This window comes from Eulemur rufifrons, chromosome 8 (assembly GCF_041146395.1).
Source record: "Eulemur rufifrons isolate Redbay chromosome 8, OSU_ERuf_1, whole genome shotgun sequence".
In the NCBI taxonomy this organism is placed as follows: Eukaryota; Metazoa; Chordata; class Mammalia; order Primates; family Lemuridae; genus Eulemur; species Eulemur rufifrons.
Window position 1 is genome coordinate 80,133,841 of NC_090990.1, and position 72,089 is coordinate 80,205,929.

General features: G+C 36.4%; 1 protein-coding gene across 3 annotated transcripts; it reads left to right on the forward strand.

Annotated features, from left to right (window-relative positions):
* Positions 1-30,398: 30,398 nt before the first annotated feature.
* Positions 30,399-48,992, forward strand: VCAM1 (vascular cell adhesion molecule 1). Of its 3 annotated transcripts, none has more exons than XM_069478295.1 (9): positions 30,399-30,572; positions 31,126-31,401; positions 33,666-33,986; positions 35,284-35,550; positions 39,407-39,682; positions 41,589-41,909; positions 42,794-43,060; positions 44,412-44,678; positions 48,054-48,992. In XM_069478295.1, the coding sequence occupies exons 1-9, from the start codon at positions 30,509-30,511 to the stop codon at positions 48,212-48,214; spliced, it is 2,220 nt and encodes a 739-aa protein (XP_069334396.1). In that variant the 5' UTR covers positions 30,399-30,508; the 3' UTR covers positions 48,215-48,992. The 3 variants fall into 3 exon arrangements, with proteins under 3 accessions (XP_069334396.1, XP_069334397.1, XP_069334398.1); XM_069478296.1 differs by having other exon boundaries at positions 31,126-31,215; XM_069478297.1 differs by lacking the exon at positions 39,407-39,682.
* The last annotated feature ends 23,097 nt before the right edge of the window (positions 48,993-72,089 follow it).

The window sequence follows — 72,089 nt, forward strand, 5'->3', positions numbered from 1 at the left end:
AACAATATCCTAAATATTATATATATAATTCATTTTGTTTATCCATTCATTTATTGAATGAAAAATTTTACATCTATCAGTCACTCATGTCTTCAAACTTTCCCTTCCCTTGACTCTGTGGCAGAGTTGGCTGAGTGACAACCATGATGTAGAGTTGCTGGACAGCAGTGCCCAGACAGGGACTCACTTTTCCAGTCCCTCTTATGTCTGGATGGGTCCCATGACTAGTTATTGTTCACAGAACATGAAAGAAAGTGTGCATGATACTCTGAACACCTGCTGGTAGGTTGACACCAAGACAACTTTGAAACCATGAGATGGCAGAGCCAGGAGATGGCAGAGCCATGAGGTGGAAGTAAGTCTGGGTCTCTGAGTCATCATTCTGAGAAGAGTGTCTCAAGAGGTCCTCTGTACTAGGCATCACAGTGGATTTTGCAAGAGTGAGAATTTTATATGTTAAGCCACTGAGATTTGGGAGCTATTAGTCAACTCTGTTTCATACTACTTCCAAGATCATTTATTCCTACCTTTCCAAATCTTCTTTCTCAGTGTTCATTGCTGACTTTGTTTTTCTCTGCCTTAGCTCCTGCTTTTTAGTCACCAGGTCATATTGTTCTTCTTTAACAGTGCAAGTATCCATTCTCTCCTACCTGAATTTTCTGCTATGATTTAGTCCAAGCAGAGGCAGACCAAGGAGTAAGGCCATGCCAGCTGAGAGCCTGAGATGCTCATCTCTAAAGGATGGTTACAGACCATTGTAAATCTTGTGCAGATCAATAGTCCTCTCCAGAGGATACTGTGTTGGTTGAAAGACGTACAGTAAAAAGACTTTGGGTGAGAGCTGAAACCTTGATGGGCCCTCTTCAGTAACAGCAGATAGTCACTAAACTCTTCAGGAAGCAGCTAAGGTCTGGGTAATGCAGGGCTCTGATTTTGCTGAGTGGGGAGTAGCACCCAGATACTTTGCTAAACAAATGTTAAACAAACATGTAGAAAATATAAGTTTGTAGTGGAGGCAAATAATCAGCCTACTCAAGTTCCCCACATATCTTAGTCTGGCCCTGAGTTCAGTCCACCAACTTTTCTTGCTATTTCTGGGCTGCTTAATTTCATTCCAAATGGTCGTTTTACCATTCATCCTCCTCACTTCTGCCTGAGTGATCTTTCTAGAGCACAACTGTGATCATGTTATCCCTGCCTTTAAAACGAATTGCCTAGGGTAGAATGAATGAATTTGTCTTAGAATGAATTTGTCTCTCCAGCTACTAGGAGGCAAGTAGGAGAGAAAAACCATTTAAATAGAACAGGCTATGCTGCCGCCATCCCAAATTATAAGCTTATGTCAGAGAAGAAGGATGATGTGGAAGATGTGAATCTTGCATGCCTGTTTCTCACCTCTGAATCCTTGCTCAGACTGTCCCTTCTTCCAAAATTCCAGAAGAATATCTACTCATCTTTCAAGTCTCAGCTCAGGGGTTATCCCTTCTATGAAATCTTTCCTGATAAGCTTCCTGCTCCTCATTATGTATTCTTTTTTGTCCTTTTTTCTCTCCAAATCTAGACAGTGGTTGAGAGGTAGAAAAATTTAGGTTTTTCCAGCATTAAATCAGGGCCCTGTGACAGTATGAGAATAGTTACCATACTCTCATTTTAAAGGAAGATACATATATTCCTGTTGCACTGAGAGCATTTGAAAGCTGCACAGTGCTTCATGCCTAATGCACACGGAGACTGTTGGTCATTGCTCCCCACTGGACTCCAAGACTTCAGCGTGTAGGAGTTAAGGCACAGGCCCATCCTGTGTGCTAAACTCAAGAGTTTGAATGTCTCCTTTGGGCAGAGGAATGCCCATTTATCTTTTCCTCTTCCTGAATCCCCTTCCTCATTTGGGTGCAATCAATCATCCTTCGGTTAGGAAAAATAAATCAAATATCTTTTGGTGAGTTTACTTTGCAATTGGAGTGATGTTAGAGGAAGAAAAAAGCAAATTATTCTTGTCTAGGAAACCTCTTTGCCATTCAAAATGTGGCCCAGGGATCAAGCTAACCTGAAATTTATTGGTCTGAAGTTTGTAGCCAAAATAGTTTTTTTTAAAACATTTTTGGCCAGCACACTTGTAGTGCCTTAACACCTGCTGCCATTGCTGATGTGTAATTAACAGCTTTCAGGTGTCAGACCAGTGGGCGCAATCAGCCCAAGTGACTGAAGGTGAATGCAATTAATGACATGATTTTGAGAAGCCTGAGTTTAATTCTGCTAAACTTTCATGATGAAACTATGGCCTTATTGAGGATTTATAACCAAAAGAAGATAGCTATGAATAAAGCCTCCATGTGGTCTTTACTCACTTTGGGTCCCATCACTAGCTTTGGACTTCCAGCCATTCTCCTTGGTTCTCAAACACCTGTCAGCCCACACATCCATTTGGTCCTATGGCGGCTACTGAAAAGAAATGGACTCTCCTGCCTGAGGAGTCCCAGTTTGTTTTGTTTTTGTTTTTTTCTTTGTGGAAGTGGTGAGACACTGAGATAGCATGGCCAAATGGTTCTTTATTTCTGCATGGAAATCCCTTGAACATCAATTCTTACATTGCTAAAATTTCCTTTGCCTTCTTCCCTAGCAAAGGCAAATTCATTTTGTCATTACTCACTGAAAAGGGATCTGGATACCTGGGCCCTCACTCCCCTTGCCCCCATCCATGGGAGGCAGCACTAATAGAGCACAGTACTCTGCCCCCCACCCTTGGAATCCTCAATACAGAGCTCCCTGTAGACACTATATTAGTAAACAGTAGCTGACAAGTTAAAACCTTTGACCTATTTGTGGGCCCTTGTGTGCCAAACACGGATTATACAAAGGCAAACAATACACAGTCTTTGCATTCAAAGCCACTAGAGGTTAGTGGGTGGAAGAAAGTTAATACTCCCTTTCCTCCATCCCACCCCTACTGCACTTTCTGTTCTTGAGAAATCCATGAAGTAGGTAATTTCTACTTTTATGATTAAAAGTAAAAAAGGCTAAGACCATTTTTATTCTCAAGTCTTACGTTCTGCAGAACAGCCTAAGTTTGAAATGTGTTATTTACAGGTACAATGAACACTATTTAGGTGATGGGCACACTAATTGGCCCTGACTCAAGCATTATAAAAGATATCCATGTAACAAAAACATTTGAATCCCTTTAATCTTTTGAAATAAAAAAGGGAAAAGAAAAAATAACAAATGTATTATTTAATTATAAAATCTTACAATTTGTATTTGTTTTTATTCTAATCCTGGTTTAATTACTTCTGGCCTAAAAATAGCATAGCTGCACGTTTCAGTGGGAAAAGATTTTAATTTCCTCTTATGGCCAGTAAAACAGCCCACCTACCCCAATGGAATTTTTTTTACCACTGACAAGGTAACCACAAAATTTCCTTCCTCAAAATTCTCAGCTGGTAAATGGTGTGATTTGGAGCTCACAGCTGGCAAGCAAAAGGGGACTTGCCCACTCCTTTGTCCTGCAGCCCTGGGAGCAAGTGACCTCAGCCTTGAGAATTCCTGGGCTTAGGAGGGACCCTCAGCTTCTTCCACCTAAATTTCCTCCTCTGTCTCCCCATAATTGCCTCGATGAGGTGGCTGCATCTCAGTCAACAATTAGAGATGAAACTTCAGATGCAAATATGCTTTTGTTTTCACCCTGAGGTATAAATGATTAAAACCACATTTGTAGCCAGAGCAATGAGGAACCTGGAGAAAGCTGGCCAGCAAAGGGAAGGGGAAATGGGACTTTCCCAGCAAGAAGATTCTGAAATATGGGCTGGGGGGAGGGAGGAGGGTCTACAGTGGCTTCCTCACAATTTTAAGTAAGTCTTGCTTTTCACTAACACTGATGCCTTGGGTGTCTTTAAAGCAATGGCGCCACTGAGATTCTTCTGATCATGTTGTCTCCAGTGTATATGGATTGATTGCTCTTCCCTGCAAAGAAGGGCAACAGGTTCCTGGATGCTCTTGATAAACCCAGAGAAGAACAGAGCCCATGGGCTTCAGCTGGTTTCACCCCTGCTAAGAAAGGCTGTTCTTTTGTTTCAGCATCTGGTTTCATTTTGTCCTTTCTTAGAAAACTCCATGCGAAGGAGAAAAAAATATCTGTATGCATTTCTTCTGAAATAGAGCATTGTGTGGAATGGCTGACAGGACAAGGGCTTTCTGTGCCATTCTTGGCTACAATTGGCTGAGGACTTGGAACCAGACGTCTCATTGAGTTTATGACTCTGCAGTTTGGCTCATCCTCTGAGGTGCAATGAAAGCGGACTGTTTCTCTAATTACTTCCTTACACCCTTCATGGCTCCTTAAGGACTAAGGGGCCATTTCCTTTCTTAGTTTTAACTCTTTTCAGTGTCTCTATTCACTATTTGGTTAAAATGTTTATTACATATATTTTACTTGGTAAATACAGTGTTGATGTATTTTAATATCAGTGTCAGGCAGATATGAGTTCACTAGCTCAGTAATTTTCTAACTGAGTGATCCTGGTAAATTTTTGTGGCCTCTACAAACTACACCATCATCATCTTTAAAGTGGAAATATCAGTATTTAACTTTTCAGGTGGTGAAAAATAATGGGAAATATATGTATTCATTATACATACATGACAGTATTATTAAATTGAAATGTTCTTTCTTTTGAAAGACTATTTTTAGAGCATTTTAGGTTCACAGCAAAATTAAGAGGAAGACACAGAGATATCCCATAAACCCCACATATGCATAGCCTCTCCCATTATCAACATCCCCCCATCAAAGTGGTACATTTGTTACAGCTGATGGACCTACATTGACACATCATTATCATCCAAAGTCCATAGTTAACATTAGGGTTCACTCTTGGTGTTGTATATTCTATGGGTTTAGAGAAATGTATAATGACATGTACCTACCATCATAACATACAACGTATTTTCACTGTCCTAAAAATCCTCTCTGTTCTGCCTATCCATCCCTCCCCTGCCCAGCCCCTGACAACCATTGCTCTTTTTACAGTCTGCATAATTTAGCCTTTTTCAGGATGTCATATAATTGAAATCAGTACATTGCCTTTCAGATTGGCTTCTTTCACATAGCAATATGAGTTTAACACCAGTTTAACACTGTTTAAGTTTCCTTCATGTCTTTTCATAGCTTGATAGCTCATTTCTTTCTAGTGTTGAATAATATCCATTGTCTGGATGTACCATGCTTTATTTATCCATTCACCTGCCAAAGGATATCTTTGTGTTGTAACTTTTAAAACACTGCAGCTAAACAATGAGCAAATTGCTGCTAGATTCATAAGAACAACAATAACAAACATTCATAGAACATAACATTTTGCCAAACTCTTTAACATACATTTTCTTATTTGAGGCTTACCAACCTGGAGAATTTGACAGAAAAGGGCATTTTAACATATCTATTTTAGAAATTTGGAGATTGAGAATCAGAAGAGCAAATTTAAAGTCACACAGTTGGTCAGGTAGGTACTGTATTAATAAATCTCATAGTAGAGAGGAGGATATTGACATTCAAAGACCAGTGACTTGTTACAAGCAGCAAAGCTAGTAAGCAGAGATGAAAACTGAAAACCACATCTGCTGATATCAAATCCCAGCTCTTTTCATCACAGCAAGTTAATTTTAAATCTCAAGACATTGTGGAATTACACAAAAAAGTATTAAAAAGTTTTTATTTTTAATGCATTGAAATAACATTCTATAGCTTTGCTAAATTTTAAAAATTTGCTTCATATATTACTTTCTGAGAGAGATATGTTAATATTTGTAACTACCAGTTGTGACTCTTGAACTATTGTTCATTTTCTCAGCATTATAGGATATCCCTCTTTGACTTTTATGATGTTTTTATTTTGAGTTGTATTTTGATATTAAAATGTATATCTTTTTTGTTCATATTCACCTTTTAATGCTTTATTTTTAACTCTCTTTGTCGTTTCTTATAGCTGTGTAATTTTCTAGACTACTTACTCCTATCTTGGTTTTGCAAACACAAACTAAGACTACTTTTTTGGTCACTACATCTATCCATATACTCTTATTATAATTACCATTATATTAAAACTTATTTGTGCTAATTCATTTCATATCTTTTCCTTAAAAAATTTTTTCCTTCCTTTGGACAGATTAGATTATATTCTAGCCATTTAAAAGTTGTATATATCTATTTTTTTCTTTATGCAGCTTACTTATTTTTTGTGTCAGTATGTTAATTGATAGAATATTAATATTTTCCCCCTGTGCAAGCAGATAAGCAACTTAACACATTTTAATCTTTTAAAAAAATCTCTTTTCTGTCTTCCATCTCCACTCTTTTCCTTGTTATTTTCTAGAATTTTAGTTCTGGATTAATATAAATATTCTTAAGAAAAGTAGAAATTTTTTGTTTTTCTTTTTTGTTGTTTTCTCAGTTTTTGTTTGTTTTGGATTTTTTAAAGAAAGCAACATGTTCTATTAAGTTTTCTAGACCATGCTTTTTTCCATATATGGTGTCTTAAAACATGTCTACAAATTCTTTGCACTCATCCAACAAGAGGTAGATCTAATTCTTTTCTCCTGGGATGTGGACCCAGTTAGTGACTTACTTATTTTTTTATGGTAGCTTTATTGTGATAAAATTAATATACAATAAACTGAATGCATTTAAAGCGTATACTTAAGTTTTGACATATATACCCACCCATGAAATTAAAATACAAATCAAATCTATCACCCCAAAGTTTCCTCATATTCTTTGTAGGGTCTCCCTCCTTCTATGTCTCCAGGCGACCACTGATCATCTTCTGTCTCTATAGAACAGTTTCATTTTCTAGAATTTTTTATAAATGGCATCTTACAGTGTATAATATATACACTGACTTCTTTCATTCAGCATAATTATTTTGTGGTTCATACACATTATGTATATCAATAGTTCATTCCTTTATTATTGCTGACTAGTATCCCATTATATGAATATATCACAATTTGTTTATTCATTCATCTGTTGGTGGACATCGTATTGTTTCCAGATCTTTCTTATTACAAATAAAGCTGCCTCAAACATTTCTGTTCAGTCCTTTATATGACATATGCTTTCATTCTCCTCATAAAATACCTGGGAGTAGAATGGCTGGATTATAAAATGTGTATGTTTAAGTTTTATTAGTAAAAAAACCCTGCCAAACTGTTTTCCAAAGTGATTGAATTATTTTGCATTTCCACTAGCAGTGTATGAGAGTTCCAGTTGCTTCACATCCTCTCCAACACTTGATATGGTTAGGTGATATTCTGAAAACAAGTCCTTTATAATTTGGAATATTTTCTTCCAGTCTGTGGTGTGTCCTTTCTCCTGACAGTTATCTTTCGAAGAGCAGAAGTTTAGTTATGATGCAGTCCAATTTACCAGTTTTTTCTTTTATGGATTATACTTCTTGGCATAGTATCTAAGAAATCTTTACCCAACCCAAATTTGCAAAGATTTTCTTCCATGTTTCCTTCTAGAAATTTTATAGCTTTTGTTCTTACATTTAGATCTATGATCCATTTGAGTTAAATTTCATACACAGAGCAAGGTATATAGCAAAATATGATGTTTCTGATGATATTATAAATTGTATGATTTTTTATATTTTAATTTATAATCCTTCATTTCTAGTATATAGAAATAGAATTGATTTTTGTATATTTATCTTATATTTGCAATCTTGCAAAACCCACTTATTGGTTCTATTTTTCTCTGTTACATAGGACTTTCTACATAGACAATCATGTCATCTGTGAATAAAGACAATTTTATTTCTTCCTTTCTAATCTGGATGCCTTTGTCTTCCCTCTTTGCTGCCTAATTTAGTGTCTGGGACCTCCAACACAATGTAGAATAGAAATGGTGGACATCTTGGCCTTTTCTTGATCTTAGGGGAAAGTGTTTAGTCTTTCACCATGAAGTATGATGTTAGCTGTAGTTTTTTTAAATATGATCTTTACTAAGTTAAGGAAATTCCCTTCAGTTCTTAGTTTGCTGAGAGTTTTTATTCAGGAATGAATGCTAGGTTTTATCAAACGATTTTCCCATGTCTGTTGAGATAGTCATATGATTTTTCATTTTTAGTTTTTTAATATGGTAAATTACAGTGATTAATCTGGAATATTTAACCAACTTTGCATTCCCAAGATAGACAATACTTGGTCAAAAATGTGTTTTCATCTTTATAGACTGTTGATATGATCTGCTAAATTTTGATTAGATTTTTTTCATCTATGTTCATGAGAGATATTGGTCTATAGTTGTTTGTAATGTATTTTTATAGTCTTAGTGTCATGGTAATGCCAGATTTATAAATGAATTGGAAACTATTCCTCCTCTTCAATTTTCTGGAAGAGTTTGTGTATAATTGATATCATTTCTTCTTTAAATATTTGGTATATTGAACCAGTGAAACTAATTGGGTAATGTAGGGATATTCACTTTATCTATTTCTTCTTGAGTGAACTCTGGTAGTTTGTGTCTTTCAAGGAATTTGTCTATTCCACCAAAGTTGTCAAATTTATTGTTATAAAGTTGTTTATACTATTCTCTTATTATCCTTTTAATACCTACAGAATCTTCAGTACTATAGATACTATAAATATTGTGTTAGAAGCACCCCACAAAATTTTATGTTGTGTTTTAAATTTCGTTCCATTCAAAATACTTTCTACTTTCTTCATTATTTCTTTTCTGACCCATTGCATTGTACAGAAATATATTATTTAGTTTCCAAGCTTTGGGGGATTTTCCAGAGATCTTATTTTTATTGATTTCTAATTTATTTCCCTGTGGTTAGAGAAAATAGTGTGTATGACATGAATCCTTTTAAATGTATTGAGATTTGTTTAGTGGTCCAGAATATGGTATGCCTTCATAAATGTTCCATGTATTCTTGAAAATAATCTATGTTTAGCAATTTAGGGGGGAAGTGTTGCTCAAATTTTCTATATCTTAGTGTTTTTCTACTTATTCTATCAATTATTGGGAGAGGGTGATTGAAAAATCTGCCTATAATTGTGGATGTCTATTTCCTCTTGCAGTTCTAACAGCTTTTGCTTCATATATTTTGAAGGTCTGTTATGTGCCTAGAAGTTTAGGATTTTTATGTTCTCTTTATGAATTAACTCTTTTATCATTACAAAATGACCTTCTTTATTCCTTGTAATATTCTGTTATCTGAAATCTACTTTGACTAATTTATTAATAATATAGCCACTCTTTATTTCCATTTCTGCTAACATAGTATCTTTTTTGTATGCTTTTATTTTTTTTTTTTTACTTGTTTTTGTCTTTATATTTAAAGTGGGTTTTTTGATGGCGGCATATAGTTGGCTCTTGTATTTTTACATTCTATAGCAACTTTTCTTTTTGAGGTAACTTTATATTTACAAAGGAGTCACAAAAATAATACAGAAAGTTTTCATATACCCATCACCTGTTTTCCATTTGTTAACCTATTATATAACCATAGATAATTTATTAAAATTAAGAAATTAATCTTGGATCTGTGAGTTTGTACTTTTAATCAAATTTGGGAAAAAAAAACCCCAGCCATAAGTATTTTTTTTCTATTGCATCCTTTTCTCTTTTTTCCCAAAGATATTCCATTTGTATGTATATTAGACTATTTGAAGTTGTCCTTACTGCTTACTGGTGCGTCATTCACATTTTTTAGGTTTTACCCCCGTTCTGTGTTTCATTTTGGAAAACTTCTACTTCTGTATTTTTGAGTTCACTAACCTTTCCTTCTGCAGTTTCTAATCTGTCATTAATCCCATTCCCAGCACATTTTGTATCTCGCACGTCATTTTTATCTCATAGAAGTTTCTTTTGGTTCCTTTTTATGTCTTCCATGTCTTTACTTAACATGTTCATTTTAATTTTCCTAGCTTTTAAAACATATGGAATATAATTACAACAATTTTCTTAACATTTGCTAGGTGGAACCAGGGCAGCATTTATTCTAGAGTGATTATTCACCACTACTAAGGTAAGACACTTTTGAGTACTCTGGCTAATGTCCCATTCATTACAAAAATTTCCAGCCTGGGAATAGGCACTTCCTGTGTTTGTGTAACCTCTGGTGACTATCCTCTCTAATCTTTTATGGTGCTTCTTTTCTTACCTCAGGTAGTTTCCTCACACATATGCACTGATCAGTACTGTGCTGAATACTCAAGAAGGTCGCTCTTCAGACCTCTGGGTCTCTGGATGCTGCTCTCTCCTCTCTAGTAATCTGCCCTAGGGATGCTAACCACCTTGCTCTTCCAGGGCTCTCAGATCTATCTCAGAAAATTTTTTGGACTCTGCTTTCTTTTCCTCTCCCTATGCCAAGGCCTTAAAGCTCTGTCAACTCAGTAGCTGGGGCAATCTCGGGGTTCACCATGTTTGTTTCTCCTATCTCAGGAATCACTGTCACACATTGGCTGATTGCAGTGTCCTGAAAACCACTGTTTCATATATTTTGTTCATATGTAGTTCAGTTTTTTGTTGTTGTTGTTTCACACAGGAGGGTAAATCTGGCCCTTGTTACTCCATCTTGGTTAGAATCAGACTCAACCTTGCTTAGAGAGTAACTATTTATCCTTCTAACAAATAGAATGCAGTAGAAATGAGACTCCTGAGAAATAATTCTCCATGGATCCTATGGATTTCAGCATGTCTCTCAAGCAAAACGCATGAGCACTTTTGTTACAGACTATCTTTTGTAGAGTATTTGTATAAAGGTACAGTAAATGTACAGTCATGTCTCCCTCTGTAACAAAGGGCAGGTTTGCTTAAAGTCTTGGAAAATAGAGTCTCTCTCCAGAGCAAAGGACACACATGCTTACTGTACAGTATAATATTTTTGGGTTTCCTAAGCTCAAAGTTCCTCCTCTATAATGCAACCCAGTGTCTGAGAAATTGATCCTTGGCCCCCTTTGCATCACCCTGTAGGAACTGGGGCTCGAGGAATTGGTGGAATAAAATGCTTATTCTTACCTACTGATATTGGTGTGAGTAATAAATTATCCTTTGTCTCTGACCCAGGAATCTTGTGCCTTCTGCCGGCATCCATGATACTGTGGCAGGCTAACTTGTTAGCTTGTAAATAAGGTAAAATCCCATACGCTTCACAGTCCTTGACAGTCAAAACAGAATAAGCTAGATTAAAAAGCAATACAACTTCTGCCTCGCTTTTTCTCTTGAGGCACATGCCTTGGGGGTCTTGAGTCAATATGTTATACATTTGGCTACCTTACGGCTGCTGTGTTGGGAAAATAAAATAGAGAGTCTATGTCACATTTGGGATACCTAGGGAGCCCCAGCTCTTCCAATCACCAGCTGATTGAGTCTTCTCAGCCCAAGTATGAGTGAATGGGCCTTCATGTCATTCTAAACACCTGCCTTTGAGCCACACTGCTAAGTGGAGCAAAGATGAGTTGTCCCATAGCCCTGCCTCGTTTGCAGATTAGTGGGCAAAATAAATGCTGTGGTTGTTATAAGTCACTAAGTTTTGAGGTGATTTATTATGCAGTACTATGTATCTGAAACACCATGTATTTTATAGCATTCTTTTGTATTTCTTGCTCTGCTTGCTAGAGTGCTTTCTCCAAATAGTTTTTAAAGAGATTTTTGTGTAGCAAACATTATATGCTTAAAATACATTTATTTTTCTATTACATTTAAAAATAATTTAATTGATAGTGAAAGTATAAGACTAAAATTCTTTCCCTTCAAATCAATATCTATTGTTTTCTTGCATCCAGGTTGCTGTTGTAAAACCTGATGTCAGTTTTGATACCTGTTTCTTTATAGGTGAAATGCAGTTTGTCCCAGTAACATTAATTTTTTTTTATCTTTTAGTTTTTGAAAAATATGTTACTAGAGGATATGTAAGTAAAGAATTTTTTTTATCTATGCCATTTTGTACTTTATGAGCCTCTTCATTCCAAGGTCTTATGTCTTTCTCTAATTCTGAGTATTATTGGTCTTTATTCCTTCACATTTTCTTTACTTTTTATTATTTTTCTTGCTTTTTTTCTGAATCCCATATGAATGGTAAGTCTTCTAGTTCTATTCTTCATGTATCTTAAATTTTCTTTTACATTTTCTACAACTTTATTTCCTTCTAGTGCCTTCATAGAGGGGTTTTCACACTCATCTTCCAGCTCACTAATTTGTTTTTGAACTGTATCTATTCTTCTATCATACTATGTATTGAGTTCTTTATTTCAAATTTTATTTTTCTGCTCTAGTATTTCCACTTGGTTATACTATACAAGTGCTTGTTTTTACTTTATCTTCCTCATCTTTTTGAAGATGATTGTAAATCTCAGGGTTTACCATCTTTGTTTTCCATATCTCACTGATCACTGTCACTCATTGTTTGATTCCAATGTCTTGAAAACCATTGTTTCATATATTTTGTCTAGTATTAGTCATTTAAAATCATTATTTTAAATCATTTGTCTCTCTTGTTTATTAGGCCTGATTTTTCAGTTATAGCTTTTTCAGTTTATTTTTTAATGCTAGTGTAGAAATCAGATGTCTTATTAATTTGCCTGTGAGCTCATATTCCCCTGAGAGTATAAATTAACTTTTAAGAAAGGGTTAAATTCCAGGCTCTAACTGTCACCTTTTGGGGAAGTTTAGGGAATAGTGGTAGGGTCATCCTGGGAGGAGAGCCAACTCTTCCATCATCTCTTTGCTATTCCCTCTCCCCCAAACAGTTGACCCTGTTCTCCAGCAAATATATCATGCATTCACTGAGGGGACTGCTCTTTCTAAAAGTGTTTTCCTTTGCTTATAATATTCTAGATCTCTGTATCAGTCTAAGTAGAATCACTAGAAGGAAATTCATCTATTTCTTTATGTTAAAAGATTTGTTCGGGGATTCAAAGCTACACAGTTGAGCTCGTTAAACAGGCTCTGTAAGGCAGTTGTCTTTATGTCTGATACTGTAGTTTGAAGTCTGCAGGGAAGGCAGTCACAAAGGAAAGATGGACGTAAAGTTATGGAGAGCCAGGGCATACTGGAACACATAAGCTTGAGCTGGAACCCACAATGATGGACTGGAAACTCATGCCAGTAAGAAGCTGGAACCCTTTGTCATGGAGCTAAACACATCTGGTCCATGAGACAGAAAAGGAGAAAGAGGTAGCAGGACAAATTGGATCCTTTACACAGCTGTGAAATAAGCCAGCAAAGTGACAACATGCGTGAGTTTCAGAAGTCCCTGGTTATCATGCCCTGTGTTTCTGAGTGTAAAAACAACGATCTGAATGCTGCTTCACTTCCACTCTCCAGTATTGCACAAAAAGTCTTTAACCCTAACTGGAAATACAGGAACAGGAATTCTTGGAAACATAGTTCATCCTAGCCAAGTTGACACATTACAAAACCACCACGACCTCGGCATGTGGAAGGAGGCGGGGGAGGGGTAGAAGGAACTCTGGGCAGCTGCTATACTCGCATCTGTTGGTATCTGCTTCTCTCCCAGCTGGGCTCTGGCACTAGCTCGTTGTTACCCGTTGTTTCTGGCCAGCAGTGCATTGGCTTGGTTGTTTTTCTGCCCTGTGGTGGCAACACTCAAACAGGAATGGACCTTCTAATGCAACAAGAAGGCAGAGAAAAGAGCACAACTCCAAATCTCTCCCTCTACTTATTTCTCAGCCATGTTTTGCAGCTTTCTCCAGCCCTTGTCCCATGCTTTCCCACTCTCACCCTCCCTCAATCATCTCCATTAACTGCAACACAACTGCCTTCCAACTGGACCTTTTAATGCTTATGTTAGTGTTTCAGCGCCATCTTCTTCCCCGTCACATGAGTGGTGACATCAAGGTTGGTGGCAAAATCTAGCAGTCCTTGTATTTACTATCGTACAAGCTGTAATAACATTGTAAATGTAGATTTTTTATTTTACTGTAAGATATTATTAAAGTAATGTAGAGAAAAGGATTTAAAAACAGTCAATGTTTTGGTTTTGTTGTGTAGCTTTTCTGGGAATTTGTTTGGCACAGCTCTTTTCTGACCAATCTATCTGAGGGGAAAGGGCCAATTAAGATTATAGTTTGAACCACAGGGATTTTAAAGAGTTGTATATTTTTGGCCCATGCACCAGAGTAGACACGTATTTAAGGAAACCCAATTATCTCAATTGCTTCTAAAGGTGACAAGCGAAGGGTATACATTTGCCAACAGCTGCTCTTATTATTATATATCATCCATCTATCCAATTCTTCCTTTTGGCTCCATAAATCGCAGTGGTATTTCCTTAGAAACCCAAAGTGAAAAACATCCTTCCTGTGCTCTTAATTTCTAGAGCTGGCTTGTGGCTGGTTAGAGCAACTAACTGGCAGCATCCAGCCTGGCCAACACATTTCCCTGTGTCTACAAGAAATACTGAGCAATACTGAGCCACAGGAAATCCAGGCAAATGATATAGACTGAATTTTATTCTTACTTGAACATCATAATAGAACTTAAACTCCCACAAATGACTGCAATTAAATTCAACCACTTAATGCAGTATACCAGGCATAATAATATTTTTAAAATTGTTTACTTTTTGAGCAATTGACAACTCAAAAGAAAGATCTGTCTTGGAAGTCACAGAGCGTGTTGGTCAAATAGTTATTACAGAAATTCTCCTAAATCAGACAAAGAAAAAAAAATAGAACAGGAGATAGTAATGCTGTTAGTTGTTAATGCTCTTATTGCAAACTATTCTGAGAAGATAAACCTCTTGTGGGCAGGCCAGATGTTCCTTCTTTGCCTTACAAGATCTGGGAGACTGAGTAATCAAGCTTAAGCTAAGAACAAGAAGAGTGTCTGCAACACTTTAAACTTCACAAAGAAGTTACCAGGTAGAAGGGGACAATTGCAGTGACTGATTTTCCTGACAAAATGACAGCGTCTTGACAATGGCTATGAAAGCTTGATGACCCTTAACATCTTGTGGAACAAAGAAGTCAGTAGAACAAGGTGAAAATGTTAAAGAGGGAATATAAGAAACACAAAAGAAAGATGACAAGGTGACAAGTTAAACATAATCCACAGAATAAGAAACGTCAGAAGCCTCCTCCGCACTACACCTACAAACACCTGCCCTTTTGTTAATACATAAAAGAGGGCCTCTCGCTGTAACTCCTTAACTTCCTCGGTGGAGGGAAATCAGATGACTAGGCAGTGTGATGGGGCCTGGTGGGAGAGATTTTACTGGACAATGCCTCCAACAAGCTGTGTTTTACCTTAATCAGTCTTTGATTTGTTACCCCCAAGTCCTGGTTACTCAAGTCTTCCAACTCTACCTCATCTCTCCTTTTACCTCCCATCTCAAAGAATCTCAAAGGAATTAATAGGTTAAAGTAGACATATTCACTGAATAAATCCACGTGCGTTGGGGCAGATCAGTAAGGGCATCACCTTGACCTGAAAACTTTTAAGTGGAGACAACTTTCAAAGAGATAAGTGAATAGACATCCACTTGTGATATTCTTTCCTTAATTATATGACAGCCTATCCAAATTTTCGATCTACAATCACTGATCTCTGAGGACCTTTGATGTCTTTGACTTGGCTCTGACGGAATACCCTCCATTCTCCCAAATAGTCCACCCATTTGCCTTGGCCTTAAATTTCACCATGAAGGGATGAGCCCTTTATTTTAAGCATTTCTTTCTATCCAATAATAAAAAATAGGGGGGGTGGGGAAAAAAAAATGAAACTATTGTTTTTAACTTGCACTGTTCACTTAATAATTTATCATGAATATTTCCCATATTATTTCATATCATTGTACAAGAAATAATGTATACATTATGAGGACATACTGTATCTAACAAGATATACTGTTAGACTCTTTGATTCTGTAAAATAAAAAAAAAAAATAAAAAAAAAAAATAAAGTAAAAAAAAAAAAAAAATAAAGAAAAAAAAATAGTATTATATTAAATAAGACACTGGCATTCAAAAAATTAATATAAATGAGTTATTTATATCATTTCATTTTTTTTCCCTTCATTTTCTTTAATGGAGGAAATATGATAGTTGAATAAGGATCAGGGGAAGGAATATCCTTCAGTGGAAATGTTGAGAGAAAGAGACAAAGAGTTTGGAGCGGGTGACAACAATTGTCTTCTTAACAAATATCATTTACATAATAATTCGTTTCCCTTTTCTGGACATCAGATGCAGAGAATTGAGTTAATGATTCAGTTCATGGCACATTATCATCACTGGTCAAAGCAAGACCTTCTTTTTTTATTTTTTGCATTTTATTTTCATTCCTCATTCCCATTCCACCTCCGCACAGGAGTCTTTCTATGGTATTAGATGTCCATCTTTTTGTTTGCATGTGTTCTTGTAAAAAATATATTGTTTTGTGTACATTTAACTTACATAAATAACATCATGTTCTATATTTCCATCTGTTTTTAAGTTTTCTTTTGCTCAAGACTATATTTTAAGATTCATCCATGTTGTTGTGTGTACCTCATGTCCCTTGGTTCTAACCACCACACGATGAGTACATTTTCCCCACATACTCTCTCAGTGATGTGCACCTAGAGTATCTCTACTTACCCCACCCCAAATGATGCTGAAGCCAATAACCACACACATGACACGTTAGGAACTGTGTAAGAATCTCTTTGGACTCTATACCTAAGAGTAGAGTAGAATTGCTGGTAGTAAGGTTAAAATATATTTAAAACATGCTATGTTTTACTAGTTTTTATTATATGAAGTTGGTATTATTATTATCACCACATTTTACAGGTGAATAAATGGAAGAATCAGATGCTCACAGTCACTCCATGAGTACAAAATGGACCCCAGGTATGAACTTTTCTTTTCTGACTACCGTGTTCTTGTCTGTTCTTTGTACCACGTCACATTGCCTCCACAAAATTATCCTACCCTGAAATCGAAAAGTGTTGGAATTGGATTCATTGCACTACATTTCCTAGGGGCTAACACTCTCTCCTTTGTGATTTTGGTGTAAATAGTGACTCAGAGTTAGGCTAATGATGTGGGACATACAAGTTTCCTGTTGGCTGACAGTAACTCTGGTGGCCTCATTTAAGTGTTTTCTGGTAAACTAGAAATAGTACCTCTGCATTAAAATCAAGGACAATGGAATGCCTGCAACTAGCTGGCACAGGTCTTAGAGGTGAATCTCCAAGAAGACTGGCTCCTGATGGTCTGATAAGGCAAGGGCAATAGAGCTTTATATTCGTACCTTTTGTATGTCAGACATATGGAAGGTGACAGGCTTGTGACAAGGGGGACTAAGTTTAAATCTGCTGGCAAAAAGAGAATGAAGTAAAGCCACTTTATGAGAGATTCCTGAAAAATATTTGATAAATACTTGATGATAACTAATCTAAGTGCTAGAACAATCTATTTTATAATTGACACAATCATTATATATGCATTGTTTTGTTTGTTTTTGATGTTATTCTGAACAGAGCCTCTGTATTCTTCTGATACTGTCACAAGGCAGCCCCAGTGGCTATGCTGCAAGACCTCTCTTATCAACATGAGGTTCTCAGTCCTCAAGAAAGACTGATACAGTCATTCCAGACATTCTCATACAGACATTTCTGTCTTTTACAAGGGTTGTAATTTTGTTGCTAAATCAAAGAATCTGCTTGTAAGGGAGAATGCATCCCATTATGCAGGATGGAAACTTACTTCATTAAGAGTAGTGACTGATCTCAACTTGGGGAAAGGGAGAAGAAAATTCTTCTTAAAGTCTCCTGGATGTGAGTATGTGTATTTGGGGAATGGAGGCTTTAAACACTGTAAGCCTTTTCCTAAGAGATTCTGATCACCTCCCCCAGTGGTTTTCAATACATCTACCCCACACCTCATCCTGTGACTTTTAGGACAATTTCCTCCATTATTTTTTTGGACAATCATATCCTATAGACAATGGCAATGCTGCCAGCTACTTAACCAAATGTCTTTACAAACCCTATAAAAAAAAAAAAAAAAAAAAAAAAAAAACTGGAAAACTGGGTTAACTGATAGGCCAGATTAGAATTTTAGAAAAAAAATTCTCTTAGGTTTCCTCAATGTCCATGATACCCTTATTTTTCAAAAAGTAGCACAGTATATTAGTCTACTGAAAAAGCAGTGATCTAATTTAGGCCAGAAGCCCGGGTTCTAGTTGCTTTCTCTGCTGCAAACAGCCTTATGTGTTTGGGAAGGTGATGACTCTTGTGGGCTTTGGATGAAGTAGACAAAGGCCAAGATCTTGTCCCGTTCAAAAGCCATTAGGCTATTAAACCTAGAGAATAAAAATGAACTACACTGAGATCTTAGAATACCATGCCTTTGATTGCCCTCCTTTTCTATTATAATTCACTGGATCAAGAACATAAAATACTATTTCCTTTCATCTTGGTACTTCTTTCTGTGATTTATAATTCTCTGGAACAAAACTAGTAACACACGTGGAGTTTCTGTTCTAAAAAGCAAGTTGGACCGCAGGAATGCATTTCTGGTTGTCTTTGTGGATAGCCTAGCAAGAAAACAGGATTCCCTTGGGAAGGACTCTGAAGAGAACCAGTGGTTTTCCTAGTTTAGCAGCATCAGATCACACAGATTGCTGGGCCCCACCTCCAGAGTGGCTGATCGGCAGATCTAGGGTGGAGTCTCGGAGTTGGTATTTCTAACAAGTTCCCAGGTGATGTCGATGCTGCTGGTCCTAAGACCACACTTGGAGAACACCTCTTAGCAGAGCATTATATGCTCCTCATCAAGGCAGTGGTCTGAATCTCTCCATGTCAACCTTGTCTCAGGTTACAGCATGTGATGGGAAGCCCTTGAGGTGATGCCACGACCTCCTATTTCTGATTCCAAAAGATTCTGTTTTCCAGTAGTAATCACCACACAGAAGAGGAAGACATCAACACAGAAAATAGAGAAGAGGGGAAACTCTCACGCAGTCACTCAATTTCCCCACCTTTCCTCTCTTTATGACTCAAAACTATAGACAGTCCAGTTTATATAATCCAGCCTAAAAGAATAAAAAGATTGATATATTTTTGATGGTGCTTCATCAGTTTTTAGCAGAATCCAATGGAGAAAGATCACAAATCAGAGTTCAAACATGTATTAAAGTGTCTCTTTTTCTCTTAGGAGTAGCTGATATTTATTGAGTATTTTCTATTTACCATCAAATGTGCTACTGACTGTACATGTACCAGCTCGTGTGACCCCCAATAAAATCCCATCATATAGATATTATATTTATCCCCATTTTGTAGATGGGGAAACCAAAACTTAGAGAGGCAAAATAACTTTTGTGAGGTTGTTTAAAAAAGAAGTGGTGGAACTAGAATTTGCTACACTGAACTACCGCCAGCTATATGATACTGAAAAACACCAAAAACCTTCTTCACTGTTTATATTCTGTAAAATGGCCCTATCTCCCAGGGATAATGTGTGAATAAATAAGATAATAGACTTACTGAATGCCACAAAGAAATGATGTGCTGTGGCCACAAGATACTACTCTGAAATATTTTAGATGTTATTAACCTTTTTTACAACAAATCAAATGCAACAATCTAGAATTTGTTATTATCTGTTTTACTCTGCTTGCATTTCTGTTCCTTAAAGACTTATTTTTATGTTCTTGTCCTTGAAATGGTCATGCATTCTTTTCTCCTGCTGACTTTCAAGGAACTACTCAAAATTACTTTAATTTTAATGTGTAAACCTTTAAGTAGATGTCCTGGTGTCACCAGACATTAATGGAAAGACAGATACCGTGGGTCTTGATCTCCAGCTCTGGCTCTGCTGCTGCTCTCTGTGGTCCAGGTAGTCACCGTTGGCTGCATTTACATCTGATGGGGTTGGGCTTGATCAGAGGAGCTCAAATTTTTCTCCACTACAGTACAGAGTGGATGATTTTCACATTCACAAAACAAGATTTGGGTGAAATCCATGAATATTTTGCAGGGATGCAAAACAAAATATCATTGAAGACTTTTTTTTCTTATTGTAACAGCTATAATAATTGACAGAATGTTGGTTATCTTACTGATTGTGCCATCGATAAGACAGACTGAGGGTTATGAGCAATCGACAGCAAGCTGGTTCTAACTTTACCTCTTTATTTCCAGCCAAGAAAGCACTTCAGAATGCAAGTGGGTAAGCATGATGACATTGTCATAGCAATTACCTGGAATCTAATCTATTTTTTAAAAACAAATCATTTCCAAATGGCAGCACATTGTTATTAGTAATAAATTATTGGTGATAACACTCACACCTGATCACCACTCTGTGGTTAAGAATCACAGGACTAGATGATTTTCAGATCCCTTCCCACATAAACATCTCATTTATGGTCTTAGACTTTTCTCCAACAGACCTTCATTATAGGCTTTCTGGAATCATGGCTTTGAAGATGAGTTACACTGTGCAATTACTTCTAAGTTTTTGTCCAGTTGGCTAATACCAAAAAAAAAAAAAAAAAAAAAAATGTTCAGCAGTCTTGCTTTGATAAAACTTAAAAACAGCCCCGAGAAGAAGACAAAATTGCTGGACTCCATCATTTCTTCTGCAGAATCCCAAGGGGCATGGGAAATGTCAGGCTGTGTGGTGCCAGCTGACTTGTGGAAATTACTGTCATTTGAAGCAAAGATGGCCTCAGCCCTGGGGTGGAGAAGACAATAGAACCCACTGATGGGTAGGTGCCTGAATCCTTCAAATGGGGAAATCTTTCAGGTTAAATTGTCTACTTCCATTTTTACATTGAGCATTTCTTCCTGTTTATTTATTTATTTATTTCCTTTGGGATTCTTAAAAGCCTGCCTGGGGACTTTTTAGAAATTATTTGTAATCTCCATAAGGACAATGCAATATTTGTGTTACAATTTCCTTTTGGGACATTTTAATCATGTAGTATTTATCCTATTTATCCTGGCACAAAGTCTTCAAAAACAGGATATTCTCCTTAAGTTTTCTTTTAGCCATAATGTGGCAAATCACAAGCTTTTATAATTTTTTTATATGGAAGTCTTGGAATTTCCACAGCTTACATTCTGAGCCAACAAAAATATACAGAGACAGAAAGCAGGGAATTTTTGGATACTCTTGATGTACTTCACAGCATTACTGTTTTTGCAGATACATGTGCTTAACAGGGCAATTAATTTTAAGTCTGATTTGGAAATAGAAAGTTTGCTTTTGTAAACTCAGAATAAAAAAAATGGTAAAAATAGTTTGCATCTGATGATACCATATCCCAGGAAAGGATGATGCCTAAGTTAACTATAAGGCTTTCCTGGACAACCACCGGTACAGGAAGACCCAAAAAGGTCTGGGGTTGAGCTAAATGGAGACTGTTTTGAAAGAAGGCAGTGCGCTACAGTGGAAAGAACACGTAGAACCAGGAAACTTAATTTCTAGTCCTAGTTTTCCTATTACCTGTGTACCTTTGAGCAGGTCAATTAACCTCTCTGACCCTCAATTTCCTCCTCCTTCTAATGGAGTTTTAAAAAAAACCCTGCCCTACCTACTTCCTAGGATTGTTAGGAGGCTCACATAAAATAAAATATCTTAAAGAATTTTTAAAAGTATAAAGTTCATTACTAATGTGAGATATCTTTATAACATCTTTCTATAATTCAGTTAGTCCTTGAATACCTAATGTTTAAATCACATAGGATGGCAAGATTAATTGGGGTATTTTTCCTTGTGAGAGCATGGCGTTTATATTAGTAATATTTGTTTGAACCCTAATAAGTCTATCTAACTATCTCTTTGGACCAAGTTCAGGAAGTATGAATGATTCTGCTGTAATATATACGAGGAGCCTACTGAATTTCTATTATTCCTGTTAAGACCACCCTCCTCCATTCTGTTATTGCTCTAAAGCTCAACGAGCTCCTGAAAAGACTATCCCTCCACTGCCCGTCTTACCACTGTGAATTGCCTATGAAGCTAGACCCAGAAGATGGTGATCATTACGTCTGTTCCCACACCTTTCTCTAACAGACCATCAGGAATAATTCCATCTTTCCTTACATCCCTCTTGACAAGTCCAAGCTTCTGGACTCATTTATTAATATGTCTCTGTACGTTCCATACTGTGTGCCAATTCTGGGTTTCCCATGAATTTCATTGTGTCCTCTGGAATTTAATATTAGTCATTTGCAAAATGATATTGTCCCTGATGTCGTCTACCTTCAGAAAGCCTTTCTTTCATTTTTCATTCTAATGGAAGCCTGGCTTGGCTTGATAACACTTCACTGAAACCTTATCAGATGGTAATCCCATATGCCACAGAGCTTGGAGATTAGATTAAAGAGCCTCCTTCTTCTTGTTGCCACTTCCAAAACATTTCTCCTTTGCACTACTGCTCAAAGCCTATCTCCTTTAGTCTCAATATCTTCTAGTGACCCTACTTCATTCTTTGATGATTTTGGCACCTGGTTCATTTTCTTCCTCTCCACCATGTTAATTTTTATTCTTAGTAGCTTGAATAGCCACATGGACCTGACCTCCGAGTTCCTTGAATTCTTCATTTGTAATAGTTATTGCCTCAGCCCAATGTTAGTCATTCCCTCCTCTGGCCATTCTCAAAAACTTGACATCACCCATAATATCCTTAACTCTGAAATCATGATAGCAAGATTCCATTTTCTGACCACCACCTCCTCATTTTTTCCAATGTATTTAATATACTACAATCCCAACTTAGCAGACTCTGTCTTATTTTCCCTATACACCATGTTTTAGACTCACTCTCAACTCCTGTGGCCTCTTGTCCTCCATTGTCCTCACCTGGAAAACTCCCAACTTTGGTTAATCCAAAATTACCTTGTGCTGAACCTGCACTCCTGTAACTAAACCTGACTGGGGCAAAACCAGTGAGTCTTTCAGGCGTGTGACTTCTTAAGATATTTATTTCAAACCAGCCATATTCTATATTTCAGGCCACTAACAATGCCTGCCCCGCACCACTTTCTTTTAATAGACTGGGGAGAAGAAGGTTCTGAAAGAAACTCATCATCCTCTTGTTCAAATGTTTTGTACTTCCACCTGGTGTTTGCCTTGCTTCCCTCTCCTTTCTAACTTACTTTCCCTCAGATAGTTCATTTGTTCTTCGCATTTCTTTGTTCAGTTCCCCTAGAATGTAAACTCCATGAAAACAGGGATGTTGTTTGCTTTGTCACCACTGTATTCCTGAGCACTTAGCACAGTGGTTGGCAAATAGGAGGTACTCAATAAATATTCATTTTGTCACCAATCTTAACACAGAGGGGAAATAGACATGTCAATGTCCAGGGGCTCAGATAGAAATATTGGAATATGCAAAGCAAACTTAAGAGCCTAGAGCCTGCAGCCAACAGCAGAAAGCTTGTCTAAGCATTAAAAAAGCAATAGCAATGACCTAAAGATATGAGGTGAGATTTCCATGAAGTTCGTACAAAGAATATGTGCCTTACAAGAGGACCTGCATTAGTTTGCTTGGAATTATAATGCCTGGCCCCATAGATATTTGGCCAATTTGTCCATGGTTCTTCAGCTACTCATTATTAACTCAGAAATCATACTGATGAAAGGAAAAGACTTTAGAGACCATCTAATGTACCGCCTTTTGCTTTGCAGGTAAGAAAATTTGAATCCTGGAAGTGAACAGTCTTACCTCAGATTATACTTTTATTTACAAAGTAGAGATAAGAACCCTTACTTCTTTGTCTTTTTTCTTAATGGTATCCTGAAAATGTCAAAATGTCTTAAGCAGTTTAAAAGTACAATGCTGAGTTGCAGTTCTTGAAAGGCCTCTGCGTTCCCAACGGAAATCTTATGTGTTGCTTATTAAAATTGGAACTTTAATTTAGCATATAAATAAAAAGTCCTCACATTTTAAAGGGATATTTCCAAAGATGTTATGCTTTGGGGAAAAATGTCTATGCTATAGTCAAATGGCAGAAATTTTTTTTTTTACTTGTTTTAGAGACCAAACTCTGATCATTATGCATTATGAGATCATTCCCAAATTACATGAGCCATTTATAAATAAATGTAATGCATTTGTCTAGAGTAATTTTCTCTCATGGTATTTGTTCCTTTTTTTTCTCATGTATTTACTTGTCCCTATCTAAAAGCTCATGAAATGTCCTCTCCAAGTCTCCTCTTAATAATGTAAACAGATGTTTTGCAACAATTTTAGAATGAGAGAGGACCCAAATATTTTCATCTCCTCATTTCCTGGTGTTGCTTGTGTTGCAAATGAGTAATGGAGTTAGATTCACATGGGGCCAGGAAGCGTGGTGGGATGGGGCTCATGGGGCTGTTTTCCAAGGAAATCCCATTTGGGCTGACCTGAGGCAGCTACAAGAACATGGACAGGAGGTATATTTTGGTGCTCAGAGGCTCCATTAATTTCCCTTCTAAGCTCCGTAAGCTTCAACAAGGGGTAAAGGGAATTCCTTTTCTGGAGTTAGTGTGAGGTCTCTAGAGTGAATCTGGACAAGGTATTCCCATACTGTCTGCTCATTGCTTTTCTTCCTGGACACCTACAGCAGATTCTAAATGCTCAGTAGACGTTGTGCCACTATTTAAAATTCAAATATGGCCCTGAAGGTGGTGTTAAGAAGCTTATAGTCGTCAAGTTGAGGTGAAATAGGTGTAGCCTTCTGGGTCACTTGTCATACTCATAATGTCAGATTTGAATTAGATCTCATGGGCTTCTGTGTCCTCTACATCTGTGGTCCCCAAGCCCTGGACCATGGACCAGTACCAGTTGATGGCCTTTTAGGAACTGGCCTGAATAGCAGGAGGTGAGCAGCATTTAAGTGAGCGAAGCTTCGTCTATGTTTACAGCCACTCCCTGTCGCTTGCAAACCACCCGAGCTCCGCCTCCTGTCAAATTCTGCATTATGGTGAGTTGTATAATTATTTCATTATATATTACAATGTAATACTAATAGATATAAAGAGCACAATAGATGTATGTACTCGAATCACCCCCAAACCACCCCCTACCCCCATCCGTGGAAAAATTGTCTTCCATGAAACTGGTCCCTGGTGCCAAATAGGTTGGGGACAGATTAATGACAGCATTAATGCCTGAAGGGAAAGGTGCATCCCTCCAACAAGCACTGAGGCAATTGGCGTAATGCACCAAATAGAGAACAGGGAGAGAGAATAGCTGGGATTAAGACCTAATTCTTGCTATTCACTGTCTCTGTGATCTTGCTCAAGCAACCAAACTTCTCTGAGCCTCTGTTTCTTAATGAACACTGTGAAGATAAATACCCCCACCCCATCCGCTCTCTCATAGGATTACTGTGAGGCCCACAGGCCATAATCTTAAGGTACTTTGGACAACTCTTTAGGTAAAGAGTTGCACAAATGTGAAATGTTATTAGTAACTGAAAGAAATGTCCTGAATTGTTGCTGCCGAAAGCATGCACTTACTTATTTTATCACTTAATAGGTACTTGGGGCAGACAGAGCATCAAATCAGGTAATATATGTAAAAAGGAGCAAGACTTCTATACCCAAAGAGGTGAAATATGTTGAGAAAGTAAAGCTCATGCTGTAAATAGTAAGTAGTAAACAATTTCAAGGCAAGATGCTTTTTAAGAAGGCCAGAAATGGGGATTAGCAAAGAGCATGGAAGGTCATCACAAACAGGAGACCTGGAATACATGAAGGCACCTTCATCCACCTGAACTGCTGAACTTAAACACATGGCACAGCCAGAGCATAAATGATTAAATTCTGAATTCTGTTAAATAAATTTACAAAAGAGAAAGGAGAAATAATTTTTATATTGGCAGTCTTATTATTATTTGTATAATAATTCAGTGTTATATTAAAATTCAATAAATCACTCATACTGTGTGTATTTTATTACATAATAGTTTTTACTCTTAATGATAAACAGCATCTTTCTCAAGATTCCAGAAAGTCACAATAAACTCATGATGAAGTAGGCTTCTTATCAGACAATGATCCTTCCTGCAGTTTGCTTTCCAGAAAATCTCAAACTTAGATCAGCTTGCTAAAATACATTTTATTTCCTGATTACAGATAAATGGCTCCTCTTCTGAGTCACAAGTTGAGCTGTGTGAAAGTTCTGTCTTGATACTGCAAAGATCTTCTTCATTCTGATATGAACTGTGTCCATGTCTTCATTTATATATTCCTAGTGCTAGAGCAGTGTCTGTGTAGTAGTTTCTCAATTAACTTTCTATGGATTGAACTCAATTAGGAAATTGTGACAGATGCTGCTAATTGCTGCCTACTTATCATCCATTCTCCTCTTTTTATTATGAAGCACAATCTTGATTTATTTGGGGGCAGCAATGTATTCAGTTAAAATATTCAATTCCCCACTTTTCCAGTGAGATATAAGTGGAAGTCACTGCCTCAAACTTCTTGGAGAGCTCCTTAAAAGAAGACAGACTTCATTGGCTTTGATTTCTTGCCTTTCAATTTTTCCTTGCTTTTCTGCCTGAAACAGAGATGTAATGTTTGGTGATGAAACAGCCATCTTAGATCATGAGGGTTAGTCACATGGTAAGGATGATAAAACTGGAACTAGAATCAATCTTGGTCCTCAATGTTTTTCTAAGGTAGTTTATCCAGCCTCAAACTGCATACCCATAGATTTCTATATAATTAGGCCACTGTGAAAGATTTCTGTTACATAAAGGCAAATGGAGTCATAGACTTAGATTCTTGGCATCTGAGTAGTGATTCTCAAATGGAGGAGGACAAAATTATAGAATCTGCCGAAATGGTTTTTCACTTTCCCTACCACATTCTGATATGCCCTTCAAAAAAGGAATTACTCCTCCTTTCATCTGGGTAAGAATTACTGCCATAATGATTCATAATAACTGCTGGGAAAGTCACTTTCCTCAGATGTGTTAGGCCACTCAAGAAACGAGGTTAGGAACCTCTGCTCCAGGGAGGCCCATAATAAATTACTTGGAAGTTGTGAAAGCATTTGATTTGCTACAAATTTAGTAGTTATTAAACAGGCTGAAAAAAACATGCCTGAAATGTCTCAGAGTTCAACTATAGCAGTATCAGAAGATGCTTACAATACTGATGTGGACAAGGAGAAGACTGGTGAAGTTAGGCTAGAAAGAGTGTTTAGCACTGACCATCATAACAGAATCTTAGCATTGGAGGGCACCTTAATGGCCATCCAGATGGACATCTCATAAAAGGCAAAACTTGACCTCTACCACATTGTTCAGGGATGGCATCCAACCTTTGCTTGAATATTTGCAGTGACTACTAGCTGGCAAATTCCCAAGGTGAGCCATCTCATTGTTCAAAAAAATTTAATAACTGGAAAGTTCTTTACAATGAACTTAATATAGCTGTCTTATTACATACCATTTATATAGCACTTAAGTATATTTATTTGAAGATATTTCATATGATCAGTTTTGATTTGATAGTCATAAAATCAAGAGAATCATTTGAAATCGTGCTTTATTCCTATCTGAGCATTTGTAAACCCACTCAGAGAGGCTACCCATGCTTGTGTGAGGTTTCACAATTCCTTGGTGGAGTAGCTGGACTTGAATTCAGGACTATTGGATTATGAGTCAAGTCTTCTTTCAAATTGTTATTATTTATTCATTCAATAGTGATTTACCAAGCCCCTACTGTCTGCTGGTCACTATGTCAAGTACTGAAGCTCTAATGGTGAACAGGACACACATATTCCTGCTCCTTCAAAAGCTCCTACTAGGTAGGGATTTTAGAGTCACCTACCATTTTCATCACTTTTCTCTGGAAACCTTCTATTTTGTCAGTTTCTCTTTTAAGAAATGTCACTGTGAATCAGACACCATGATGCCAATATGGTCTGGTGGGTGTGTAGTACTCAGAGACCATGGCCTCGGGTGAATAGAAGGTTGAATCACTACGAGTGAAACCTGAGCTTATCACAGCTATTTTGGTTTCTCATGGCAATGTTGGCTTATGTTCATTTTATGGCTGACTAAAACCACCGGAGTATCCTCCTATGGATTATGACCAAGTCAAATCTCCCCCTCCCCCACTATACTCAAGGTTTTACATTTAAATGCTGGACTTCAATGCATTCCTATTAAATTTTACTTCATTTTGGGGACCACTATTATATCCTTTATCTTCTTTATCTTGATTCTGTCATCTCTAAGGTTAACTATCTTTCCCAGTCTTGCATTATGAATAAATTAGGTAATCAAGTGCTCCATGTTACTGGTAAAAATGTTAAACTGAGCAAGTTCAAAGACCAAACCCAGTAATACTCTATTCTGTCAGGTTAGTTTCAATCTGTTAATCTCATATTTGTAACTCTATTCACTCATTCATTCCAGAAATTTTAATAAATACCTTATTCTGGGATAAATGCTGAGATGGAAAAATGAAGCCATATGAGTTAGCAAATTAGGAAAGATGGACATATTAACAAGTAAATGAAGCACGACAGGTGTTTCATTGGTATGCACTAGTCATAGTGAGGCCACAGAGAAGGGTTAAATCAACATATCTGGCAGGACCAGGTAGGACCTCAGATGTCATGCAACACAAAGATATAATGATATATCTTGATAGAATATTTGCCAAAACCACTATGGCTTAAATCAATAGAGTAGGCATTTCTCCAATGTTCCAAGCTTGGAATCATATCCAGACTCAGAACTGAAGTAATCTATCATGACTTGATCATAGTGATCCCATTATGGATCCTTTGTCATTTCTCTTTGAGCCTCAGGGAAATGTATTACAACTCCATAATGCCCTTTTGATCTATTCTGAAGTTAAGTGGCGAACTTACATGGAGCTGATAATTTTCTTCCATGACATGAACATTGTAAACGACCTCTAGGTTACTTGTTTACCAGCTAATTTTGCCTGAATCCACTTTTCTGATTCCAGGATATTTGGTAAGTGAAGTCACATATATCACCACAGCCCTAGAATAACTTCTCCCACTTCTTTTTCTCTCCCTGTCCTTTAGTGCAAGCCATATCAGTAACCAAGAAGAGGTGCAGAAGCCTCTCTCACCATGTAGGGACAGTTGCAGATTCCAAACCTCAGTTATGGTTGACCTTGTATCACATAGTGCAGTGGTGTTTATTGTACACATTGCTGTGAGTCTGTGAGATTTGAAATTTTCTTGTAAAAATTTACATTTTTCTCATTCAGTATTTACATATTATTGCTATTTTTTAGAAGTTTCTTTTCCAAATTAACAATATTTATTATTGCATTTTTTTTGTATCCACTAAGTGTAAAACCACACATTAGATATTGTAGAAGTAGGTATGATGATGAACAAGAACTGGTCCTGGCCATGAAAGGAACTGATGATCTGATGGGGGAGGTAGACCTGCACGTGTGTAAGGAAGTGGCTATTCTGGTTTCTTTTTGATGGGTAAGCATTTTTGCAAGGACTTGGGCTATATGTGTGCAAGCTTAAACCAGCCAGTTAACTGAGCTTTTAAAAAAGCCATTTCACTGGGGGGGGGGGGGGGGGTTGCTGAAAACATAAAATTGGTTATCATTCCCTCCCCTATAACAATAACAAATTACTTTTCATGTTTTAACTAGACTTGTGGTTAAATCCCACAGCCCAAGAGATTTGCCACTTTAGATGGATTCCATACAGTTGCATTTAGGTCTGCGAAAGACTTCGAATTATCTAGCAATTTGACCAAAGAGTGGGTAGCTTCTCTGAAACAAAAGAGGAAAAACTATATCCCTTGTTTTGGCAGCAATATTTAATTATTAAGACATTCTTTTACTTTCCACTCAAGAAAATAATTTCAGAAAGCTGATATTTGTTGTCATAAGAACTGTTTTTATGAATAAAAAATATAAAATTAAGAAATTATGCTGTTTCCCTTTTAAAAAATGAGTCATCAAAAGAAAGGACCTTTTTCTTCTTCTTATAAAATCTTATCTCTATTTTAGAATTGCAAATATATTTTCTTAATAGAGAAAAAAAGTTCACATGACGTAGTGTTTATTTTTCCAGTTCAAAAACTAAAGTATAATTTACTATTTCTCCCTCCCCTGCCTCCATTAGATTCAGAAAGCTTCATTCTGCAATGAGCGTGGTCTTGTATTTTTCTAGTAAAGATATCCTTTTGGATTTGAAGATCAGGAAAAGCCTGATCTTTTATAGTCTGGGAAGTGTCTTATTTTTCTGGGACAAAGAGAGTAGTTTCAGCACTGAGAGCAACTGAAGGGGTTAACACTGGGACTTGGCTGGGTGTCAGTTAAACTTTTTTCCCTGGCTCTGCTCCGGGTTTCCCCTTGAAGGGATTTCCCTCCGCCTCTGCAGCAAGACCCTTTATAAGAAGCAGACTTTCTATTTCACTCCTCACCGAGCCTTGCTGGCTTTAGAGGCTGAAGACTCTCCCCAGGCACTTTCAGGTGGAGTGGAAATAAGGGTTTTGGAACCATTATTTTCTCATCACAGCTGCAACTTAAAATGCCTGGGAAGATGATCGTGATCTTTGGAGCCTCGTATATACTTTGGACAGTGTTTGCAGCTTGTAAGTTCTCCTTGATCTGTTTCAAATGCTAGCATTCCATTTTAGCCTTGGTTTTGTCTTCAGTCAGTTTTGCTATGTTGTGAAGAGAGCACTAGGATTTTAAGCAGTGGAAAAAGTCAATTGAACCCAACTTTTAATGTGCTATTGAGTTTTGCTGCATGCCATGATACTGTCATAGTTAGAGCTACAAATTGATGTTTTCTTTGATAGCTTTTTTCCCCAAAGTCAAATGAGCAATTTGGATACTATCTCTGGTAGGTCTATCTCTTTAGTTTCCTATACTTGTTAATGAGGTCAAACTTAGCAAATAACAAAACAACTTTGATAAATGGGCATCGAGTCAGAACTGAGAATTCTCCTGAGTGAAGATAATTTCAACACCTTCTTTGGTAGTGACTTTAGTGCTTTCTGGCTGCTTTGCAGTTAGTTTGAAGCAATTTAGGAAAGAGATCAGTCAGATCATACTTTGGACATTATACCAGAACAAAGAAGAGGGAGTAGAATACTAGACAAACCAGTGGTAAATTTGCTTTTTTCTCTTTTGCTTTTGCAGCTCAAGGTTTTAAAATGGAGATCACTCCTGAATCCAGATCGCTTGCTCAGATTGGTGACTCCGTCTCATTGACTTGCAGCACCACAGGCTGTGAGTCCCCGTCTTTCATGTGGAGAACCCAGATGGACAGTCCTCTGTATGCGGGTGTGAGAAGTGAGGGGACCAAGTCCATGCTGACCATGAATCCTGTTAGTTTCCAGAATGAACTTTCTTACCTGTGCACGGCATTTTGCGGATCTGAGAAACTGGAAAAAGGAATCCAGGTGGAGATCTACTGTGAGTGCTTTGCAGAATGTTTGGTTTTCTCTCAATTTTTCTTTACATTAGTTTTTTAAAAAGGATATTTAAGAAAAAGTTTTTAAAAGAATATTCATGTGCAGATATTTGGCTAGAGAACGTGTGGCATCAAGAAAGCTAGAGGTAGCTGATGCTAGCACTAGATCAGGAATCCCAATCTTGGCTTCTGTTTCCACCTCTGCCACAAACATGATGACTATGCATAAGGCTTGCCCTCTCTGGGCTTCAGTTTCTTTAGCTGTAAAACGAAAATCTTTAAGATTCTTTTTATTTAATTTTTAAATTTTTTTCATTTGATTATATCCTTACATGTTTACTTGTTCATGCGTCTAAATGATTTATGAATTCCATCCTCCAGCAGTTTTCTATTCATTTATTCTTATGCAATTTGGTGCTTAAAATCAGTTTAAAGATTAAATAGAAGATCGATAATTAGTAATTGGCTTCAGTATAAAAGTTTTCTCCTTAAACATTAGAAAAAAAAAATCTGCAAGCATTTCACTTGTTTGACTTTGATGTCAATAAATTTAGGAATTTTGTGGGGTTTTTTTGGTGCCTCAAAGCCATGGGGCTAACCTCAAAGATATTTGTATAATAAACTAGTTTTGTCTCATGAAAGTGAATGAATATTCTCAGTTTACCAGCCTACTGAAACGCATCCCATTACATTCTCAATTCAGCAAATGAAGTTAGCAAGAGAGGTAAAAAACTAACCTGACAAATCATTTGCCTTTGGTTACTGAGGGTGTCTCCTTCTAACAAACTAGACTCATTTATGGTCATTTCTTCATGAAGACCTCATTTGATTATTTGATAAATATGCTCATTCCTTCCTACTATGCTGGAGCCTAACTTTGCCCAGTAACCTTAACTGATTTTTCAACAAGCCCTATGTGTTGCTAAAGCTTCCTAAAAAACTGTGCCTGGCCGGCTGCTTTCAATTATGCTGGTTGTACGTGCATAGTTTATGTCTGTGCAGCCTCCTGAGCTCCTTGAAAGGTCCCCTCATGTAAATACAGGGAAAAGTAGCAAGTTCTTATATTACCTGACATCAAGCTGTGCAGATTAGGCACATTTCTTATAGACTATGAGGGACAGAAATAACTAGTGGAAAAAATTTAAATGCCATGTTTTTTTCACATAGCAAAGCATTTCCAATTCCTTCACCTTTTGCCCACAAGTACCAAATAGTTGAAGACTAAAAAAAGAGAAATGAAGACTATTCTGGCTTTAATTATCTTGCCTGGGGTTTTTTATCTAAGAGTGTCTGTTTCTCATTATGTTTAACAGTCTGTCTCCATTTCACATTTGATTGTAATATTCTTTAGAGTTGAGATCTTTATATTCTTTTTACTACACAGTCTTGAAGCCACCAATGTGTTGCCATCGTGGCAGTGTGTGAGGAAAAAGGTAACCCTGGCAAAGGAGGCAACGGCCAACTGAAATAGTGTGTTTCCTAGTGCTAGAAGTTTCAGTGGAGTATGTGGTGGGACACTGAGTTAGGCATTTCAGGAAACAAATCTGCCTTTCGGAATGTAAAGATGGCACAGGTGTACCTTCTGGTGGATACATTCTTGTCAGAGGCATCATTTTCAGAAGCCAGTTATTTAAAGTTTGTCTTTTCATTTGTAAGCACATCTTGCTCAATAACTGTTCTTTGCAATGACACTCTGAGCCTGACAGTCATTATCTGTAGAATGGAAATACATCTGTCCTGACTAAAATAAGAGAACGTGAGATAGTATAAATCTGTAGTAGAAACACAGAGTAATAGAAATCCTGAGTTTAAGTACCATCTTTACATTTACTACCTGTGTCACCTCACACAAGTTACACACATATGCCAAGTCCATGTTTTCTTATCTGTGAAATGTGGTCTTTATCTCTTAGGGTTATTGTGTGGATAAAATAAAATCATTTATGTTAAGTATATAGCATAGTGACAGGCACATGTAAGCTTTAATAAACATTAGTTTTTTTCTTCCTTCTTTTACTCCACTAACATACAACCCTTAATACACAGAAGATCAGAACTGAAGAATCCTCTAAAATATGATTGTTCTGATTCTTGCTCCTTGAACCCACTCTAAATCATGGAAGGCTATTTAAATAATTCTGCTATATTGAGACTGTATTAACAAAACATTAGACTTGATTTGCATTGCATTAAAACAGTAAGAGACCTTATTCTGCAAGGAAAAAGTGAGCAAAAAGTCCACTATGTATTTACTTGGTCTTTGCAGCTTTTCCTAAGGATCCGGAGATTCATTTCAGTGGGCCTCTGGAGGCTGGAAAGCCGGTCACAGTCAAGTGTTTGGTTCCTGATGTATACCCGTTTGACAGGCTGGAGATAGACTTATGGAAGGGAGACCATCACATGAAGAGTCAGGACTTCATAGAGGAAGTGGAAAGGAAGTCCCTGGAAACCAAGAGTTTGGAAGTAACCTTTATTCCTATCATTGAGGATACTGGAAAAGCTCTTGTTTGCAGAGCTAGATTACACATTGATGAAATTGATTCTGTGCCCAAAAAAAGGGAGACTACAAAAGAACTGCAAGTCTACAGTAAGTACTTGTTTGATGTGGTCTAGTTTTTATGGGAATTCAGTCTTGGATATAGCAATATAATACAGCAATAAACTTAGCAACTAAGTCAACAAGAAATTTGTTTATAGTTTTTATTCCATTTTTATTCATTGAAAGCATAATATTTGCCAATAGCATAATTCAATGAAAAGAATACTGTATTTGAATTGAGAAGACTTGAACTTAATTTCTGGCTCCATTAACTATGTGAGTTTGGGTAACTTAATTTCTCTATTTCTCCATCTATCAAAGGGGAATAACAATACCATCTGATTGGGTAGTAGGAAATAGGTCAAATTATAAAATGTTTTTAATCTTGTTTTGTAAACTCTTATAATAAGTCTTGAAATATTAGTTGCACACGTATAGAAACTCAAAAAGGTGAGCAGTTATTCTCTGTGTGTTTATGTGTGCATGTGTATATGATATGCTCACATGTACACATATGCACCAGGTGGGGGAATGGTGATGGGGTTTGATTGCCTCCTATGTCCCTGAGATTGCCAGGAGATTTGAGGCAGTCTTGAAGTCCCAGAATTTTCTAAGAGTGGACTCACTCTGCTCTGTTCTAGACTAAAATGCTGTGTTCTGCTCTGGGTACCACATTTAAAAGTATTGTCAACTGTAGTATGTTTAGCCAAAAGAGAATGAGATGGATAGGTTTTAATAATATTTTCAGAAGAATAGTCAAGACAGATAATATTTTTCGTAGAGAATATAAAACCTGGAAAAGAGAGCTTTAATTAAGTGTTTTAAAGACAGTTGTGTGAAAGAGTGATTTCGTTTATTCCATAACAGCAGAGGGCTGAGCTATGTATGACCAACATGTTTAAGTTAGTTATAGAGAAGAAGATTTCAGCTCAATAGAGGAAAATGCTCTAATAATTAGAGCTGTCCAAAAATCAAACTGACTGTTTTCTAAGGCAATGGGTTGACCCTCTCAGTAAATGTTGAAACTGTCTTGGATGAGCATGTGGCAAGGATGCTTAGACGGGACTCCTACCCTTAGATGGGAGCTGGAGCCATATGACCCTTCTTAATTTATGAACATCTGTGACAATCTGAAAACACAAAACATCAAAAAAGTAATTCAGTCAGGTTAGTCAGAAACTATATTGCCTATTTTTAATGACTCAGCAGTTCCTTATGGTAATTTGGCAGAGTAAGTTCATCAAATTTGTGGAAGCAATACATACAGCCTGTGAGAGAAATATATTACCCCTGTTGGATCAGGATAATGCTTAGCAACTGCTAATATTATGTCCTTCCTTTTCAGTCTCACCCAAAAATACAGTTATCTCTGTGAATCCCTCCACAAGGCTGCAAGAAGGTGGCTCTGTGACAATGACATGTTCCAGTGAGGGTCTACCAGCTCCACAGATTTTCTGGAGCAAGAAATTAGACAATGGGAATCTACAGCCCCTTTCTGAGAATGCAACTCTCACTTTAATTGCTATGAGAATGGAATATTCTGGAATTTATGTGTGTGAAGGAGTTAATCTGATTGGGAAACACAGAAGTGAGGTGGAATTAGTTGTTCAAGGTAAGTAGAATGTGACAAGGAAGGATAAAAGTGTTGTCATTGAGATTGGAGCAATAGTGACAGTTTTAATGCTGAAATTGCTTCTGTAAGTTTCGTTGATGACCCATCTGATTGCCATGTACTTTAGCACAAATATGTATTTATCCTACTCATACTTCCTGGAAGTCTTTTCCCCCAGAGTTTCCATGGCTCTGCTTTTCTAATTCTTTTCCATCTCAAACCACTTCTTCATTGCATTATTCCCTGACTTTCTCTCTTCCTCCTGCCCCTCAGGTATTGATATTTTCAGGTTATAATATGTGGTCCTCATCTTTTCTCATTCTAGACTCCCAAGAATGGAACTACTTTATGCTGATTACTCCCAAATTCATGTACCCATTCCATGTCACCAAATCCTGTCAGTTCTACCTCAAAATAATCCCTAGAATATGACCTATTCTTCAGCCCTCTTGCCATTGCCACAGTTTATCATCTCTCTCTTGGACTCTTGCAAGGTGTTCTTAAATAACAGTATTCATTGAACACCAGCTATATTTCTGGCACTTTCTATATGCTCTCTGCAATCTTCAAGAATTAACTAAAGAGTAAATATTTTATAGCCATTTTACAGATGAGAGAATGGAATCTCACAGAAATTAATAACAGCACCACCTTTGGACTGTACACCTAATACTTGCCAGGAATTCTACATTCTACTTTGTATATATTATCTTATTAATCTTCACCACAACACTATGAGGTGGATAAACACTCAGGCTCAGCATAGTTCATAATTTGCCTAGGATCAAATAGCTCTCTAATTGCACTTTCTGTTATTTTAATACAGGCTTGTTTTAATCTAAAACTCTATGCCTTTTCAATTATGGCTAATTTTCTTTATTATTTATTTTTTAAAAATTAATATTTTTTAAATTAGCAAACAATGATTGCATACATTTATAGGGTACAATGTGGTGTTTGTTATATGTGTACAATGTGGAGTGATTACATCAAGTCAGTTAACATATCCATCACCTCACTTACCATTTTTTGTGGTGAGACATTTAAAATTTACTCTTTTAGCTATTTTAAAACATACATTATTATTAACTATAGTCACCATGCTGTGAAATAGGTCTCAAAAATTTATTATCTCCTGTCAAACTGAAACTTTGTACCCTGTGACCAACATCTCCTTATTACCTTACTCCCTATCCCCTAGCCTCTGGTCACCACTATTCTACTCTCTACTTCTATGAGTTTGACTTTTTTAGATTCTACATATAAGTGAGATCATGTGGTGTTTGTCTTTCAGTGCCTAGTTTATTTTGCTTAGCATAATGTCCTCTGGGTTCAACCATGTTGTCACAAATGACAGAATTTCCTTTTCTAAGGCTGAATAGTATTGCATGTGTTTTATAGCTTGGTTTTTAAATGGTCTCCCTGCTATCATTCTTTTCCCAAGATAACCAGTCCTGTGCACTGTTACCAGAGTTAATTACTTTAAACACAAAAGGTGCTTATTTTATATGAATTCATATATTTATTAAAGTAGTCACATATAACAGAGTCTGGTCAGAAACTACCTTTACAGCTTTGCTGGTGACTCGATGCCTCTGTTTATGCTGTTCTTTTTGCCTGGAATGGCCTTTCTCCTTCCTTCACTTGGCAAAGTCTCAGCCATCCTTCAAGACAAAGCTCATGTCAACCTCCCGATTCCACATTGTGTCAGGCTGAGCTGCTTGTTCCTCCCTTTGTGTACGCTCAACACTTCTTATAGTGGTGTATGTACTTCTGTTCTGTTCAACACCTATAATTAAGGACACTTCTCCAAGAATCCAAGGACTGTGCTTGGTGTTAGGGCTACAGACATGAATTAGATATGGCAGCTGCCCTGGAGGAGCTTACAAACTAGGAAGGAAAGACAGGCATATAAAGAGACAATTTAAATATACTTTAGTAAGAGCCAAAATGATGTATCTATTTGAATGTGTCTTTATATTAAGCCTTAAGCTTAGTTAAGGCAGGAACTCTCTGTGTGTGTGTGTGTGTGTGTGTGTGTGTGTGTGTTTTACTGTTTGGGTGCCTAGCACAGTCCTTGACACATAATAAATGTTCAGTAAATGTTTGTTGAATGAAAGAATAAATTATAAACATGGACAACAAAAATTTTTAAAATATGGAGACATGGAGTTTAAACTTGGATGATTAAAAATAATTCAAACTCACCATCAGTTGATTACCATCAGTCGGGTGTTCGGTTAGCATTCTCAAGTGATCGGGAAAAATATCACACTAATAAAAGTGTGTAAAACTTGTCACCCATCCTGGGTTAGTTCCACCCCATAATAAGCTGCATCACATTTCAATACTCAGAGGAAATGTATTCTGGGGTTGGGGAGAGTTATTTTGTACTTTGCATTATGTGGGATACTAATGACCTTAAGTACTGAAGGTAGAATTGAACTTTTAAAGGACCTTTCAGCTACCTAAAAGAATTATTCCCCCAGAGCTACAAGTTCTCATGGTAACATACGCGTAGCCACTCTGAAGAATGATCTGAGAAATGTTCACAGGCACAAAGTGCATCTGTGTTTAAACTTCCTCATTCTTATACTTAGCATATAAGGAATTCAGAAACTCTGGTTAGTATTCTGAATGATCTCTCTTTCAAAATCTAATAGCATATCAGTTTGTTGAGGAGATCTGTCTTTGGAAAATACTAAGATGTCACAATTAGATAAACCAAATTGAGAAAAATAGCTTCTGGCACAGATGAGAGCCATGCAAGATGTAGTTGATTTGGATTATTTATGTATTGAGCTTTCTTCTATCTCTAGTCTGCTATTTACAAGGAAGATTTTAGTGATTTTCTGTAGTGTTTCATCTGTCACTTTCAGAGTTGCCCAACCACTCCCAGTTTCTTCAGGGGAACAAAGATGAGATTTAGAATTCCCTTTCTCTCTAAACAGCAGTCATCTAAGAGAAGTCTGTGTGTCTAGCAGGGAGGACACTGATGGCCAAAGGGACTGTCTAGATATTTGAGACTTAGGAGTTTGCTCTCATGTATGAGCTTTCAGCCCCTGAATTAATTGCAAAGTATTTTATATTGCATCAAGAGAAATTTTGGAGGAGACTTATGTATCACTTTAATTCTTAGATTTTGACTTTGCTTTCAATGTGATTCTGTGTGACTTTCAATGGAACAACTTTGTACTGCTGGAACAGAAGCTCTAAGTGCTGGTCCATTATGGGTATTGGGTGCTGGTTTTAATTAAAAGACATTTTGTGTAGCCTTCTCCAATACCTCTTTTGCATCTTGTTTTATCTCCACATGAGGGTAACTTGATTGAGTTGTTTTCACAACTGAAAAGCCAGGATCCTGAGTTAGACCCACCTGGCGTCAAGTCCTAATTTTGCTGGGTACAGTTATTTGGCATTTCTGAGCCTAAATTTCCTCAAAAAGAAAGAGAAGGAGGATAAAGAAGAGAAAGTGTAGAATAAGAAAGAGAAAGTGGCTTACATAATGCTTGACTCACAAGAATCACTTAAATTATTTGAGCTATTATTGTCCACTATTACAGTGATTTGATAAAGTACATCTTAGCAGAGACTGCATTATTGCTATGAAAAGATGCCAACCTGTCTTGACAAATTTTTATGTACTTTCTGTTAAGTGAATGAATCAACAAACTGTCATGGATTCATTCTTAAAAGATGTGGTCTCATTCCTGATGGTCCCAAGGCGGAGAGGAGTCATTTCTTGGTACAAATAGCTGAAAGGAGATCAGGAAAAATAAATATCATATAATGGATTGTGATAAAAGGAGAAAAGAATCTTATCCTCTTTTCATCTTGTTCTATTTTTCCCCCCTAGAGAAACCATTTACGGTTGAGATCTCCCCTGGCCCCCGGATTGCTGCTCAGATTGGGGACTCAGTCGTGCTGACGTGTGGTGTCACAGACTGCGAGTTCCCATCTTTCTCTTGGGAAACCCAGATAGACAGCCCTCTGCGTGAGAATGTGAAGAGTGAGGGCACCAAGTCCATGCTGACCCTGAGCCGTGTGAGTTTGGCAAATGAAGGCTCTTACCTGTGCACAGTGACCTGTGGACATAAGAAACAGAAAAAGGGGATCCAGGTGGAACCCTATTGTAAGTGGTTTTCAGAATTGTTTCCTGTTTGTTTGTTTGTTTATTTATTTTCAATCCCGTTGGAAGGAAAAGAATATGAGTCTGTGACATGCAATGAGCTCTCTATATTTAGGAAGGCAATTTAGCATTGTGAATGGTTCCTAAATCTCTGAACCAGAATGGTTTGATGCAGCATAATTGGCCTAAATCTTAAGTACACATTACATGTGTATACAACATCCACAATCTGGTGGATGCATTGACAAGTTTGGGTCTCATCAACACCCTCTCATCGTGCCCTTGAACACAGTCCATGCTCCCTGCTCTCCATCCCTTCTACGTGCGTATCGGGTGGATGGAGGGGGTGAATGCAGATGCCTGGGTGGGGTGACAGCTGCTCAACTATCCAAATTGGAGGTGAGGCCTGAAACCACTGTTTTAATGGCACATTTGGAAAGCCAATCTATAGGAGGGGAAGAAAATTAAGCAGGAGAAAGGCAAGAATTATGATAAGGAGTTAGACTGGAGATGGGGGTGGCCAGTGGCAGCAGCTCAGGTGAAGAAGAGCAGAATCAGGACACAGCACTGGATCTTAGTGTTGATTTACACTGCGTACATACACCACACTTCTTTTTGCTCTTCTTGTCACCTTAATAAAACTTATTTACAACCTCAAATCTCTATGAGTTTGACATTGCTGGAGTTCCTCAGTCTACAACGACTGAGTGACAAAATATGCAAAGTGACCACAAAGTTAGGTCCTTGAGAGGGTTAATTTGCCTTGTTTTATTTAGCAGAACTTCAGAGAACATATTGTAGAGATTTTCCACCAGAATCCTTGCCCAAACTTATGGTACCCTTCAGGATTTTGTTCCGAATGAGTTAGAGTATGTCTATAAAGGGATTTGAATCTCTCAAAGGAGGGGTAAATTTTATTTGCATTATCATATTACCCAGAGTCCCTGATCTGCTGATGTAGGCACATTCCCAGCAGAAATGAGAACCAGCAGTGAAGTCTTATTGCAATATGGAAATATTTGAGAATGTATCACTTTAACAACATATTGCTTAAGGAAAATTTTTTTAGCATTACAATTGTCCTTGATAACTATTTTAATCTCATTTTTATTGATTTGCATAGGATATATCATAAATGTTATTATTTAGAATATAAATCTCTCAGGTTAGATTCTAAATAATACAGTTAAGCCAGTTCTTTTCATAATTGCGGTATTATCTGAAAAATATTTAGAATTTGGTGCATGAATTTGGTCATTAGAATTTAAACTGTCTAAATTGAGAACTGCCCTGTGGGTCTTATTTGATATAGACTGGCTGCATAGCTCTGTGAAACCAAGCCTGGGCTCTGAGGTCAGAGAAACACAATTCTGAGCTCAGCTCAGTGACTTATTAGGTATGATGTGTACTGAAAATCTCTTAACCTCTGTAACATTTCAGTTTTCCGAGCTATGAAATAAATTAAATAATACTCATTTTATCTGGCTGCTTTGAAGACTGAGATAATGGATGTTAAGACACTAGCTCATATGAAGTACTCAATATATTATGGCAAATATTTAAAACAGTTAAAATGTATTGTTACTAAATAAGATGGTGGAAACTGACGTGTCCTTAGAAAAGGTCAGGCCATAGCACTCAACATGATTGCATCACTAAGAAGAGAAAATAAGAAATAAAAATATTTATTACTGGATGATGATGTATTAAGTAGTTTTAGTTTCCAATATTATTTATATTTAATATCATAAATATTAAGTATTAATAATAACGTCATTATTTATATATTAATGATCACTCTATCCCAGGTGAGTTAAAGCTGTCATTGAGACCTTTACATTTAATAGAGCTTAACTCAATTTTTCCTTGAATGTCACTTATAAACATCATTTTTGTTTGATATTTGTAGCATTCCCTAGAGATCCAGAAATTGAGATGAGTGGTCCCCTAGTGAATGGAAACCCCGTCACCATAAGTTGCAAAGTTCCTGATGTGTACCCTTTTGACCAACTGGAGATTGAATTATTTAAGGGGGAGACTATTCTGGAAAATAAAAACTTTTTGGAGGAAGAGGATGGGAAATCCCTGGAGACCAAAAGTTTGGAAGTGACCTTCATCCCCACCACTGAAGATACTGGAAAAGTTCTTGTTTGTCGGGCTAAGTTACATATTGATGAAATGGAATTTGAACCCAAACAAAGGCAGAGTACACAGACACTTTATGTCAATGGTAAGTACATATGTGATGTATCCACAATTTAATATGGATTTCTTTACCATGTTTGCTAGGCAATAGTTAACATAAGGTTAATAGTTAAAGCTTCTGTGGAAAAAAAACATAACTGAAAAGAAATTTCAAAATAATGATGATTATAACAAACCACCCCCCACCAAAACTTGAAATAATAACCATTTATTTGTTCATGATTCTATGGGTTGGCAATTTGGACAGGGGCCAGCTGGGCAGTCAGTCTGTTCAATATGGTACCAGCTGAGCTCCCGTAAGCATTTTCAGTAATGTCAGCAGGGTTGATTGGTCTCAGATCACCTCACTCACAAGTCTGGGGCCTTATCTGGATTGTCATGGCCTCTTTTCATCATCCTCAAGGGAAAGTAGCCTAAGTTTACCCACAGAGCAGTGTTTCAAGAAGGTTAAAAACAAAAGTAGCCTCTTAAAGGCCTGGGTTTGGGAGTCCTACAGTGTTACTACTTCCACGTTACATTGGTCAAAGTGAGTCACAAGACTAACTCAGATTCAAGGAGTGGAAAAAGAGACCACACCTTTTCACAGGAGGAGATTGAAATAATTCATGGTCATGTGTAATCTACTATAAATGGCAATACACACTATCATTGACCATCCATTCTTTGGTAGCAAGAGAGTTTCTATGGAACTTACTCTCATTAGAAAATATCCATGATGTGCCCATATTCTACTCTTTCATTCTGTATCTGCCAAAGTAAATCAGGACAGAAACTTCCTTTGGGAAAGTTATCAAGGTTTATAAACTGTCTGAATCCACTGAATCCGTACCCCAGTTTTGCAACATTATTAAAACTCTTTGGAACTCAGGGTACAAAAAGTCAAGCTAACAAGTGTCTTTTTCTTTTCAGTTGCCCCCAGAGATATAACTGTCTTGGTCAGCCCCTCCTCCATCCTGGAGGAAGGCAGTTTTGTGACTATGACATGCTCCGGCGATGGCCTTCCAGCTCCGAAAATCCTGTGGAGCAGGAAGCTAAATAATGGGGCTCTTCAGCCTCTTTCTGAGAATGCAACTCTTACCTTAATTTCTACAACGATGGAAGATTCTGGAATTTACGTGTGTGATGGGATTAACCAGGCTGGAATAAGCAGAAAAGAAATCGAATTAATTATCCAAGGTGAACAGAGTGTGATTAATGCGTTATCATTGCTAGTATCTTTTTGATTGTGTGACTGGTTAGGAGCAAAGTCCTCTTTGAAAATAGAATTTTTACTACAAAAGTGTATTGAGTGCTTTGAAGAGTTCATGATGTTTCCTATGCATGTAAAGCTCCTGAAATTACAAGTTATTTATCCTGCAAGTCTTCTAACTTCAAGTGAAATGTTAGCTCTGGGTACTATGCCAGAAGTTCCAGTTACACTTATCAGGCAATGATCATGGTGTTGAAATAAAAATAGGCAGAGGTATATATGTATTTGGGAATTACCTAGGATTAAGCCACAATATTTGATTTTAAATGGACCCTGAGTAGCAATCTCACAAGATGCCTAGTATTTGCTTAGAAGCCTGAGACAGCACTTAAACCTTTTGCACATTCTAAGATTTAGAGTAGTAGTGACTGTGTCCTCTGACTCAGCAGCCTGGTGCTCTAGGCTCCCTCTCTCCAGGATGGAGACTCAAAACTGAAAACAAAACAATTCCTAGTTGGCAGGTTGAAGCCAATCATGAAGTGATCAATCTGGATTTGCCTCTATACCTTTCTTTTTGGGCATCAGGGTTCTTTTCTTCACTAGGGCTGTCATTTCCTCTCTTACTCTGTGGTGATATTAATAACCTCGTCTCAATGAAATTTGTATTTTAAAGAGATAATTTTGGAAGGGCAATGCACAACCTTCAAAAAAACCCACAACTTTTAGGATGGCTGTCACAGCCTTAGATGGGGAAAGAATTTCAAGTCAGGTCACAAAATAGATGACCTTGGTAGTAATCTCGCTTAAAAAATGGTGATGTGGAACCTCCCCCGTGGGTTGTTGTATTAATAAAGATGTTATATGTCACGTACTTAACCCAGTGCCTGGAACTTGATAAATGGCAGTGGTGTTGTTAAGGATATTGAAAAAGCCATGTCTGTACAGCTTAATTTCTTAATCTGGGAGGATCCAAATCAAAAACCCAGAAGCCTGTAAAGGCCTTTGTACTTGCTAGAAGTTTGCAAAACATTGTGACAAAAATTAATTTTCTTTTTCACATTTGAATTCTATAGCTATTTATTAAACACCTATTTTTTATGCTAGGCTGGGTAAAGAATTATATTAAGGGGCATGAGAGAAGCATGACATGTCTTCTCTTGTTTACAACATGATAATTTTCAATAATCCAGTAAATTCTTGACTGCTTGCCTTTCTTAACATTTGATGCAAACAGTAAGCACAAATACCTCCCTGGCAGCTATTGTTGATGTTATAAATTAATATGGAATTGATTTACATTTCACTTACTCAGGCGTACCTTTTAAATTCTCTTTACAGTTGCTCCAGAAGACATAAAACTTACAGTTTTTCCTTCTGAGAGTGTCAAAGAAGGAGACACTGTCATTATCTCCTGTACATGTGGAAATGTTCCAGAAACATGGATAATCCTGAAGAAAAAAGCAGAGACAGGAGACACAGTGCTGAAATCTATAGATGGCGCGTATACTATCCGCAAGGCCCAGTTGGAGGATGCAGGGGTTTATGAATGTGAATCTAAAAATGAAGTTGGCTCAAAATTAAAAAGTTTAACGCTTGATGTCAAAGGTTAGTTTTTTGTTTTTAGGGTTTTTTTTTTTTTTTTTTTTAATAATACTTCAGAGGTTCCATGGATTGTAAAGACTTTCCAGTATTAGATGAATGATTTGCCAAAATGGAGCTGAATTCTGTGTTGATTTTGGTTATTTCTTAATGTTTCTTGAAATAATCAAGCACAGCTGCTCTATCCTGTAGAGTTGAGCAAGGAAGTTGACATTAATCATTGGTGAGTGTGGAATTCCCATTTACTTTTTTCAAAGTTTACAATTCATCATTGGTCTCCAAGGTCTTGCATTTGCTAAGTGTTTAACCATATTTTCCAAACCTTTTCCTGGGGGTTATAAGGAAACAAAAAAGTAGGACCGGCCTATGGAAAAAGAAGGACCCTTTTCCTTCCTACCAGAAGAGAACGCTATTTTCTGAACAGGGAGTAACTGCATATTTTCTAGATTGACTCCTTTCAGGATAATAATTGGGAGTAGCAAACTTGATCCTAAACAACATTAAAAAATCTCTGTACTACAGAAAGGCCTCCTTAAAATTCCAAGCCCCTTGCCATCCTACCCTATTCTGGTGGAGAGAGAAAGGGAGGGGCAATGTCCTCATGGAGAAACTTCAGAAGCCCCCTAAACTCTCAACTCCTTTTGCTGCTGCACAGTGGGTAGGATGTGTTGATCTTATTGGTGTGAGCAGAATGCATTAGCCTTGGCTATTCCACTCCTTGCATGCTAATGAGCCACTGTTGTGTATTGGAAGCCATATTTGGCAGTGGCATGCAAACAGGACTGTAAACAAATGCCAACTCTTATGAGGTCTGGCACTTGGCTAACAGAGTTAGCTAGCAGCCACTTGTCAATGTAGAGAAAGTTTGAACCTAAGTCAGGAAACAAGTAAAAATTTTACTTATCTGGCCAAATTTCTCAAAATTGCAAGCTTGACTATGTTTTCTGTCTTCACAATAAATACCTCCTTGAAACATGACAATATCAATACATCCATCTAGAAATGTTAAATAAGGGGAAAATATCACAATCACATGTAAAACTTTTAGTCATCCACTTGCAGTGATTATCTTGAAAAGTGTTGATTTGGCCAATGAAGTTACTATGTCTTCAAAGAATGGAACATTTACCTTGTATCATGTCACTCGAAATGACACGGGGTACATGTACTCTGTGCTTCCAATGAGGTTGGGGATGATTCTGGATGGACTGAGATCTCAGTTATGAGTAGGTTGAAATACATTCATTCCTATTTTGTCTGATCCTTGGTGCCTCCAGAGAACCTTTTACTGAGCCCAGCGCCAGGAAATTGGTATCCCCGGACATTTCTGTAGTTCTTTCTGTTTGTAGTTACTTGTTCTCTTTTAAAGTCACATCAAAGCTGCTTCTCTGCTTTTTAACTTTGTCTCCTCCACATTGTCTTTTCTAATTGCTTTATTAATTTAACCACTTACATATTTGCCACTTTTCACTCATTATTTAAATGAACAATCAAAGAATATTAGGTACTCAGTTAGAAATTCATGCCCCCAACCTGAATATAGTTTAAAATAGCTAGATATGAATGCAGACAAAAAAAGTTTGGCAATTTTCTGGGTATTTTCTACTAACTTTCTTTTGTATTTGGTTGGATTTTTTATTTGTTTCCTTTTGTTTTGGCTTGATTGTATTCCACTGATAGAAATGGTCAGGAGTCTTTAAGATATTCAGTGTTTATATAACTAATAGAAAATTGAAGTTATCCTGGCAACTGACTTAGCAGCAAATTTCTGTTTTTCTACAGATCCCTGAGGGAAAGCTGAAAGGCAAAAGATAATATTTATGAAGTTGAAAAGAAAACAATAGAAATAGAAGTACCACTATTTAGCAGGTCATCAGTATTGATGCCTAACAATAATTATGATGATGGACATCTCATTTAAATATTACCCTTATACTTTGACTAGCACTAGCTCAATTCTTGCAAGGGAAAGTAGGAAAAATGAGTCGATTGTCATGCTTAGGGTGAAGTGTTTTTCTTCAATAATTTAGAAAAAAATGACTTCACGTCCTCAGGTGCTAGTGATTCTTTTTTACCTGGTTGACCTCCAGTAATTAGAAAGCCCTAGAAGGAATATAGTGATCGTCACAGTCAGATCACTTATTTCTGCCAGTATTGAGGCAACATATGTGCCCCTTAGTGAAACTTTGTGAGGTCATACAGTGCCATGCAAACAAAGTATAAAGAGAAACCAGACTTCACTAAATGACAAAGTATCTTCTTCAGATGTTTTTATAAGGTTAAGATGTTAAATGGTATTTCAACTGTCAGATGATTTTTAGTAGATTAAAAAGAGCATTAATTTTAAGTTTTATATACTATTACCTTCTGTACTTCATTTACAACTAAATGGCAAAATGACAGGATATAGAAACAAAAAATTGTATTAGTGCTCAAAGTATTTTTGGGATGCCAATTACCCCAAGCAGTGAGTCAGGTTCTGGCTATTCAGTGATGGAACAAAAAGAAAATGGACATACATGTTTTTATATATTTTACAGTCTAGAGGAGGAAACCAAATTTAATAGATAGTCACATGAACAAATGTTTAATTACAAGGCGTGATGCTGTGATAAGGGGTATGAAAGGGAAGTATAGTGGGCTTTGAGAGTATGTTGGGGTTCTTAATTTAGACTGGTGGAGGTGTGGATCAGAGAATGCCTCTATGAGTAAATAAAATTTAAGCTGAAACATAATAGTATCTAAAAACTTCAGTGTTTTGAAAGATGATATAAGTGCTGAAGAAGAATAACATATTAAGATGCCCTATTTTAGACACACAAAACATAAAATTTTCTGTATGTCTCTGAAAAAGCCATTGGTAAGAACTTTTTCTCTTTCTATCTTGTTTATGGTATTTGACTTTAATGGTCAAACTGTAAATGTTATAAGGATTTTTTTGGAGAACTGGTTAGACCTTTCACATTTCATGGTGATCAGAATCCTAGTTCTTTAGTAGACACTTCTATTTCCCCACGCAAATACCCATCTCTAATTCCTGTTCTTATTAAACAAGCCCTAAAAAGTTGCACCCTCACTTCCATTCTGCAACTGAACCTGAACCTATTTGAATCTAAGTTTGTGGAAGTTAATCACTGTTGTCTTTAGTTATTTATTTTTTTGACTGTCCTCTTTAGATCCATCATGACCATAGCAAACACCAACTAATTATCTGGATAATTCAGGGAAATATGCATTTTAGATCCTGATGGTCCTTATCACTGTTTTGATTCACTTCTTGGAGAACTGGTTGTACTGTTATAATAAAGCGTGTAACTATTACTATTAAATGATTTCTTTTTGTACTAGACATTAATTGCATCCATTTTGTTATTTTTCCAGGAAGAGAAAATAACAGGGACTATTTTTCTCCTGAACTTCTCGTGCTCTATTGTGTATCCTCCTTAATAATACCCGCCATTGGAATGATCATCTACTTTGCAAGAAAAGCCAACATGAAAGGGTCATACAGTCTTGTAGAAGCACAGAAATCAAAAGTGTAGCTAACGTTTGATATGTTCAACCGGAGACACTATTTATCAGTCCAAATCTTTAATACTGCTCATCATTTCATGAGAAAAACAATGAGCTTGGAGTTCAGACTTCTCTGAATGAATTGAACGTGGAAATAAATGGCCACCTATGCCCCTTGCAGTCAGCAAGAAGCCAAAGGAAAACTTTCTGCCTGAAAAACAGTCACTGCTATTGAGATGCAATGACTGGAGGAGTTCCTTGATGTGTATTATTGTGTGTTATTATCTAATAACACAATCTGTATATATGTAGAATAAAATTATGCCATAGCAAGATTGCTTGGTTAAAATAAGATGGTTAAAATAATTAAGTACTGTTGCTTGTACTGACTTATAATTTAATGCATCTTAAGAAAATTTAACATTAATATTGACTGACCGTTGACCTTTGTCATTTTTCTTATATTTTATTTCCTTTAACAAAATTTTATTCCTATAAAGTTCATGGAAAATAATTTCATGTTTTGTAAAGATGCCATGGTTTTATATTTTTATAGGCAAATAATAAATAGAGACAGCACTAGGTTGACTTTCAGGTACTAAATACCTCAACCTGTGGTAAAATGGTTGGCTGGGTTTCTTTCTCTGTATGGTACTGGCATGGTACGGAGATGTTGCATGATGTTATTTGTTTATCAGACTCTTGTGTAACTTTCCAAATATAGTCTAAAAACGAAACTTTTTTTCATTTTCTTTTGTAAATGTTTAGATTTCTTGTATAGTAAAATTATAATTTTTGGAATTGGAAGGGTTGCTTGTTTATTTATTATAATCATGTTGTAGCTCTTTTTGAAATACCAAGTTACAAGACTAAAAAGTTCAAACTATGGAAATATAGATACTGAAAATGTGGTCCTCAGACTACTTTTATCAAAATCACTGTGGAAACTTGACAAAAATTCAGATTCCTTGATGCCACCCTAAGCTGATGAATTGAAATATTTGGTTTTGGTTCCTTGGAATCCACCATTTTTAAATTAAAAATATAGATAGTGTACATAAAAAGAATGAAGATTAATACACACATGTTAATGGGCAACAAATGAATACCTATGTACACATCACCAAGTCCAAGAGATAGAACATCACTATTCTTTGAAGCCTTTTATAGGCCATGTACTGATGGCAACTCTCTGCTCTCATTGAGCAGTAACCAATAAATATCTTGAATTATATATTGATCATTTCCTTGCTTTCTTTGGAGCTTTTATACCTATCTATATACCCCTAAGTAGTACATAACTTAGCTTTGCCAGGTTTTGGATTCTATATGAATACAATAAGATGATATATTTGTCTTGTGACTTTATTGTTTCACTCAAAATTATGTTCTTACAAAATTCATTTATGTTGCTGTATAGTTATAGGTAATTCATTTTTCACTGTGCTATAGTATTCCAATATGAGATTTTGCCACAATTTGCTTATCCCTTCTAATGTTGATGGATATTTGGGATGTTTCTAGTTTTTTCTATAATGAACAAAACTTCTGTAAACGTTGTATTAATATATGCTCCTGGCTAACGTGCAAGAATTTACCTAGCGTGCAACAATTTCTCTAGAGTCTATATACCTAATGAAACTGCTGGGTTATAGTATTTGTACATATTGAAGTTTATGGGGAAAGCTAAACTGTTTTCTAAAGTGGCAGAAATAATTTATACTTTCACCAGCAGTGAATAAGAATTCCCATTACTGAACAACTTCCCAACTGTGGTGTTGTCTGATTTAAAATTTTTTTCATTCCTTATGGGTGTAAAATAATTTCTCATAATGTTTTAAAATTTCATTTCCCAGATTATTAATAATATTGAATTTTTAAAATATTTAAGGACTTTTTATGTTTAAAGAACATTCACTTCTGTGAAATATCTGCACATTTCTTTTGCTGGTTTTCTAGACATTGGCTGTCTTTTTCTTATGGATTCTTAGAAGATCTTTCAGAAAGATTTTATTATTTTCATGTCATAAATGTCTTATTCCTTTTTAAAATTTATTTCTAGGGAGTTTATAATTTTTATACTGTTATTCATGGTATTTTAAAATTTATATTTACCACTACAATCAAGAAATAAAACATTTTTATCACTTCAAGATTTCCATCACACCCCATTTGCAGTAAAGCTCCCCATCGCACCACCATCTTTGGTCCTTGGCAAACACTGAGCTGTTTTCTATCACTATAGTCTTGCCTCTTCTAGAATTTTATATAAATGAAATTGTATAGCATATAGTTTTTTATGTCTGTCTTTACTTAGTTCAATGCTCCTGAAATTTATCTATGTTACGTGCCTAGTCCCAAATAAATGAAACTGATATTTTTAAAACTGTACCTTTAGACAATAAAATCTTGAAATACTAATTTTTGTTCTTTTTTTTCTTTGTGCTTTTCAATCCTTCCTCTCTTTACCGCAGGTATTCACATTGCTACAGGAGATTTCAGATTGGTATAAACAATGCAAATAGAAAAGACAGTTAATGAACTTTTCTTAAACTTCAAAGGTAGTTTCTAGAACTATGACTACATACGATGGATGACAGGAATGAATCTCACAAAGAGAATATTGAGTAAGACAAAATAAAAGTACATAATATAAAATTTCATTTTCATGTATTTCATATTACAGGGTTACAAATGTTTTGGTTACATGGATTGCTTTTGTACCGCTTGAGTCAAACTTACAAGTGCGCCCATCACCCAGATAGTGTACATTATACACCTTAGGTATGATTTCACACATTGCCTCTTCCCGCCTCCCACCTGCATGATTCCATTGAGTTTTACTTCCATCTCTGCACATGAGTGCTGATCAGTTAGTCCCAATTTAATAGTGAGTACATGTGGTGTTCATTTTTCCATTCTTGCGATACTTCATTCAGGAGAATGGTCTCCAATTCCATCCAGATTGTTGCAAAAGGTATTAATTCATTTTTTTATGGCTGAGAGGTACTCCATAGTATACATATGACACATTTTATCAATCCATTAATGAATTGATGGGCACTTGGGTTGATTTTACATCTTTGCAATTGTGAATTGTGCTGCTATAAACATTCTGATGCAAGTGTACTTTTGATAAAATAACTTTTTTCCTATGAGCAAATACCCAGTAGTGATATTGCTGGATCAAATGATAGTTCTACTTTTAGTTCTTTGAGGAATCTCCATACTATTTCCACAGAGGTTGTTCTAGTTTGCAGTCCAACAGTGTGTAAGTGTTCCTTTCTCTCTGCCTCCACACCAACATCTATTGTCTTAGGAATTTTTGATAAAAGCCATTCTCACTGGGGTTAGGTGATAGCTCATTGCAGTATTGATTTGCATTTCTCTGATGATTAGTGATGTTGAGCCTTTTTCATAAGCTTATTGGCCATTAGTCTATCTTCTTTTGCAAAGCTTCTGTTCATGTCTTTTGCCCACTTTTTAATGGAGTTGTTTGATTTTTTTCTTGTTGATTTGCTTGAATTCTTTGTAGATTATGGTTATTAGCTTTGTATTGCATGTATAACTTGTGAATATTTTCTCCATTCTGTAGGTTGTCATCAGCATGGACAGCCTGGCAAACAACAGGAAGCTTCCAGGAATCTGAGTCAAGGCCTACAGAGAGACCATACTTACCATTCATTAGAAACCATCACATTACCTTTGCAAAGAAGCCAAGTCAGCCGTTCTTATCACTGTTTAGAGAGTTCTTTCTACTAAACAACTGCCAGCAAACCTTTTTTATTTTCCAGAAAGATGCCTATACATGACCTGAGATTTTGCTGAGCCCTAGCACTCATCAGTAGCACAGGGCACTATAATGTCCCCCTAAGGACAGCATTGTTATCACTACCTCCAGAAGTTCCATGATAGTGTGGGGAGAAAATGGTGGATCATTCTCCACTAGACACCAGTGGAGGCCCCCACCTCCTCTTCATGATCTAGGTTAAGAGAATCTTGATCTAGATTAAGAGAAGTAGCAGAAATGAGATTGAAAATAGGTAAAGGAAAACGGGCAAGTCTTAGATTCAGACAGTAGTTGATAATCCTGGGGAACAAAGGAACCTTTTTCTTGATTCTTCTGGTCTCTGGAGTAGGTGTGATTTGAATTAGATGCTGCTGTTAGCTTTCTCTGGCTGATGGGCATTCTAGTGAGACAGAGAGGGCACTTGCCAGCCCTTTCCATCTACAGTAGACATCCTTCACATTGTCTATAAATTTGAACATGAAACTCCCTCATTTATTTGCCTAATATGCTAGTGAAAAGGAAGTAAATGGTTGATTTAGGGAGATACATAGCACGTTCATGATATTAACAAACTTTCCTTTCTTTCATAATATATTTTGTAGTCTGGTTTTATAATGAATTCAAATCTTGCTATACATTTTTGGTAATATTGGTTCTCAATTGCAAAAACATTTTCTGAATTTATGAGACTGGAAAATTTGCCATCTCCTATTCCAATGTTGTGATAGTCAAATGAAGACTAACAGGTTGAAAAAATTCATTGCAGTTCACCACATGTAACCATTACCATTATCTTTTCTGGTCTGGGTTAATAATGTAGGAAAAATATGAAATACAATTCAAGATTGCTTGCAAAAGAAGAAAAATTGTACATAACCACAAAAACTTCTTGAGGAAATGTAGGTTCAAATCATGAGCTACCACAGAAATTTTTTATCTGCTTCCCTTATTGAATCCCCAGAAATGCCTCTTTTGGTCTGCTAATTGCAGATTTTGGGAAGATGCTAATACCAACCAAAGTGACCATTAAAATTATTACCAGGAAAGGTAATATCTGAGGTCAATCATCTTACATATTAAGATGCTTCAATTTTCTTTTATGTAAAATTAAGAATTTCAGCTAGTTAAAATTGAAGATCCCTTCCAATTCTCAAGCACAATGGTTCTGTGAAAATTTGCATATGTGCCTTAGGTAACTTTTTGTTTTTCACTTTATTTTAGAGAATCTCTTTTGTTTTTGGCCAAGCAGAGGCTTCAAGATCTTTTCATCCCTTGCTTAATCAATTCTAACAGTCTTGAGAAGAAAAATAAAATATTTAAATTAATCCAAACACTACCAAGTAGTTTTTTGCTACAGTTTTATAATAGCCACTCTTCCCAGCAGAGAGAAGAGGGACATTTGTAATGCCTTTTGAAATAGATTTTGTATTAGTCACAATGATAGTGCAAATTTCACTTATGGAAAAAAATGTGCTCAGTGGCTTTTCAGGCTTTGCTGCTGTTGAAGAATATGGTTCTTCTAGAAAGGGACTAATCTGTAAGACTTGTTTGAGAAGAGAATAACAAACTGAATGGAAACAAATGTCTGGGTTATTTAGTGAAGGACAATGTTATTGGGAGAGAGCATCTTATTGTTCTTAGTTTTTCACTGGCAGGGACTTTTGGGGGCATTGTGGAGCAGTAAAACAAGTTGATTCAGTACAGTAATTGAAAAGACAATGTTTCAGTCTTGAAAAGACAAAGAATAAGGAGATGACATTGATTTTGTGGGGCAAGGAGGCCATGGTGAATCACTCCTAAATTGAATTGTATTGTGAAGAATTTTAACTAACTTTCTCAAATGAAAGTTTCAGTCTGTGTAAAAGAATTTTTAAAATATAATTTTTAATTAAGAATGTCATGAATATTTTTCTTTAATCCAACTTGAATGTAATTATAATTCATTCAATCACTGGGACATTGAATGCTATCATGCAAAAAATCCAACAAGAGGTGTTATTATTAATAAATATAGAACTTTGAATGCATGACAAAAATGAACATTATTACTTTGGCTTGAGGTCATATTTGGTACTTAGAAATTTAGGAATATTCACATGAAGCCCACTTAAAAAGCAGCAGACTCAAGGAGTTGCTTTTCAGTCAGAGTTCTGTCATTGTCTCACCAAGTTTTGTGGACTCTTTCTATGTTCCTCTGAAAATAACTTCACTTTTCCAGGCAGAAAACTGAACAAACAAATTCATTTTTCCTGTAGCAATTTTATAAGGCCCTACTTCCCCTTATTTGTTTGGGTTCCTCTTATTTAATTGGTCTAGTCATTTTTTAGTTAACCCTTAATGTTACACACTTGCATGTAGCCTATGGACCATTTAGCAATATCCTGGCAGTATTTCCCAAGCTCTCCTCATCATGAGAATTTCATGGGGTATTCATTGAAAATATAGAGTCCTGGGTACTACCCCAGGCCTACTGAATTTGACTCCCTTAGGTAGGGCCTGGAAATTCAATTTTTAATAAATATCCACTGTGATTCTTATGTCTGTATTTGAGAAACACTGTTCTAATAAAAGTATTTAACTATCCAGTGGATTTTCATCCCTAGAAGGTATTGACTGAGCCTTGAATTTTGGAAAGATCTCTCCCATCAAGGCTAATCCTTTCTCCTTTAATCCACAACCGTTTCTTCTCACCTTATCTGGAAATTCTGTCTCTCATGCAAACACTTTTTCCTGTCTTCAACCTTATATCTCTACCAGCTCTTACAAGACTCTAATCTATTCCATCTTAAAAAAAAAATTCTAACAAAAAAATTTCTCAATCCCGTACCCCCTTCTCATTATGGCCATCTCATTATGGTCCCTTATAGAATCTTTTCACATCAAGATTCTATAAGGGACAACCATATAGTTCACTATTTTTCAGTCACTGTGCAACAAGCTCTTATCTGGCTTCTGAACTTTTTCCAACCAAAGTCAGTAATACTCTCTTAACTGATATAATGGGGATAATTTTGAAATATGAAGCCAGAATATTTTCATTTCTGATAAGCCTTAATTCCCATTTTTTTCCACAGCTTCTTCACTCACCCATTTGTTGTTTCATAGAGGCAGAGAGAACCCAGTGAGAAATAATCACTTCACAATTTTAGATTTCAAGCCAGATTTATTTAAATCCACATGAAGACAATAGTTTCAGAAGGCAGACCATATAAAGAAAGTAAAACATTTTTATGCATTCCAAGAATTCCCCTAATGTAGCAAGAGCTTTGAGATCTAACATAATAAGTAATAGTGTGGAGAAGATGGGAGATATAACGTAAGGCCCTGACAGAAAGATGGAAGAAAGCTCTTCTAGGGCTGAGAGGAGGAACAAAGAAAAAGAAAAGAAAGGCGAGATATTAGACAAAAATGTCTTTGCCACTCTGAGCTTAGCAGTCAAATATGATGGGAAGAACAATGCAGCAGAATCCTTCAAATAAATCTGGGCGAACTAGAGAAGCATAAGGGCTGGTACCTTCCTTCCCCAGAAATGAAGGCTTCTCAGAGAAGATGTGGGTTCAGCATTTTCTAATGCACTGTGGGGGCTGGTGGACAAGAAGTGGCCTGGAACTGGAATCAGAACACCACAAAGTATGGGAACATTAGGACCAGACAAAATGGCAAGATCTACAGTTCTCAGTAGTTAATAACATAATGCCTAAAAAGAGTAGGCAGGGCCAGCTACATCAATGACACAGATCAGGGCAAGAGTCACCCAGGAGAGGATAGAATGGGCTGCCAACAGCTTGGGGAACACAAGACTCCTACTGACTCTGCATGCCCCGTGATACCCAGGAGGAGGAAAAGAGGGTGGGGAGGAGTGGGGAGGAATGCTGAATGTCTGAGAAAATATGCAAGAAACTCTTATAAATGAAAAGGAAATGCTTTCAACTAATTAAACTACTATTTTTTCTGATATCATTAGAAATGGTGATTCAAGGGCAATAGCAAATCAATATTAGATAACAAAGGTTTTTTTGTACATCTGAATTATAGTGTGAAAATTTCAACCTGTTATAATACAAAATGCAATGGATCATTTTCTGTCCTTCGACCTCTTTGCAGCACTGACAGGTGGACCATTCCTTAATTATAAGTCTCTCTCTTGATTTTTATTACATCATATTTTACTGGTTTTTCTCCTGCTTCTCTGGCCATTACTTCTCACCTGCCTATACAATCTCCTTTAACATGTTCTTTGAATGCTATACCACGGATTCCATACTTGGTTCTCTTTTCAGTTTACTCTCCCTTGATGACCTCATCTTTCTTATGTTTCCTATGGTTACGATTTCTTTCTTTCTTTTTTTTTTTTTTTTACAAGGTAGTCATTTTATTTTAGTATCTATTGTTTAAAACCATATATAATGACAGAGAGCTAATACTATGATACTATGGCTTCAGTGACACTTTTTTTTTGTTTTATTTATTTATTTCTTATTTCAGCATATTATGGGGGTACAAATGTTTAGGTTACATATATTTCCTTTTCTCCACTGGAGTCAGAGCTTCAAGCATATCCATCCCCCAGACAGTGCCCACCACACCCATTAGGTGTGAATATACCCATCTCCTATTCCCCCCTCCTACCTGCCTGACACCCAGTGAATGTTACTACTATATGTGCACATAAGTGTTGATCAATTAATACCAATTTGATGGTGAGTACACGTGGTGCTTGTTTTTCCATTCTTGTGATACTTCACTTAGTAGAATAGGCTCTAGCTCTATCCACAATAACATAAGAGGTGCTAGGTCACTATCGTTTTTTGTGACTGAGTAGTACTCCATGGTATACATACACCATATTTTATTAACCCACTCATGTATTGATGGGCACTTGGGTTGTTTCCACATGTTTGTAATTGTGCATTGTGCTGCTATAAACATTCTAGTGCAGATGTCTTTTTTTTATAGAATGCCTTTTTTTCCTTTGGGTAGATGCCCAGTAATGGGATTGCTGGATTAAATGGTATTTCTACTTGTAGCTCTTTGAGGTATCTCCATATTACTTTCCACAGAGGTTGTACTAGTTTGCAGTCCCACAGGAGTGTATGAATGTTCCTATCTCTCCACATCCATGCCAACATTTATTTTTTGGGAACGTTTTGATAAAGGCCATTCTCACTCGAGTTAAGTGATATCTCATTGTGGTTTTGATTTAGATTTCCCTGAGGATTAGAAATGTTGAACATTTTTTCATGTTTATTGGCCATTAATCTGTCTTCTTTTGAAAAGTTTCTGTTCATGTTCTTTGTCCACCTTTTAATGGGGTTGTTTGATTTTTTTCTTGCTGATTTTCCTGAGTTCTATGTATATTCTAGTTATTAGCCCTTTATTGGATGTGTAGCATGTGAATATTTTCTCCCATTCTGTAGGTTGTCTGTTTTCTCTTGTGATAGTTTCCTTGGCTGTGCAGAAGCTTTTTAATTTGATCAGATCCTATTTATTTATTTTTGCTGATGCTGTGATTGCCTTTGAGGTCTTCTTCATAAATTCTTTCCCTAGGCCAATGTTTATAAAGGTTTATCCAACATTTTTATCTAGAATTCTTATGGTTTCATGCCTTAGGTTTAAGTCTGTTATCCACTGTGAGTTGATTTTTGTGAGAGATGAAAGATGTGGATCCTGTTTCAGTCTTCTACATGTGGCTATGCAATTTTCCCAGCACCATTTATTGAATAAGTATTCTTTTCCCCAATGTATGCTTTTGTCTGCTTTGACAAAGATTAGATGGCTATATCAGGATGGTTTTAGATCTGGGTTCTCAGTTCTGTTCCATTGGTCTATGTCTCTGTTCCTGTGCCAGTACCATGCTGTTTTAGTATATCCTTGTAGTATAGCTTGAAGCCTGGTAAATTGATGCCTCCCAATTTGTTCTTTTTGCTTAAGATTGCTTTTGCTATACGGGGTCTTCTCTGGTTCCATATGAAGTGTAAAATTATTTTTCCTAGATCTGCTAAAAATGACGTTGGTATTTAATAGGAATTGCATTGAATCTGTAGATCACTTTGGGTAGTATAGACATTTAACAATGTTGATTCTGCTGACCCATGAGCATGGTATAGTTTTCCACCTGTTTATGTCCTCTGCTATTTCCTTCTTCAGTGTTTTCTAATTCTCCCTGTAGAAGTCTTTCATCTCCTTGGTTAAATATATTCTTAGGTACTTTATTTTCTTTGTTGTTATTGTGAAGAGTATTGAGTCTTTGATTTGGGTCTCAATTTGACTGTTGTTGGAGTATAGGAATGCTACTGATTTCTGTACATTTATTTTGCAACCTGAGACTTTGTTAAATTTGTTTATCAATTCCAGTAGTCTCATGGGAGAATTTTTGGAGTTTTCTAGATATAAGATCATATTGTCAGCAAAGAGTGATAGTTTGACCTCTTCTGTCCCCATTTATGTCCTTTATTTCCTTCTCTTGTCTGATTGCTCAGGTAAGCTCAATCAAGAATGAAAAAGGAGAAATTACAACTGATACCACAGAAATACAAAATATCATCTATGAATACTATATGCACATAAACTTGAAAATGTGGAGGAAATAGACAAATTCTTAGAATACTCTATGCACATAAACTTGAAAATGTGGAGGAAATGGAAAATTTCTTAGAAACACACAGCCTCCCTAGGCTCAATCAAGAACAAATAGAATTCCTGAACAGATCAAGTACCAAAATTGAAGCAGCAATAAAAAAAACCTTCCTAAAAGAAAAAGTCCCAGACCAGATGGCTTCACAACTGAATTTTACCAGACCTACAAAGAGGAACTGGTTCCTGTCCTGCAGAAATTATTCCACAACACTGAGAAGGAAGGAATCCTCTCCAACATGTTTTATGAAGCCAACATCACCCTGATACCAAAACCAGGAAAGGACTCAACAAAAAAATAAATCTACAGACCAATATCCCTTATGAATATAGATGCAAAAATTCTCAACAAAATCCCAGCAAACCAATTTCAGGTACTTATTAAAAAAATAATCCATTATGACCAAGTGGGCTTCATCCCAGAAATGCAGGGTTGGTTCAACGTATGCAAATCTATAAATGTAATTCACCACACAAATAGAAGTCAAAACAAAGACCATATGATCCTCTCAATATACACAGAAAAAGCATTTGACAAAATTCAGCACCATTTTATGATAAGAATGCTTAACACAATAGGCATAGACGGGATTTACCTAAAACTGATAAAAGCCATATATGACAAACCCACAACCAACATCATACTGAATGGGAAAATTGAAAGCATTAACACTTAGAACTTGAACCAGACAAGGTTGCCGTCTATCACTAGTTCTATTCATGATTTCAAGTATACATTCCAAGACTCAATCTCTCTACTCCCTGAAGTCTCTTGGTCATCTCCATAGATATCTCATAAGCACCATCATTTCCACATGGCTCAAACTATTTACCCAGTTGTTCACAAAATGAGCTGGGAAGTGTTCCCTCCTCTTCAATTTTCTGGAAGAACTTGTGGAATAATTGATATTATTTGTTCCTTAAATGTTTTGTAGAATTAATTAGTAAATCAGCTGGGCCTAGAGGTTATGGTGAGAAGATTATTAACCAAAATTTTAATTTTTAAAAATAGGTATAGGATATTGTTACTTTGTTTATTTGTTTATTTGTTTGTTTGTTTGTTTTTGGTTTCCATTTCATTTAGTTCTGCTCTGAGCTTTGTTATTTCTTTCCTTCCTCTGGCTTTGGGTTTAGTTTGTTCTTCTTTTTATAGTTCCTTGTGATGTGACATTAGGTTGTTAATTTGTGATCTGTCTTTTTGATGCAGGCATTTAAGGCTATGAATTTTTCCCTTTATGACTGCTTTTACTGAATCCCATAGATTTTCATAGCTTGTGTCTCCTTTGTCATTCAGTTCAAGGAATCCTTTGATTTCCATCTTAATTTCATAATTGACCCAAGGATAATTAAGCAGCAGGTTGTTTAAGTTCCATGACTTTGTGTAGATTTGAGTATACCTCTTGGAATTGATTTCTAGTTTTGTTCCACTGTGGTCTGAGAAGATACATGGTATGATTTTGATTTTTTTTTTTTTAGTTTGCTGAGACTTGTTTGTTGGCTTAAGAGATTATCAATCTTGGAGAATGACCAATGTGCTGATGAGAAAAATGTATATTCAATAGTTTGGAGTAGAATGTTTTGTAACTGTCTGTTAGGTCCATTTATTCTAGAGTCTTGTTTAAGTCCAGTATTTCTTTACTGATTTTCTGCTTCAATGATCTGTACAGTTCTGTCAGTAGAGTGTTGAAGTCCCTGACTATTAAGATACCACTGTTTATTTCTTTGCTTAGATTTGGAAGAATTTGCATTATGAAACTGGGAGCTCCTGTGTTAGGTACATATATATTTAGGATTTTTATGTCTTCTTGTTGCATTGCTACTCCCTTTACCATTATATAGTGATCACTTTGTCCCTTTTTGCCATTATTAATTTAAAGTCTATTATATCTGACATGAGAATGACCAACCTACTCTCTTTTGGTTTCTATTTGCATGGAATATTTTTTTACATACCATTACCTTGAGCCTGTGTGAGTCCTTGTGGTTTAGATGTGTTTCTTGTATACAGTAAATACATGGGTTGTGTTTTTTCATCCATTCAGCCAGTCTATATCTTCTAAGTGGGGCATTCAGAGCGTTCACATTGAGTGTTAGTATTGCTTTGTGGGATGCTGTTCTGTTCAACATGTTGGATAATATCTTGTGGTTTTGTTTTCCCTCTTGAGCTATTGTTACATAAGAAGTTTTAGATGCTTTTACACTGGTTGGTATCTATTATGCTGTTGCATGTATAATATAGTTTTGAGCATTTTCTGTAGGGCAGAACTAGTAGTGACAAATTCCCTTAATGTTTGCTTGTCTGGGAAATGCTTTATTTCTCCTTCACTTATGAAACTTGAGTTGTAGGAATTTTAGAAATTAACCCCTTATCAGATATATGGTTTGTAAATATTTTCTCTCATTCTGTAGGTTTCCTTTTCATTTTGTTGGTTTTTTTCCTTTGCTGTGCAGAAGCTCTTTAGTGTGATGTAGTATCACTTGTCTATTTTTGCTTTGGTTGCATGTGCTTTTGGTATTATATTATAACCATAAATTCATTGCCAAGACCAATGTCATTAAGTTTTCCCCTATCTTTTCTTCTAGGAGTTTTATAGTTTTGAGTCTTATGTTTAAGTCTTTAGTCTACTTTGAGTTGATTTTTGTATATGGTGTGGGATGAGTTCCATCTGTTCTTTACTCCACATTTCCTCTTTTATGCCTTCTTTTGGATAGATTGTGTATATTTTTTTATAATTCCGTTTATCTTCTTTGTTAGCTTAATAGATATTACTCTATATTTTTGTTTTTAGTAGTTGCTTTAAGGTTTATAGTATATGTTTTTAACTTATCACAATTTACTTTAAATAATATTATACCATTTCACATAAAAGAATTTACAACACCTTTTATTCCTATCCCCTTCCCACCTTTGTCCTATAAGAAATTTTGACTCTACAGATATACTAAACATGACAATACATTGTTGTTATTTTTACTTTAAACAGCCGTCTCTTAAAGATATTTGAAAATTAAGAAAAAGTTTTATATTTAACCACATATTTACCATTTTTAGCACTCATTACTCTTTCCTGTAGATTCAGGTTTTCCTCTGCTATCATTTTTCTTTCTATTTATAGGGCTTCCTTTATCATTTTTCATAGTGTATATTTGCTTATCATTAATTCTTTCTGTTTTTATGCCTGAGGAAGTCTTTTTTTTTTTTTTTTTTTTTTTTTTGAGACACAGTCTCACCCTCTTGCCCAGGCTAGAGTGCCGTGGCATCGGCCTAGCTCACAGCAACCTCAAACTCCTGGGCTCAAGCAATCCTCCTGCCTCAGCCTCCCGAGTAGCTGGGACTACAGGCATGCACCACCATGCCTGGCTAATTTTTTTTTTCTATATATATTTTTAGTTGTCCATATAATTTCTGTTTTTTTTAGTAGAGATGAGGTCTCGCTCTTGCTTAGGCTGGTCTCGAACTCCTGAGCTCAAATGATCCACCTGCCTCAGCCTCCCAGAGTGCTAAGATTAGAGGCAGAGCCACTGTGCCTGTCCCGAGAAAGTCTTTTTTATGTGTTTCATTTTGAACAATATTTTTTATTGGTACAGAATTCTAGGTTGACAGTTTTTTTTTTCAATGCTATAGAAATGTTCTGTTATCTTCTGAATTACATTGAGCACTAAAAGATTGTTAGCTAAATTTAGAACTTAACTGTAGCATCTGTGTAGTATTTTATAACCTATTTCGTTTGTTTGAGTACTAGTTCCCCCTTGGTTACATCTCTATATAAGTTTGCATTTTTTTCTAGCTAAATGGGTCTTTTCCTTATATTTTTATTAAAAATATTTCTATAAGTTGCTTCAAACATTTCAAAACATCCAGAATTTAAAGAAGTACATCAACAAATAAAATAGGTACCTTGGAAGCAGAAGCATGAACAAAATAGTTTAGATGAATTATTTATATCAGTTCACTGATGCCTATTGGAAAACAAGGTCCATGGAGTTGGTGAACAGGATAAATGTGGTTGAAAAAAAGATAAGAAATCTCTGGAGCCTAAGTGCTGTCCAACAAATAGAGCCCCACATAAAATGTCATAGTGCAGGCCAGTGACATCTGTGGCAGTGGAGGGACCTAGACACCTCAGATTGGGGTCTGAAGGGTAATGAGTATACTGAAAAAGAGAAATTGGAGCTGAAGGCAAACTTTGCCTATTTCACAATATTCCCAATAAAGAACACTGATCTTTTGTGTTTCATTATACATGCTGTGTTGCTTGTGTGCCTGACAGTCTAACTGGAGTCTGAGGGTATTAAAATGTGTCTATCTTAATATTTAAGCTCCAAAGAGGGCCAGGAACATTCTATTACTTTGAACTTCTGTACTGAGGATTTAAATAGGCTCATGCCCTCAAATGTTTAACAAGGGATATGCCAAAGAAAATATATTATACTTCCACTTTAAAATGGTTGGTATTACATCCTCCCCTCATGTAGCAAATCTTCAGAAATGTTAGCAAAGTTAAATTTGAAAATGCATGCATAACTTCAGTCAAAAACATGAAAGTTAATGAATAACAGATTAGAATTTGGGGGAGGCCTCTGAAAGATGAAAAACACATTGACTGTAATCTAGGATGTTTATAATGATGCTGCAGATGGAAGGAAACACCAGCACCAATTTAGGATGAATATTTATAAAATCCCAAATCTAGATACATTGTAATAAAATTTTAGAATATCATAATAGAGAGAAAATTCTGAAAGTTACCAAAGGCAAAACAAAAATTATCTGTAAGGGGAAAGAAAATCAGATGAACATCAGAATGACATCAGACCTCTCATTAGCAACGCTAGTTCTATGAGTATAATGAATCAGTACCTTCTGATAATAGTAACCAACATTTATCAAGCACCGTTGTAAGTATTTTTCTATTTAATTCTCACAGCACTATTATGTAGGTATTATCATTGTTCCTATATTACAGATAAGGACCTAAAGCACAGGAAGCCAAGCAGCCAGGGCAAGATCACACAGCTAGAAAATGACATGGCATAGAGTAGCTAAAAGTGCACCAGGCTGAGAGTCAGAGTCCTGGATTCAAGTTCTTGCTAATGATTGTTGACATCTCCTCTAGCTCTAATAATCTGTAACTATGTAATTCTGCTGTATTTAAAGCACTGTGGTAGGTGTGGTGGAGAATTCAAAATTAAATCATATCTGGACTGATCTGGCCTCAGAAAATTAAAGACACAAGTCAGGATCTCCAGACTGGTATTCAAAATGTGAACCTGGAAAAACTTTTTTTTTAAATGTCAATAGTTATATTTACTTTTACCTTCTACTTTTGGCAAGTACACTGGCTTTCCATTTAAAAGAGGGACACAATGTTTAATTAAAATGAATTTGTTTGAATAAAACCAACAACATACAGTGAGTATGAAAATGTGTCCCAAATCATGAAGGTGGTATATAAAGAAATGAAGTCAGGAAAAGCTGGACTTGGGAGTGGTTCTTCTTAGTCTTGTACATAGAACACTTGTATATACAATACACACTTCTCTGTTGGACTGCCCAATTGTGATCAACACACATTTATTTATATTATTCACTGTTATTACTCTTATGGTGATGACTTTGAACTACTCTTTGCTGAGTGGGTTCCAAGACAAGAAAGTTATAACTTGCTTGGAATAAGGGCTAAGAAGGGCAGAGTAATATCAAGGCATTATTTATATTAGGTGGAAATATATGAAATTGTCAGTCAAAAACTGTCCAATATCTGCTATTCATATGGCTTAACTTGTATATTAGTGCTAGAGTTATCTGTGTGCAACAAATCACCCCAAAATTAAGTGGCTTAAGCAGCAGCCATTTTATTATGTCTAATGATTCTTGGGCTGACTAGGGTTGGCTGGATGGGTTTGGGTTCTTCTACTCGGGTACCATTGTTTGGCGGTCAGTCTCCTGGGGGCTTGACTGGACTGGAATGTTCAAGATGATTCCTCCATGTGGCTGGCAGTCAGTGCTGGCTATGGCTGTCAAACAGAAAGCCTAGGTTCTTCTCTTTGTGATGTGGGTTTCTCACAACATGTGGGTTTCTCACAACATGGCCTGGGCTTGGAAGTCCTAGACTATTATATTTCTTGCATTCTACTTGTCAAAGCCAGTTCACAAGGCCAGCTCAGATTCTGAGGGTCATAGGGGGAAGGTAGATCCTCATCTTGATGTGTGTGGGAGCATGCATCTACAGAGTGAAAAGAGTTCTTGTGAACCACCGCTGGTGACCAGCTACCACAAAAAACACTTCTCTGATGAATATAAGAGAGGTTAGTCAGGGAAGTTCTACTCAAGGAAGGACACAATGTGACCAGTGAGTAGTATAATTGTGGATGCTATTTATTCCTCAGTGTGTGCCAATAAAAATTATAATGCTCAAAAAGGTACTGTGACATGAACATTGATTCATACACAATCCAAAAGGGGTGATGTTTGTCAAGATAACCATAATCCAGGTAAGTATTGATGCACAGGTAGAGATGAGAACTTAGAGGAGGAAAACACTAGCTCTGGCTAGAAGAGATTAAGTAATGTAATGTACTGTAGAAGGTGCTATTTGAGCTGAGTCATGAATCAATGGATAAGATTTAAACAATTATATGAGGAAGGACAGAGACATGCAAAGTAAAAGGGGAAAAGTGAGCATAGGTATGGAGTTAGCAACAGCCTTGGATGTCTATGCAGAGAAGAGTAAATTGGTCCATTTTGTGGAAACACATGGGACTGTAAAAAAGTACAGTGAGAACCAAGGTTGGAAAACTGAATTGTAACAAATTGTGGAAGACCTTGAATGACAGATTGGGAGTTTGGGCTTTGTTCATCACTAAAAGCCAGTAAGAGTAAGGGATGAGGAAGACCAGGACAGTGCCTAAGGAGGCTGGCAGCTCCTATTTGTCTGGTATTTTCTATCTGTACCCCTACTTCTGACTTTTCCCACAGACTCTCTTCCCAGCTGTGCCTTTAGTGGTAATTACCTTTTTATCATTTAGTTCCAGGGCTGCCATGTTAGTGAGAAATAGGAGAACCGCTTTTCTTATATTATACATAGATACAACAGAATATTATTTAGCTATTAAAGTAACAGTCTCAAAAATTATTTATTGACATGGGGAAGTACCTATGTTAATAATAAAGCAGAAGAAAACTATATACAAAATTTAAAAGCATCATAAAATCTGAACATTGAGTGACTATGTGCCTGCACATACATGGAGAGAAAAAGAACTCAAAAGTGTTAACATTGGTAATGATATTATGGGTGTTTCCATTTCTTTATTTATACCATTCTCCATTTACCAAATTAGAATTTATTACAGTTATAGTCAGATAAGTCACTTTTTAGTGTGCTAACCATAGCAAGTAAGTCTTCAAACAGCAACCTGATAAAACCAGCATCCTACCTGAACTTGAGCATTGGAATTCTCAAAGACCTATAAATATTCAGGGCTTTGAGATCCAGATAGGGGGTAAGGAGGCTGCTTTGGCTTTCTAAGTATTTGAGTGTTTGTTCTGAGAGAACAGAAAGGAGCGGAAAGTACTTGAACAACCTTTTACCACTAAGTCGCCTCTATGAGTTTCTAAATAAGGCCTTGGATGGAGAGAAGATAACATGAGACGGCTGCACACCATCACGCCACACTCTCCCAGAGCTCGGAGTCGGGAGGACCCAGCAGTGACTATTTTGTAAAAATGCCACACTGAAGGGAAACGTTAAGGTTGAAACCTCCAGGCACAATTGTGATTGCACCAGCTGTCGGCCTCCCACGGGAACCTCATGCAAATTTTGACTTTATGGCCCAAGAATCTTTTGTTTCCTTTTTCCCAGTTTTTCACAGTTTACTACTATGAGAATCCGCTTATACTGAAACAGATTAAGGAAGATTTAAGGAAATCCTGGGAAAGGAGAAAAACTGTCATATCATTATTTTAAATTGCTGTATTTGAATAACTGGATTTATTAATTTATTGATTTACTCAGAAATTTTCAACCAAGTGGCTCTAGAATTTCATCTACGTTTTTGACATAAGAAAACGATTCCCCATCTGTCTCTCACAGGTTCACCCTTGGTAAGAAAAATTTGCCTTTTGGCCCTTCCTTCTGTCATGCAAAGGGAACATGGGCTTCCTCTAAGACTTATCTGAGTAAAAATAGTCCTGATTTTTCAAACTATCCAAACCAAGTAAGTAAACTTTAAAAGATTTTTAAAGATAGTTTTATAGGTTTCCCAGAAAGAGAAAGGAGAAATATGACCAATAGTAACAGAGAAATTCTAGAGGACTAGATCTTTCTTTTTTCTATTTTCTTTTGGAGAAATATATCGCCAGGCTCTTAGGATAATGACAACCATGAACCAGCTCATTGCTTTTTATTGAGGCCCGATAGCTGAGGTTGAGACCAGGATAATGGAAAAGATGAGAAGAATAAGGGCCTTGAATGTTTTCTTTCATCAGTGGAGGGTAGTCTCCGTTATAGTGGTTCCTTGAGTTGACCGAAGCTGGGAACAAAATCTCTGACGTGTCTGGCACATTTTTAATGAGCCTGACACAAAGAACTGGTAGCTAATATTTATCAAGAATTTACTACATGGCTGTCTTGGATTAAGCACTTTGTGTGAATTATTATATTTAATACTCATAGTAATCCAGCTAAGTACTGTTACCTGACTAATAGTATAACTAAACCACAGCACTTAAGTAATCATCCCAAAGTAATGTGGCTGACCACAGTTTGTCTGATTTCAAAGCCGGCACTATTATTCTCTATGCTGTGCTACTTTTAATTCATATACATGAAATAGACTTCCACAGGCTCAGACATCTTTGAAAGACAGATGGTAAGTAGTCCTAAAAAAGAAATTTATCTTAGGTCCTCAGTTTGTTATGGGAAGGAAGAAGTGCTGATAGTATTGTCCAGATAAGTTTTTTCTCTGTGTTTGTCTGAAGAACATAAGATTCCCGGATTACTTATGCGAAATACCCAGGACTGTTCACTGGACACTTATCTTCTTTCTGTTGAATTTAAAAGAAACATATGGGTTACTATGTTTAAGCAACCATCTGCCAGCATGTCAGATTCTTGAGGACATTGCTTTGGACCCACAGTACAGCACATGTTTGATCTTTATGTATATTTGTACTTTTTCAATTTGGAAATTTTGAAAGAATGAGGTAAAAGGGGAACAAGAAGGAAAATGGAAAAGAAAAAAGACAGAGTTATGTTAAAGGGCAAAATGAGTGCTTCATGGTGTTCTGTACCAGCGAGAGTAAGAGAAAAAATTAAAGCTGCCCAAATAGACACAGCCTGACACCGTATCAGTGGTATTACACCAAACAAACAGAGAAAGTAATAAGATTGTGAAGAAAATCTAGTTAACATGTGTTTAGTTGAAATTGATCACTTTGGAAAAGAGAGGAATAACTTAAATTTTATATGTGGTAGACTGAATAATGACCACCCCCCCAAAAGATATCCATGTCCTGCTCCCTGGAACCTGTGAATATGGTAATAAACACAGTAAAAGGGACTTTGAAGATACAGTTCTGCAGATACCTTGACTTTAGCCCTATAAGACTCATTTTGGACTTCTTACCTCCAGAACTGTAAGATAATAAATTTATGTTCTTTTGAGCCATTTAGTTTGTAATAATTTGCTACAGCAACAATAGGAAACTAATGCAGTACACATAATTCAGAGAATTCTAAGGATTCACAATGGAAAAAATGATGAACTCCTTTAGTCATTTTAACCCCACTCTGATATCTAGTCCATCCCCACATCTACCTACTCTTTCTCCCTTCCTGAGCACCCCTCCTTCCCACCCTGTCCCTCCTGGCCCTCGTCCTTACACTCAGGGACTTCACACAGCAGTCTCCTCATCATTGCCCCCACTCCCTCCGTGAGAACCGGGGTGTGCCCCACATCCACTGCCAGGCTAACGTTATAAGTGTTTCTGACAAAAACTTTGTTGGATACATGATATGTAAAGGTAAAAAGCCCCAGCTCTTGACAATGGCATCCAACACCCTCTGCCACTATGTCTCAACACTAACCCTTCAGTATGCCCCTTCAGTCCTGCCTCCAGGCCTATGCGAATACTGTGACCACTGCTAAGTTGGAAATGCAAAGCAAACACTATAAAAATGCAATTCCAGGGGAAAACATTAATATACCGTGCTCAGAATTGGTCATCTATAATAGACAAAAAATTAGTAAAGTCATAGAGGAGTTGAATAATTTTGTTGCAATAGATAGAAATGAAGAAAATTGCAACCCTCAAATAGAGAAGATACATTTAGTAGAATATTTATTAAATTGACCATATATTTTGCCACGAAGGAAACCTTCGTTTCAAATATATAGGGCACAATCTCTGAACTCCCAGTACAATTAGAAATAAATATTAAAACACGATCAAAAGTTTGGAATTACTTGGAAATTAAGAACGCTGCTCTTAGCTACTTTTTGGATCAAAGAGAAATCAAAAGCGAAAAGATAACCTATCTAGAGAGATGTATTGCCAAAACTCACAGGACTTAATTATAAGGTTGGTGCAAAAGTAAATGCAGTTTCAGACCATGAATTTTAAATCATTATAACCAGACTCAAATAGATCTTTATTAATCAAAATAGAAACCATTACCATCAACACATTTTTGCCAACAAGAAAAAAGTTTGTTTATTCCTGTAGCGTAAAAATCTGTGCTTTGGGATTCCACAAACTCTTGGAAAGCATTTTCTGCATCCTGATGGTTGTGGAAGCATTTTCCCTGCAAAAAGTTGTCGAGATGTTTGAAGAAGTGGTAGTTGGTTGGCAAGAGGTCAGGTGAATATGGCAGATGAAGCAAAACTTTATAGCCCAATTTGTTTAACTTTTGAAGTGTTGGTTGTACATTGTGGAGAAGAATTGGGACCTTTCTCTTGACCAATGGCAGCTTCAGGTGTTGCAGTTTTCGGTGCATCTCATCAATTTGCTAAGCATAGTTCTCAGATGTAATGGTTTCACTGGGATGCAGAAAGCTGTAGTGGATCAGACCGGCAGCAGACCACCAAAAAATGACCATGACCTTTTTTTGCTGCAAGTTTGGCTTTGGGAAGTGCTTTGGAGCTTCTTCTCGGTCCAACCACTGAGCTGGTTGTCACTGGTTGAGGTATAAAATCCACTTTTCGTTGCATGTCACAATCCAATCGAGAAATGCTTCTTTGTCGTTGCATACAAGAAGAGAAGATGACACTTCAAAACGATGATTTTTTTTGATTTTCGGTCAGCTCACGAGGCACCCACTTATTGAGCTTTATCACCTTTCCAATTTGCTTCAAATACTGAACGACCGTAGAATGGTTGACGTTGAGTTCTTCTGCAACTTCTCATGTAGTTGTAAGAGGATCAGCTTTGATGATTGCTCTCAATTGGTTGTTGTCAACTTCTGATGGCTGGCCACTGTGCTCCTCATCTTCAAGGCTCTCATCTCCTTTGCAAAACTTCTTTTTGTTTGTTTGTTTGTTTATTATTATTTTTTATTCTTATTTCAGCATATTGTGGGGGTACAAAAGTTTAGGTTATGTATATTGCCCTTGCCCCCTGCCCCCCCCCCAGTCAGAGCTTCAAACGTGTCTATCCCCTAGACAGTGCGCATCACACTCATTATGTATGTTTACACCCATCCCCTCCCCCACCCACATCTGCCTGACACCAGATCAATGTTATTCCTAAATGTGCTCTTAGGTGATGATCAGGGAAACCAATTTGATGGTGAGTACATGTGGTGCTTATTTTTTCATTATTGGGATACTTCACTTAGTAGAATGGGTTCCAACTCTTTCCAGGAAAATATAAGAGGTGCTGTATCACCATTGTTTCTTATAGCTGAGTAGTACTCCGTGGTATAAATATACTGCATTTTATTAATCCACTCATGTATTCAGGGACATTTGGGTTGTTTCCACATCTTTGCAATTGTGAATTGTGCTCTTTGCAAAACTTCTTGAACCACCACTGCATTGTATTTCGTTAGCAGTTCCTAAGCCAAATGCGTTGTTGATGTTGCGAGTTGTCTCCACTGTTTTACAACCCATTTTGAACTCGAATAAGAAAGTCGTTTGAATTTGCTTTTTGTCTAACATCATCTCCATAGTCTAAAATAAATATAAAATAAATAGCAAGTAATAAGTCATTAGCAAGAAAACATAAAGCGAGAAATGCACATTAAAATGATGTATAACATAACCACATTTATTTAAGAATGTATTACAGTATCAAATGGCAAATTTCAACAATGCTAAAACTGCAATTACTTTTGCATCAACCTAATAATATCGTTGTCAGAAGAAAATGTCTTAAACTCCTTTCTTATTAAAGAGAGAAAATATAAATGAAACCACAGGAAAAATGAACTTAGTATACATTTTAAATTTAGGAAATAGAAACTAAGAAGATGGAATTAATAAAGAGAAACTTAAATTCATGAAAAAGAAAACAAAAAATGTAGAAAGCTGTTTATTTACAAAGAACAATTAAAATAGAGAAGCTCTCATGAGCCTGATTAAGGGAAAAAGAGAAACTGCAAATGTATAAAAGATTAAACTGAAAATGAAGATTTCAGCATAAATATAGAAAAGTTTAGTCATTTTAAGAGAATATTATATTCTCTTAAATTTTCAGCAACAAATCTTTTTTAAAGCCCAGAGGAAATAAATGATTTTCTATCAGAATACAAGTTATAAATTTGACTTAAGAAGACAAGATTGGAAATGTGATTCAATATCTGCTATTGACAAAGTCACTGGGATCGGATGGGTTCTTGGCTGAGTTCTAACTACCTATGAAGAACAGATCATTTTGATGTTATTTAAATCAGTTAGCTGTTCTCAACTTGGCTGCAAGTGAGAATCACCTGGGGATTTTTTAAGTGACCCAATGCCCAGGCTCAACCCAGACTAATTAAACTAAAAACTCAAAAGAAAGCATCAGTATGTTGTTAAGTCTCTCCTGTGTTTCCAATATAAAGCCAAGTTTGTGAACCACAATTTAAATTTTTCCAGGTACTAGAAAAAATATAGAGGTCTCCTTCAATTCTTTTTATAAAGCCAGTAAAGATGGTTTAATAACAAAACCTAATAATTACTATAAAAAAGAAAATTATAAACCCATCTCACTTATTAATACAAATGTATAATGTCTAAATAAAATAGCATGTAGAATTCAGCAATATATAAAAAAATACTCTATGACCAAATATGATATATTCCAAGAATTTAAGAGTGCCTCAAAATCAGAAAATCTATCAACATAATCTATTACATAAAATTTTTAAATGAGAAAAAATTATGGTCAAGTAGTTATGAAAAGGGTATTTTATTTTATTTTATTTTTTTAAAAGACACAGCCTCACTCTGTAGCACAGGCTGAAGTGCAATGGCACGATCACAGTTCACTACAGCCT

What these genes read in the sequence shown, in the direction of transcription:
- VCAM1 (XM_069478295.1), top strand. Translation starts at nt 30,509, where the DNA reads ATGCCTGGGAAGATGATCGTGATCTTTGGAGCCTCGTATATACTTTGG. An exon ending in GATCCAGGTGGAACCCTATT is followed by an intron (nt 39,683 to 41,588) that starts GTAAGTGGTTTT and finishes TGATATTTGTAG; the next exon opens with CATTCCCTAGAGATCCAGAA. An exon ending in AATCGAATTAATTATCCAAG is followed by an intron (nt 43,061 to 44,411) that starts GTGAACAGAGTG and finishes TTCTCTTTACAG; the next exon opens with TTGCTCCAGAAGACATAAAA.